At 37.9% G+C, this 72,001-nt stretch overlaps 1 protein-coding gene across 1 annotated transcript; it reads right to left on the reverse strand.

Annotated features, from left to right (window-relative positions):
- Window positions 1-39,329: 39,329 nt before the first annotated feature.
- Window positions 39,330-41,997, reverse strand: LOC147027605 (uncharacterized). Its single transcript, XM_085876479.1, has one exon. The coding sequence runs from the start codon at window positions 41,995-41,997 to the stop codon at window positions 40,201-40,203; it is 1,797 nt and encodes a 598-aa protein (XP_085732605.1). The 3' UTR covers window positions 39,330-40,200.
- Between the last annotated feature and the right edge of the window lie 30,004 nt (window positions 41,998-72,001).

Genomic DNA, 72,001 nt, shown 5'->3' on the forward strand with positions numbered 1-72,001 from the left:
TGTGAATAGTACGCATAAGAGTTAACTTGGTTTGAACTTTCAACGAAGATTCAGTTTTACTGTTATTCACAATTTTTGGAATTAATGGTGTTTGAAGGAAAACTGCAATGGTACTGCAAAGTGGTTAAGTAAGTGTGAATGGTATGAAAGTGGAGGAACATATTGAAGTAATTTTCAGAATGTAGTTATTAAAATAACTTCCTCACCGTGATATATCTGGTCTGTATTATAATTTTCTGCTTTAGTGTAAATTACAAGTTAACTAGGCCCTTTCCTTCTTGTAGCCAGAAGCAGCTTTGAGCCTGCATTAGATCGATGGACCCGTGAGACCCCATAATGTGCTTGCAACAAAATCAGATTATCGTGGTTTCATAGCTTCAGATGATTGATTTTCTCATGTACATAGATTTCTCACAAAGATGTTCACCAAAAACTTGAAAGGTGGTCATCGAGTCCGATGTGTAGTTTTGTAAAAGCAATATCGCAGTTTGAAAGTACGAGTAAAATGAATGGCCTGCACAACATGGAAACGATATTGTAGAAAACGAATAAGTGAACGTTCAAGATGCATTATATTAACTGGAAAACAACACTTTCACGTATACCGCACCGTAACTTGGTGCAGGTCTAAATTTTCCAAAGCACCTGGCGCGTCGAAACTCTTTCACAGTCGGTCATTGATTGTGTATCGAGTTTCCTCTGATGTACGTAATGGTTCTGAAAGTGAGTCTGAGGAACAAAGAGTTTTCTAATTTACTCCCCACCCCCCAAAAAATAAAATAAAAAGTCAGCGACTTTACACTAGAATACTTTGCCTGCAGCACGAACGCATTGCCATAAAGATGGACATGCTCGCATGAGCATTGTTGTGTCACAAGACCGGCCCTCTTGAATTTTTGATTTGCAATATGGTGCACGTAATTTAATTTGACGCTACATTAATAAGTAATCATGACAGTAATTACAGGATGATGACTTGAGCTAGCACTTTAAGTGAGCGAACTAATGAAAAGGCAAAACTGAACATCAATAAATGAGGAGCTTAAGCAGTTGATAAAGATACCCATAGAATAGCTTGCAGTGCAGAGCAAATGCATAATTTTGCTCTGGACCCATATAGACAGTACGGTTACAAAAATGTTCATTTGTGAATTGCAAGTTTTTCAACTCTACCGCCCCCTCGTGCTCTGCTATCTCTACTACCACTGAATACTTCACACTATCCTATTAAAAAGAGTATGGGCAAAGCATTGAATACTGGTCCGACTTGTCAATACCTGTAACCAAGTCGGATGGGCAAACAAGAAAACAGATCTGAGCAACAAACGTTTAGATTTAAAAAACCCATCCTGAGTTTACCAAGTGCAATTACATCCTCAAATAAAAGACCAAAATACAGCATTGGAGCCATCAGGAGGAACGTGGATCGGATTCGGATTTCGGAAGCTACTCCTGGACCCACAAACACATCTATGCACAGCCAAGTGAGCCTCACAAAAACAATTTACAAGAGTTTACCTCTCCATCGACACACAGACAAAAAAAAATAGAGAAAAAGAAAAAGAAAGATAAATAAAAAGGGAAAGAAACAATAAGCCAGAACAAACACATAGCATGGAAATTTATGAACGTGCTAATTTTAGGCTATTTATCACCACCACTACTACTACTACTACTACTACTACTACTACTACTACTACTACTACTACTACTACTACTACTACTACTCATTTAACAACCATTTTCTTGTAGTAGAGGGATGGTCCGACCGACCGACCATTTAGGTCTCATAAAGTAACTAAACCTTGAACAATTGGAAAATGGAAGGTGGGAGAGGGTGGGAATTGGGGAGGGGGATGTTCGCAGTTGCAGTCGGGAGCATTCCCAGTGGAAGGCAGTTATCTATAGACAAGCAGGAGGCAAGCATTTCACAAGACTGATTTCCCCTCATTTGTTACAACGATGTTTTATTCAGTCACGTCTAGTTATTATTAATCACCTACTTACAGCTATAAGTTGAACTTTACAAGATTGTAGTATGTATAAAATGCTGATAAGACATTAATAAGCATTGGTTTTTGGATGCTAAAATATTCTTGTTTGGGTGAAATTGGTGATTCCAGCGAGTCTGAACATTAAGTGGTACATTATTTTGTTCATAGGCAGAGAATGGAATCTGAACAAAAGACTTTAACAAGTGACCTTAGGCAGATTTGAAAAGTTAATTATTAAGGGGTCGACTTTGATTGCAGTTGCTGGATTTCTCGGCCTTCCTTGGCTATCCCATCAGGGATAGATCATACGTTACAAACACCGCAGTGGGCAAGGCACCCTCAATAATGCATGAGGTAGACTAGCCGCAGGCAAAACTTCTGTAAGAGAGGTGACCTAGCCTTAAGTTTCTGGAGTAGCTGATCGGTTATCTCAGCACACAATGGAGTAAAGGACAACATGGGCAATAAAACAAATAACCACCTGATCTTCTGAAACTTTGTTCATAATGTCACTTGAAATCACAAGCAGAAAGAAACTTTCAAGAGTTTGTGTCAGAAAGTCTTAAGTGCAGGTGACATACCACAAGTGACTACTAGAGAGGCCTTCCTATCCGAGGCAGTCCACGCAAGCACAGGCCAGCGAATCGATGGCCTACAAGGGCATTTCCTGGATTATCATCGTTTGACCTTTAATCCCGGCTGGAAACTCTGCAAGAGTGCTGGGCAGGGCGAGTGGCCCTGTGGCTGCATGTAATGGCTAAAGATTTGCTGTCAGGGCGGCCCAGATAAACGCCCAGGGCCTCTGCGCCTACAGCCGAGGGCCCTGCTCGGCACAGAGAAAAATCATTCAGCAGAAGGGACAGATATGATCAGCTTATTACTGTCTTGACAATACCCTTTCTCCATACAAACCAACACCAAAAGAAATAAATTGTAACTATCGATTTTTAACCCTGCTACTCCAGAAGTTGTCAGTCACCCTGAAATAGCAAAGCTTTTTCTGCCAAGTTCCTGCAAAGGAAAACAGCCTGCACATACACCTTTTGAAAGCCATTCACCCAAAGCCCTCTTTAATTACAAATCCCTGGGTCACAATAAAACACACAAGTGTTCGAAACATCTTTTGCGGATCATTATTTTGAGAATTGAAAAAAATATGTAATGATAAGTTTGACCAAGACATTTGTTTGCAAGTAGAATGGTTCAGTTTACAGTGTCACCTTTGATAATGAAATGTAGTTAAAAATGGCCAATAAAATCATTGCATCAACATTGCAAATCGACAATCGTCATATATTAGATTAGAAGATTAATCAGTAAGTTTGTAGACAAACATGAGTTGGAAGGAAAAAAACGCTGATTCTCCAATTAAATTTTATTTTTTTTGTAATTAAATGTAATCTTAACGGAGAACAATGTGGAAAACTGCTGTAGATTGTTGAAAGATTAGTTTAAATATTTCTTTTTTTATTTCAGGAGTTACTAACCACCTTTCGTAAATAATATATTCTTTGTTTTGACGATGGGTTCAGCCCGAAACGGACTCCTCTTTTATTCACAGCGGATCAATGACCTTTTGAGGTATTTTAGAAGGTTAATGGTATTTGTTATATTTGGGTTACCTATCATAAATGTTAAGAATCATAAAAAAAACATTTCAAAGTGGGATTTTTTTTTCTTAAAGAACATCAAAAAAAAAGAAAAAATGCAAACTGTCTCTTACCCTCTTCTGCTCCGATGAAGGGTTAGTGCCCGAAACATCAGCTTATCCTTTCTTCCCACGGCGGTTAGCATACCTCGATCAATGTTATGTTGATTTGATCCATTGTTCCATCTCCCCGGTGACACAAAAAGGCACGAGCCTTCGACAGCAAGACCTGTTCTTCATTCTATGATTTATCGAAGCCTTGATTCAGTGAAGGACGACTAATCTGAGCCACCATTAATCTACGCATCACCATGATTCATAGAAACCCAATTCACCCAGTTGGTTCACACAGACCTTTTTATGCTGTAACCCTTTTCAAATCGATGGGTCACACAGGTAATTTAGTCTAAATAAAAGTAATGATGAAGGAAATATTCAGCACAAGAAAAAGGCACAAAATGCAGATCAAAATGACATTGGTGTAAACATGGGAGTAAAGATAAATGCACGAAATTGACAAAGGGCTTTAGGTTTCCTAAAATAATTTCAAAAAGTGGATTTTTGTACACAAGCTGAAGAAGTTGAATCTTTCAGGGTAAAGGAATGGAAACCCAGTGTGAAAGGAACTGAAGGAGGAAAACAGCAACATGCTGGTGGGGAGGCAGGTGCGAAATGGATTTATGAGATTGTACATCGAAGTTAAAGAAAGCTATATAGGTCAAGAAGGAGGAAGAGGAACTAAAATGGACAGACGTGCAGTGAGACAGAAAGGTGTTTTATTTTATTCCCTGCTGTAAACCAATTTTGAACAGCATTGCCAGAGTGTTCCGCCTGTACCAGTGGCACATCGCGGCATGCTGCCAGTGCCCTTATTTGATATGATGCATAGTCTCTATTAACCCGCCATTAACCCCGCCGAGATGGGGACTTAAATAATGCAGGCCACAACTGAGAAGGAGAGTGGGAGGAAGGGAATGTGTGGGCCCAGCTCTCACCCCCTATGGGCCGGGAGGGCACTTGTCTCGAGGGTTACGCTCTATCGGATCCCGTAGCGACTGACAGCTTTGTGACGGGGTGGAGGGGGGAGGGTGGTGAGCACTGTGACACACACTATCAAGGGACATTGATGGCCAGAGTACAAGATGTCACCCAGCATAGTAGGGTGACACCTCTCACGCCTCTTATGCATGGAACATCGCTTGGTTGGAAATTTTCTATTTAGTTCTTAATGTCCAATTTATTCTAATGTCTATGCCGAATAAAATAATAAGGTTATAAACAGGTGACAGAATGGGTATTCTGCAGGTTAAACCAAAAATAAGGAAACATTTACATTCCTCAATAATCCTTTATTTTAAAGTTTGTAAGCAACATATGCTGGACATTATCTATGAATAGCTAATGTCCTTAAATTGGAACATTAATTCAAAAAAAGAAGAGCTAATCAGAAAGGAATGTCAAATAAATGTATTACTGCCACTACAGAAACAGCAATTGAACAACGAATAGTGAGTGACAAACAAAACTATAGATTATTTTTCAAAAAAGGAATTTTATTTAGTTTTTTGCCACTCTTTCTTGTTCAGGTGCAGTTTCTATAGCAACAGGAGGAATACCAATGTTACCCTTTCCTGGAGATCACACGTATTTTATGACAGAGATCTGCAATCCCCATAGATTTGAGCACATGTCCTAATGTTATGTCCGAGAATGGCTTGAATGCAATGCCATTCATGTAGTCAAGATATAAATTTATCATAAACCTTACTCTAAACTATATTCAGGTTGTTGCGGAGGGGAAACTACCATTGCATGAGGGCATTCATAAAGTTCGACAAATGGGATACTTTAACGAAAGGAGCACAATTAACTATGACATGATGCTGACGTGCTGACATCGTGTGCATAAATTATGCCAAGAAGGAAGAGGAAGAGCTAAATTGGACAGACGTGCTAATATAATACATATATATACATATATATATATATACACACATATATATATATATATACATATATGTATATATATATATATATATATATATATATATATATATATATATATATACATATATATATATATATATATATATATATATATATATATATATATATATATATATATATATATATATATATATATATATATATATATATATATATATATATATATATATATATATATATATATATATATATATATATATATATATATATATATACATATATATATATATATACATATATATATATATATATATATATATATATATATATATATATATGTATATATATATATATGTATATATATATATATATATATATATATATATATATATATATATATATATATATATATATATATATATATATATATATATATATATATATATATATATATATATATATATATATATATATATATATACATATATATATATACATATACATATATATATATATATATATATATATATATATATATATATATATACATATATATATATATATATATACATATACATATATATATATATATATATACATATATATATATATATATATATATATATATATATATATATATATATATATATATATATATATATATATATATATATATATATATATATATATATATATATATATATATATATATATATATATATATATATATATATATATATATATATATATATATATATATATATATATATATATATATATATACATATATGTATATATACATATATGTATGTATACATATATGTATGTATACATATATGTATGTATACATATATGTATGTATACATATATGTATGTATACATATATGTATGTATATATATATATATATATATATATATATATATATATACATATATGTATATATATACATTTATGTATATATACATATATGTATATATACATATATGTATGTATACATATATGTATATATACATATATGTATGTATATATATATATATACACATACATATATATATATATATATATATATATATATATATATATATATATATATATATATATATATATATATATATATATATATATATATATATATGCTCCACTGGTCAAAAGTTTTAGAACACCCCCATTTTTCAGTTTTTACTGAAATTTAAGCAGTTCAAGTCCAGTGAATAACCTGGAATGGGACAAAGCTAAGCGGTAAACTTCCAGAGATTAAAAAAAGTTTAAATTACCAAAAACTTAAAAATAATGTAAATTTCAGAGCTGTTAAAAAGTTTCCTTTCCTTTTCAGGAAAGAGTTTCCTTTTCAGGAAACTCCTTTTCAGAGTTTCCTTTTCAGGAAACAAGTAATTGGTGAGTAACTGCAGCTGTTCTGCAGTAATGGGAGTAAATTAAGCCTCGAAAGTTGATGCAAACAATTCCTGCAGTTGTCCCAACTTTTGTTGATTAGTCACAAACCCTCTGTCTGTATAAAAGCAGTGTTGGAACACACTGTGTTGTTGCACCCTCTGAAGCATTATTTGGACAATACTGCACTGCATGAAGTAGTATATTGCTATCATAATGGCGAGAAAGACAATTAACAAAGGAAAACAGACAGACCATTATAATCCTTAAAATTGAAGGTCTTTCCTTTCGAGAAATTGCAAAGCAAGCCATGGTGTCATCGAGTACAGTTTCCTACACCATCAAAAGGCTCTTGGAAACTGGAGGAAACTCTGACAAGAAGAGGTCTGGCAGACCCAAAGCCACAACACAATCAGAAGACAGGTTTCTCAGTCAACAGCTTGTGTGATAGGCGGCTCACAGGACAGCAGCTTCAAGCACAGCTTAACACTGGTCGAAGTAAGGAAGTCCCAGTTTCAACTATGAAGAGAAGACTTCGAGCTGCAGGTTTACAAATGCCGAGTGACAGTATGAAAGCCATTGCTAAGATGGCAAAATAAGAAAAAGAGGCTTGCCTGGGCCACAAAGCACTGCCAGTGGACTACTGAAAACTGGAAGAAGGTCTTATGGACCGATGAATCAAAATTTGAAATCTTCAGTTCATCACACAGTGTTTTTGTATGCCGTCGAGTAGGTGAAAGGATGGTTCCTCAGTGTGTGACACCAACTGTCAAACATGGAGGAAGAGGCGTGATGATCTCTTTTGCTGGATCCAGAGTCAGCGACTTACACAGAGTGACTGGCACCCTGAACCAAAAGGGCTACCACAGCATTTTGCAGTGCCATGCAATACCCTCTGGTCTACGCCTAGTTGGTCAGGGGTTCATCCTACAGCAAGATAATGATCCAAAACATACCTCCAGGCTATGTCAGAACTACCTTCGAAGAAAAGACCAAGATGGTAGGCTTCAAATCTTGGAATTGCCAGCACAGTCTCCCGACTTATACCCCATTGAGCTGGTTTGGGATGAACTGGACGGAAGGGTGAAAGCAAAGCAACCTACAAGTGCAAAACATTTGTGAGAACTTCTGCAACAGTGTTGGGATTAACTTTCCGAACAATATTTGATTTCCATTGCGGAAAGAATGCCACGAGTATGTTCGGCTGTTCTTTTTGCAAAAGGTGGCTACTTTGATGACTCAAAAATTTAGATTAAATTTGGTTCAACAAAACGATTCCATCATTTATTAACCTCTGCCATTGAAGATCGGTGGTTACCGTTTTCTCCCCTTTCTGTTTTTGTTTGTTTGTTTGTGAACAGTATTACGGAAAAACTCCTGAACGGATTTCGACGAAACTTGGTGGGGGGATTCGGGATGGTCCACGGATCATGCCATTAGATTCTGGATTTGGTCCAAATTCCAATATGGCCGCTATGGCGGCCATTTTGAAAAAATATTTGAATTTCTTTTTTTGCATTTCTCCATGTTTTAAGTGATTTCCAACCCCTCTTCTTCCTCTTTCGGCTTGCTCCCATTAGGGGTCGCCACAGCGGATCAACCGTTTCCATTTCACTCTATCCTCCACATCTTCCATTGACACTCCAACCACCCGCATGTCCGCCCTCACCATATCCATGAACCTCTTCTTTGGCCTTCCTCTTCTCATCCTGCTTGGCGGCTCCATCTTCAACATCCTTCTCCCGATATACTCCGCTTCCCTCCTGTGCACATGTCCAAACCATCTCAATCTCGCCTCTCTCACTTTGTCTCCAAACTGTCCTACCTGCGCTGTCCCTCTCATATACTCATTCCTTATCCTGTCCATCCTCGTCACTCGCAACGAGAATCGCAGCATCTTTAACTCTGCCACCTCCAGCTCCACTTCCTGTATTTTTGTTAGCGCCACCACCTCCAAACCATACAACATTGCTGGTCTCACTTCCGTCTTATATACTTTCCCTTTCACTCTTGCAGCTACCCTTCTGTCACAAATCACTCCTGCAACTCTTCTCCACCCACTCCATCCTGCCTGCACTCTCTTTTTCACTTCTCTCCCACACTCTCCGTTACTTTAGACAGTTGATCCCAAGTATTTAAACCAATCCACCTTCCCCACCTCAACTCCTTGCAACCGCACCATACCACCACCCTCCCTCTCATTTACGCACATGTACTCCATCTTACTCCGACTGACTATCATTCCCCTTCTCTCCAGTGCGTACCTCCACCGCTCGAGGCTCGCCTCAGCCTGCTCTCTACTCTCCCTACAGATCATGATGTCATCCGCAAACATCATAGTCCATGGGGACTCCAGTCTGATCTTGTCCGTCAACCTGTCCATCACCATTGCAAACAGGAAAGGGCTCAGAGTCGATCCTTGGTGCAATCCCACTTTTACCTGAAACCGGTCCGTCATTCCTACCGCACACCTCACTGCTGTCACACTGTCCTCATACATATCCTGCACGATCCTCACATACTTCTCCACCACTCCCGACTTCCTCATACAATGCCACAACTCCTCTCTTGGCACCCTATCATAAGCTTTCTCTAAATCCACAAACACACAATGTAACTCCTTCTGGCCTTCCCTATACTTCTCCATCAACATTCTCAAAGCAAACATTGCATCAGTGGTGCTCTTTCCTGGCATAAACCCATATTGCTGCTCACAGATCGTCACCTCTCCTGTCAACCTAGCTTCCACTACTCTTTCCCACAACTTCATGGTGTGGCTTAACAACTTTATCCCTCTGTAATTTGCACAGCTCTGCACATCACCCTTATTCTTGAAAATCGGAACCAGTACACTTAATCTCCACTGCTCCGGCATCCTCTCACTTTTCAAGACTTCAATAAACAATCTGGTTAACAACCCCACTGCCATCTCTCCTAAGCACTTCCATGCCTCCACTGGTATACCATCTGGGCCAACTGCCTTTCCACTTTTCATCTTCTTCATAGCAGTCCTCACTTCATCCTGACTGATCCACTCCACTTCCAGATTCACGATCTCCACCTCTTCCAACCTTCTCTCTCTCTCTCTCATTTTCTTCATTCATCAGCTCCTCAAAGTACTCCATCCACCTTCTCAACACCCTCTCCTCGCTCGTCAGCACATTCCCATTTGCGTCCTTTATCACCCGAACCTGCAGCACATCCTTCCCAGCTCGGTCCCTCTGTGTTGCCAATCGGTATAAATCCTTTTCCCCTTCTTTTGTATCCAACTTCTCATACAGCTCATCATATGCCTTTTCCTTGGCCTTTGCCACCTCTCTTTTTGCCTTTCGCCGCCACTCCTTGTACTCCTGCCTCCTTTTTTCATCTCTCTGACTATCCCACTTCTTTTTCGCCAACCCCTTCTTCCTTATACTTTCCTGTACTTCCTCATTCCACCACCAAGTCTCCTTATCTTCCTTCCTCTGTCCAGATGTCACACCAAGTACCTTCCTAGCTATCTCCCTCGCAACTTCTGCTGTCGTTGCCCCATCATCCCACCCATCTTTACCACCATCCAACGCCTGTCTCACCTCCTCCCTAAATTTCACGCAACAGTCTTCCTCCTTCAGCTTCCACCATCTGGTCCTTGGTTCAGCTCTCACTCTCTTCCTCAACCTCACCTCCATAGTCATCCTTCAGACCACCAATCGATGCTGTCGAGCTACAATCTCCCCTGCCACCACCTTACAGTCACTAATCTCTTTCAGGTTGCATCTCCTGCTTAAGATGTAATCCACCTGTGTGCACTTTCCTCCACTCTTGTATGTCAACCTGTGTTCCTCCTTCTTCTTGAAATACGTATTTACCACTGCCATTTCCATTCCTTTTGCAAACTCTACCACCATTTGCCTTCCACATTTCTCTTGTTGAGACCGTACCTCCCCATCACCTCCTCATCCTCTTTATTCCCTTCCCAACATGCCCATTGAAATCTGCTCCAATCACCACTCTTTCATCCTTGGATACACTCTCCACCACTTCATCTAACTCACTCCAGAAATCTTCTTTATACTCCATCTCACACCCCATATGTGGGGCATATGCACTGATGACATTCATCATCACTCCTTCAATTTCCAACTTCACACTCATCACTCGGTCAGACACTCTCCTCACCTCCAATACCCTCTTAACATAATCTTACTTCAGGATTACCCCGACACCATTTCTCCTCCCATCCACACCATGGTAGAACAGTTTGAAACCACCTCCACTGCTCCTAGCCTTACTCCCCATCCACTTGGTCTCTTGTACACACAGTATGTCCACCTTTCTTCTCTCCATCATATCAGCCAACTCTCGCCCTTTGCCAGTCATCGTTCCAACATTCAGAGTTCCAACTCTCACCTCCACACTTCTACCCACCCACAAGTGATTTCCAACCCCCCCCCCCCCAAAAAAAAATGTTTGAGAAAAAAAAATTTTTGCAACAAAATTTCGATTTTTTTTGCATTTCTGCATGTTATAAGTGATTTCCAACAAAAAAACATGCCAAAATTATAATTGCGGCTGATTTTGGAACTTCAGGTGGATATACCCACGTAAAATCAATTTCTGTCTCAAAGAATCTAGTTATGACGAATGAATTGAGTATGTAAAAGTTAAAAGTAAATAGTGAGGGGAATTAGCTCCATCGTGGGGCAATATCGTTACACGCTGGACAAAAGTGCCAATTTTTTTTGTAGCTACCTATGGACATACTTAATAAAAAAAATCCCATGCTCCAAAATATCGGATCATATTTTCATGTGATTGTGGGTCAAAATCCAAGATGGCAGCCGGAAAAAAAAATTGATAAATAATTACAACTTCGCTAATATTGGTCGTAAAAATATGTGTAAACTATCTATTTGAGGGATAATGATGCCCAGGGAGTCGATTGGAACCATCATATTTGTGATTAGATCATCAGGAACTAAGATAATGGTCACATGTATAAAAAATATGGGTCGCTCGATATGAAAATTGACGGTTCGCACTACATGTTTTAATGACTTTTTTGTTGCACTCAAATAAGTTGTGTACATGTTGACTATCATCTTTCCTTTATCATGTGTTTATTTGTACACAAATTGATAATTTGATGATGCATATTTCACTTTGTCTAATGCCCTCAATTGAAGATTCATCTGGAAGTAATTGTATATTATGTGGCGGTTGGATAATGTTTATTTTCTTTGTTACAGGTTGTAAACAGCCCTGAATCTACTGTTCAGTGAAACATCACACCATGGACTGGACAATTTGTGTCATTTGCCAGAACAGTAGATACACTTCACCTCTTTCATGTCCAAAGAACAGACAGAACTGCAATGCTGACGACGTCTATAAGGACTTTCTTGACAATGTCAGAGAGTTCGAAGAGATAGGTGCATTGCCGGTCGATGTTGATTTTGGCGAACATGGCACCCCAGAATGTTTTGCAGAAAACAACGCTTCTTGGCATCAGGCATGCCACCAAAAGTTGAATAAAAGTAAACTTGAACGAGAGCTGAATAAAAAACGTAAACAACAAGACAATGAAAAAGCTCCAGGTACCAGCGCATCCCAGCGATCAAAGCGACAGTCAATGGGATCAAGCAAGGACACTTGTTTATTCTGTGATGAGAGTGGCCCCAGAAAACTGCATGAATATGCAACTAAATGTGCAGAGAACAATTTAAAGTTAATGGCCACCGAAATGCAAGACGGCAAAGTACTTGCAAAAATACTATGTGGGGATCTGGTCTCAAATGAACTCAAGTACCATATAGAATGTCTGACAAATACCAAAATGACTATCGTGCTTACAGGCGACAGAATAGTCCAACAAGGGCCGACCAACGTGAGCTGAATCAACGAGCCAAAATGATCAATTCAAGAGTATTTGTTGAACTTGTAACGTACATGGAGGAATCTGCCGAGGAGGGGACGTACCTATTCAAACTGTCAAACATACACAACATGTTTGAGAAAAGACTTGGGGACTTTGGCATTGATGCCACTATCAATAAAACCCGGTTAAAAGAAAAACTCCTCAATCACTTCTCCCAGCTAGGACTCGGTGAGCAATCTGATGGAAAAAACATAATCCTGGCATTCCCAGCAGGCATTCAGCAACGACTCAAAGACGCTTTCTTGTTCCATGATTATGACGAAGAAGCTGGATTGTTTGCCAGAGTTGCCAAGATATGTAGGGAGGAAATCCTGAAAGAAATGATAGCATTCAGTGACGAATTCAACCCTGGATGTCAGCAGAAGATTACGCCCAGTACAAGATTGTGAATGTCCATGCTCATCAATGGCCCAAATTTAGCAGGTTCAGTAAATGACTCCCAAGCATGCCTGACACTCACACAGCTCTTGGTTCACAACTGCAAGAAGAAAGGAAATGTTGAGACAAAACAAGCAATGACGCCAACATATACGTTGTTCTCCAAGAAAAGCAGACCTCTTGAAAATATTCCACCAACTAAGGTACTTAGTACTAAGGGTATTAAGAAGAATGGTTGAATTAAATAGCAAGATTGAAATTTAGTGTATACCCAATAAGTTTGTCTTATAGCAATGTACATACTACTTTGTTGCAGGATGCACTGGTACAACATGTCAAGAGAGTTATCCTTCAGGCTGGAATTTGGTCAGCAAGTCGGCAGGCCCACGTTATCATACCGTCGCCTGAAGCGTTTGGATGGAGTCTAAAGGCTGACCAATGGGAACCAATTTGGATGACAATAACAGAAGCTGCAAAAGCTTGCACTGAACTTATCAAATGGGGCTGTAAATCCGAGCGTGGTTGTCGCATCTGCAAATGTATGAAATCTGGACTGAACTGTACTGACCTGTGTAGCTGCAATTGCGAAAAGAACGAACTTGCTTGTGTTCATTAGTGTACATCATATACACATGTACATGATATAATGGTTCAGTTTTTATTAAAATATGTATCCAGCAAAGTATGTCTCATATTACAAATATGTCTCGCGAAACATCAATGTTCGTATCGAGTAACCCATATTTTTTCTACATGTGACCATTAACTTAGTTCCTGATGATCTAATCCCAAATCTGATGGTTTCAATCGACTCCCTGGGCATCATTACCTACAAATAGATAGTTTACACATATTTTTACGACCAATATTAGCGAAGTTAGAATTATTTATCGATTTTTAAAATTTTTCGGCGGCCATCTTCGATTTTGACCCATAATCACATAAAAATATGGTCAGATTTTTTGCATCATGCGATTTTTTTATTAAGTAAGTCCATAGGTAACCACAAAAATTTTTTGGCACTTTTGTCCAGCGTGTAACAATGTTTTCCCTTATTCCCCTCACTTAAAAGGGAAAGTTGCAAACTATAATAACTCTGTGAGCACTGTTGATGTCAAATTGAATGAATAGGATATCAGGTTCACTTGAGTGACCGAGCAGTATTGGTGGCGGAGGTTTTGCACTCAACCGAGTGCTCCCCCTCTAGTTTTTTATCTGCAATTGTTTATTTGTTCTCAGCTTTAATTTCAGTGTACATTGAAATATTAAACTGCTTAAATTTCAGCAAAAACTGGAAAAATGGGGGTGTTCTAAAACTTTTGACCAGTGGAGTAAATACACACACACACACACACACACACACACACACACACACACACACACACACACACACACACACACACACACACACACACACACACACACACACACACTTGTTTTTTTTTCTACATCTCAACATAAAGAATTTGTAACGACAATATTGATCTCTTTCACATCTAAAAACTTGTTTGTATTCATGAAATAAAAATCGTTACACACGGTTGGCACATGTAAATGGCATAGTTTTGTAGGTGCAGAATACATTGTTGTAAAAACAGCTACAAACTCCATTTTGACAACCTTTTCAATATTTGCAATACAATTGGAACTCCTAAATTAATTCACAAGCTGTTTGAGAGCTTACTTTGCTGATTCGAGAATCTTTTAAAATAAATACAGAATAAGAAATTATCTTTTTACTTTATAAACCGTACACTTTTGCATTTCATGCAGCACAATCTAACATTTATGTTGTTTGAAACAGACGATATTTTCTTTGTTACGTAAATACATTTATTTAAATTGTGTGCTTGTTTGCTTTCATAATTTTGTCAGTTCTGTACAAAACGCCGCTCTTAATTATTTAGCTTTTATTAATTTTTTTAAAGACAGACAGGATTTGTGGGAGTTGCATTTAAGAAACATGGTGTTCAACAAGAGTTTGATGGATCGTTGGATAGTGTTCGCTAACCCGAGCTAAGCATAGGTCAAGGCAGCAAGCCACATTGTCCACAGTTGTCCAATTTGGGTTGGGACAAAATGTTAGTTAATGATTATTTAATGGCAGCAGTTAATTAACTGCAAATCATTAATCATTCCATTAGCACATTATTCAGGTAATCAGTACATATTAGAATGTCCTGAGTGTGAGAGGCTGAAAAATATCCCAGATCAATTTGCAGTCAGTTTGGGACTTGCTCGCCTTCATCATGGATGGGATCAATAAGCCTTACATCAACACAAACAATTGCATTTTTAACCCATTCAAATGAAATATAACAAATTCTACATATTTTTGGAATGTGCTAAGCCCAAGTATTAAGAATAAAATGAAAGTTGCAATTTTCAATATTTTACACACGATTGCATCATCAGAGGGTTCCACTCAAACTGATGCATCTACATGCATGTCACATATGGAGGTTAGTTGAGAAAAAAAAAATCACAAAACATGAGAGATTTGGACATAAATGGCAATTGATCGTTTGCTTTGGCTCCAATGTAATCCAATAAATTTTCCAAGCTGGGTCGTAAAGAAGTGCAAGACCCTTACTTACCATGTGCATGGACTTTATTCTGCAACCCGCAAAAAAAAAAAAAAGCCAACAAACTTTCCCCATTTGGCTCTTCTGTCTTTTTAATGAGAATAGACTAGCAATGATCTGAAGTAAAAATTAAAAAGAGCATTTCTCCGTTTTGGGATCGGTCGGTCGCATAACTTGCCTTTGGTGATGTCAAAGAACCTCCACAACCACACTGGTAATTAAAGTGCATCATTAAATAAAGTATAATAATTAATTTAGGGACTTAATGCTATTGCTTTGCTGATTCAAGCATGTATAATTTGCATTAATTGATCTGTTAACTTTTTCATAGTAAATTAGGCAGAGGTGTAGCAGCATTGTGGAGGCTTGATTGCCATTAGAATGAATTAGAGATGAAATGCAGTCGATTGATCAATGTGCACTGAGGTCACAGCTGTAGCTTTGTTCATTATCATAAGCGTCTGACATTGATTAGCGTGGCATTTGGACATAAATGATAATTGATTGTTGCTTTGGCTCAAATGTAATCCATTTAATTTTCCAAGTTTGGCCATGCAGAAACACATGCTTGCGGTTCCACTTTATCTAATAAATATGACTCTCAACAAAAACTATCAACAGATATTACATAAACGTACCTCTGCTGCGAATTAAGCTTCTTCATCATATGTTATGTTTGGTGGTCATTTTAATGTCGTTTCGAATCTGCTCAATGAAACAAAGTCTTTGAGATGAAGTTTGTTAATATAGCCCGCAAACAAATAAACAAATAAATAAATGAATCTATTATTTTTTGCATTTATTAATTTACGCTATTATTTTGTGAAAATTAATCTCAAACACGATTTGTCTTACAACGAATGAAAGTCTACGACACATGAACATCAGTTATGCTGCAAAATAGGTGAAAAAGAGTTCAGCATTTTAGAAACACATCTTTCTCTCAGTTTGACCCTATTTCACCTGTTCACAGTTACTTATTGATTTCCCAACATTGAGATTCTGCAAGACATCAAAAGCCTACAGTGGGGTGTGGGACAAAATGGTATTAACTGTCACCTTCACACTTAAATAGTAGTAGTTGGGCTCGAATAAGAAGGTTCCACAGATTAGAGAAAAAATAAAAATGAACTGAGATGACTATTTATGGAAGGTCAACAAGGACCTTGTATCCAGCCCTGCAGAAAAGAGAGATCAGCCTCCTGGGTGGAGACGCTAATGTTTAACAATTGTATGAAACTTGATCAATACGTACATACCGCTTCAAAACAAGGATGAAAAGTATTCCTAAATGTATGATTCTATCACATGATGCCCTGCAGGAATTATGTTAAAGACACTGCAGGATTGTATAAACGGTAGATAGATTTTATGTCTTAAAGATTTGTTGGCTAATGTCAATAAAGTTAGTAGTTGTCTAAAATTGTCTCAAAGTCTAAAATGTCAAAAACAATTTTTTTAAAAAAAGTCTAAAATCACAAGATAAATTGTTATTCAAATATCTAAAAGGCCAAATTCCATTTTGTTAGCTTTTTAATTTCTGTATTCAAAATATTTTAAACCCAGAACAAGTACCTGCATGATTAAAAGCTAGATCTGTTGTGACATACGAGTGAAGAATCCATCCATACGAATGGGTTGATTTCCCCAGAATTGCCATACTTTAGTCTAACTTGTAATACCCCTCCCACCAGTAGTGGCACGAGCCATAAATATTTACATAGAGATAATCTGCATCTGACCACCACCCTGGACCCTGGGGCTAATATAATTTTTTTACCACCTAAAACCTCTCCCGGCACACCCCAAGTACAACCAGCATTATTCCTCTCATTCCATCCAGTGGTTCAGTTGTGCATAGAAGTGAAACAAACAAATAAACACACAAACGAACGTGCACACTTCTCACATTATAGTATTAATTGTGAAGAACCTGTCCTAATGGATGCATCAATCCCTCCAGAATTTCCGTATTTTAGTTTGACTTGTAAAAAAAAAAAAAAAAAACCCTTTCCACCGGGAACAGCACTAGGCATAAATATTCACATCCAGAGAATTTGTGTCATCCCCCCATTCTTAACCCCCAGGACCAATTTTTTATTTTACCATATAAAACCTCTCCCTGCACATCCCAAGTACAACCACAGATGCCGGGTGGTAGAAGGGGTGGGTGCAGGGGTTGGGGGGGGGGTGCAGAAGTTAATTGAGGCCAAAAATTTTTTTTCAACAAAAACAAACCCAAAACAAAACATATCCTTCCCTTTATTGATTTAGGGTGGAAGATAAATATTTGGATATAAACAGTAAGTTGCAAATTGAAGAAGAAATTGAGGCCTCAAATCGAACTACAACGCAACATACAAATTACCGCAAAGATCATGACGCCCCTGATCAAAACGGAAGTGCTCCAGTCGCTGTTGCAAACCAAAAGGTCCCCAAAAGTGATCATATCCACATGTGGTAAGATTATTTTAATTAATTGCGATACTCAGTATTATCAGTCATATCAATTAGCGATGGTGTACTGCAAAGCACGATCGCTATCCAACGGAACTCTATGGCAGCTGTCGGCTTGTCAGGTAGCATCGTTTGCTGCCAGGATATGTGTGGTGTATTATCGCAGTGAAAATTGACTAAATGCAGGATAAATTGGAATCGGTGAATCATTTTGAGGAAATTTTGAGGTCTGCCTCTAAAAGGCTCCAAAAGACTTGCGATGACAAAATAATTGCCAGTCAAAGGATGTGATGCATTTTTGAAACCTCAAACACTCCCTGTTAGTTCAGTGATGGAGTCAACACGTTTTAGGCATTCAGATGATAAGGCACTTTCAATGCATTGGCCAACTCTTGGATGATATATATATATATATATATATATATATATATATATATATATATATATATATATATATATATATATATATATATATATATATATATATATATATCAAAAGGCCATTCTGGATAAACACTTCCAGAGGCTCCTATATCTCCTTTAGATTATAATGCAGCCAATACCAGGAAGATAATTTAATTCTCAATTTTATAGAGGATTTTTGTGGACCACAGAGAGGTTAATGTGTGACAGGTACTTCCTGTTGGTCAGTGGCTGGCATGGCACTTGCTTCCTGGTACCCACTGCACTGAAGGGATCTGATCTCGACTTAGTGACTTGGAGGGTTTAACCAGTTCACTCTGGCGAGGCACTTCTGCTCCTCACTGTCATGGGGACCGACTCCTATTGAGTGGTCCAATGGTATGACCATGCATTCTGGCCCTTCAGGTTTAGGATGTGTGTGTTTGATTGACCATGTACTTCAGCATTTGCTCATGGGACAGTCTTGTTGGACTGCATACTTTGGCCATGGGATCAAGTTACACGTCCAAAGCTGTTTAAATGTTTTGTTTTGTTTTAACCATTTTTTGTTAAAAAAAAAAATGAAAGAAAAGCCCACTTTCATAAGGCGTGGGACAAGTCCGAAACAGGTGTCCATGGATGTTCCCACTCCAGAGTGGACTGGTCTATAAAATTAAGAAATACATTTTCTTCCCGGTATTGGCTGCAGTACGATCCTATGGAGATGTAGGGGGCTGCCGCTTTGCTAAGTTCGTGCCTAATAGGTGAAGCCGATGCAACTGTTTAGCCAGAAGACCTTTAAACACACACAGACAGACACACACACACACACACACACACACACACACACACACACACACACACACACACACACACAAACACACACACACACACAAATGTTTCTGCAGCACAGGATATCCTGAATTTGAGAGGAAAAAACCCCTTAAATCCTGTGGTTAACAGTGACTTTTTGTGCCATCTATACTGAACCATTCCTTCCTTCTTTGATAACTTGTGTAAAATTTATTGTGGACCTCCCCTGATGGATTATTTTTCCCCTTGTCCCCAATTTATGTATCAATGTGGAACATCATGGCAGCACTAACCTGATCATTGAACTTCGTTGAATTACCCAAGTAGGTTATGCATGGCAAATTTCCCCAATCCCTCCCTTCCTCTCACCACCACCTGACCCCTCAAAAAAGAATTTCGCAAATGGCTCCATACATGAGCATGTGGATTTCACTACCACTCAGACTGAGAAGTTCGAAGTCAATATTGACACCTCCTTTGCAACCAGAGCTCTCATCTGAACCCCCCCCCCCGCTGTGCTTCAACCTGATTGTCTCTCCATATTTTGCTGTTCTCCAGGTCTTTCTGAGAAGGTCATTTGTTTTCATCTTAGAAAATTGCTAACATCATCACCATCTACAAAAAAATTTGCCAACACTGAGCCCCTCAATGATAGACTCATCAACCTGTTCTACATCATAAGGAATGTGATGGAATCTATTATTGCTGCAGACCTCAAGTGTCATCTTTACTTTACTCGAATGTTTGATACTGTTTCTGCTATGGAAATCTGGCTTCCTCTAACAATCTAACTGAACAACCGATGGATGCTTTAAATCTCAATCAATAGGTCAGTGCCATCTCTGTGGACATCTCACATCATTTTGATACCTTCAGCACCCAGCTTTACTTTCCAAGCTGTCAGCCAATGGTATTGAGGATGCTCCTTTTGAATGGGGATCTGATTCTCTCCGAGCATGCAACAAACAACAGGTTGCTCTGGACTGTAGAGTCTTGGGCCTGACCTCGTGGTGTTGGTGTACCATCGGGCAGCATTTTGAAAACACTATTCCTGGTCTATATTAATGAGCCCTCTGCCTCTTTGGGAAATCCTGTCTGAATATCTGGTGAGAAACGTTACCATTAAGGTCGATGGAACATATTTCAATGCACAAATCCTGATTCTGCTTCTCCGTGGAGATCAGCTGTTAATCCCCCAGTTTACTTCTGTGGGCAAACTGCTGAAAAACGGTGAAATTTCTGGGCCTTACTATTAGCCACAACTTGTCTTTGGTGGACCATACCTCCACACTCGCTTCAATGGGTGTCCACTGTCCATTGCATTTGTATTCTCCACAAAACAAAGTATATTCTGAGATGTGCACAGTTGATTTGGGTGTACAAGATTTAAATCAAAGTTCTGTGGATTCTGGCTTCCCACTTTGGACTGGTGCAACTACTTCCCATCTTGTTTCCTGGTTGAGATAGAGTCCAAAAGCTCTCCATATTATTGGCATATCTTCCACATGATGCTGAGTTGGTGTCTACTTTTCACCTATGACAGGCAGCTTGAAGGTCTCTCAAGTTTTTAATCAGCTCACTTTTGGCCTCTCTCCACCAAGGTCTCACTCACTTTTGATCTCACTCCACCACGTTTTTCATCAGCTCACTTTTGGACCTCCTAACCCCTTGTTCGCTCTATCCATCCTTAGTTCCTCAAGATTGCACACATTATTTGAGAAACACAAACATGATTACCCTTCATCAATTCATCCCGCTTTTCTCTCATGTGTGGAACTAACTTCCAATGTCTGTGTCTCATACTCTTCCTTCAAGACGGTGTCCCTTGGCAGTTGACACATCATGGTATCTCCAACACTTCAAATCTCTTGCCCTCTTACTGATAACCTTCCCCCTTGTTACAATTATTTAACAGGGGGAAAGACGTTATCAGGTTTGCAATGTGATTGATTAACATATGCGTTTTTGTTATTTTCAGCGAATCCACAAGTATTTTTAGACACAAAATTCAACTTTAATTTTTCATTTGAGAATTGCTTAGTACATGGTCATGCTCACAAACAAAAACACTGCTATGAAACTTCCCTCGCTCTGTCTACCTTACTTTGCCATAAAATGCAAATGAGACCGTCAGATTAACACCATCAGATGTTTGTCCAAATAATTTACAGGTTTATCCAAACAGTACATGTCTATGATTTAGTTCAAAGACTATGGATTGAGACTTCCAGTTATTAGTCTGTAGTTAATGCTCAAAAATGTTTCCAAAGCAGCAGCAAAATACCACTGAAAAGAAAATGAAATTTACAAAGATGAGGACACGCGCTATGCTTATTAGTTTACATTTTGTACCTCACTGACAGGCCAGATCTGGATTCAGACCTGAACTAAAATTTAATCAGCTTGTTCTCGTCACCTAACCAACTCATTCACCAAGTTTCGTCCGAATCCAGACACAACTTTTTGAAATATCATGCTCTATACCATTTTGCGCCATCACTCAATGGTGAAGAATCACTTAAAAAATTATTGGATCCGGATCGGATTCAGATCTTCACCAAAATCGCGACAATTGTTGCTTGTTACACACCAAAACTGCCCACTAAGTTTCGTTCAAATCCATCTGCAATTTTTTTAGATATCCTGCTACATGTCCTTTTAGCCCTTTCACTCAATAATGAAGAATCACTTTTAAAAAATTCTCATATCCAGTTCCGGATTCGGATTTAAAATCTAACCATTTCATCCTTGTTGCATATCCAAACTCGATACCAAATTTCCTCCGAATCTGTCCACAACTTTTGGAGAGATTTTGTTCACAAACAAACAAACAGACAAGAAAAAGACGTCGTGCAGAGCATGATACTTGCCAAATACATAAAACAAATTTGGCCTCAAAAATAATTGGTGGTTGAATTCAGTGATCTGAAAAATAAATCCTTTTCAAATGTTCTTCGATTTTGCAACAGACAAAGACAGACAGACAGACAGACAGAATAACAAAATCGACTGACCAATATACTTGAAAAATCTTAGATTTTGCAAGTAACAAACAGACAGACAGGGATGAAAACATAACCTCCTTCACCTTCGGTTGCAGAGAAAAAAAAATGCCCAGGTTCTACATTTTGATTAGAAACGAGACAATGGCACTGCACCTGAAAATGCCAAAATTTCTCGATGCACATTTTAAAACTTTTGGTGCAGTAAACTTTCAATTATTCTTTGTTTATATTTTCCTCTTCACCGTAACTTCCTCCGTTCTGGCATCATTTAAGGATGACCTCAAAGCTTCAAATTTCTTTCCTGCTTTTGGATACATTTCCTTTTCCTGAATGGATGTTGGATACAATGGATGATTCTTCTGTGGATGTTTGTTTCAGTGTTTCATATTTTCTTTGAGGTTTTTTTGTTTTTCTGGCCTTTAGATTTTAAACCCTTTTTCTCATAAGTCCAAAATATTATGCGTCAGAATAAAAAAAAAAAAATCAGAGAAACACCTTGTTGCATAATCAGCAGGTGTGAACTTTTTTTTTTAATTGCTGAAGTTTTGAATAAAAAAAATATCTCGCAAAGCAACTAGTTATTACAGGCAGCCAAACGTCTGATGTGCATCAGCGAATGAGTCACAGTCATCTGCTCCATACAAACACAGAGGGTCTCGTTTCGGTCAAACGAGCCCGGCCCACCCACAGAGCCCGGATTCAGTGCACAAAGGAGTTATATATCCGTGAGCAAGGCGGCATATCCTCTTTCACCAACACTGTCATAGTCTTTTACGTCCGTGCAAATTAATCCGAGCTTTTAGTCCTATAAACGTGATCAACCTCTTTGCTACATTTTGAGGTGAGTTCTTTATTTTCCAAACAGTTATTTGGGCATGCATCCGATTGCTGTCTGATTGATTGCTGAATGCCTGAGAATTCCAAGCAATCACAGCTAACATCTTTCCTCGAGACATTGTCAAAATTCCTGCGTTTCTTCCACCCTGCTGTTAATTACTATTGGCGACAATAACCCTGCTGGGTTCTTGTAAAAGGAAAGGCTTAAGAGTTATTTGTGAAAACGGGAGCATGAAGGAATTGGAGGGTGGGGGAGGGAGGATGGTTGGAAGATTTTGAAGTGCATAGAAAACAGATGATAGACTTAGTACGATAATGTCAACGACCAAATGTTTAACAGAAGCATAATATGGACTATCAAAGAGCAATTGAATTAAATTGAAATCTGTTTGTATAAAACACTTTGTGATAAAGCTTGGCTATAATTTCACCAGGAAGATTATAAGGACACATAATACAGACAAAACATTTTGTGGGATAAGCTCCGTTGGTTAGTAATGAAGCCTCATTGCTACATAAACCAAAATTATTTCGGCTCTAAGTAACGACAACTTTTTTTAATCAAGCTTTTATCAGGGAAACATTTTGCAGAATGGAGTGATTATGGTTCGATGAAGGTTTGGCCTTCATAGAACCACAGCCACCAAGACAGCAGCAACACTACCATTCATTCATGCACGAGAAGTTCTTTTTGTCAAAAATATCCGTTACAAACCTAAAATGCAAGCCAGGGAGCCTTATGGCAGTGTGCACCTGCTTGAGGAAAGTTAAACCACACAATGAAGGTACACTTTCATGACCATTCATTCAAGCGCCCATGTAGTATCAACTATCACACCAAACCTATGACTCACAGTTTTGGTTTTGTTGGAATATTTTTTTTTTCCACCTTATACGGACAATGCTTCATGGTGGTGAAAATGTAGTCAGTGAATTTTTTTTAACCCATGGCCACATTTGTTTTGCTAATACAGAAATGAAAAGCACATACAGCGATGAGACTCGCCTTGCTGAAGAAAATTAAAATATTTCCTTTCCTAATTGTAGATATTGAACATTGAAAAAAAATCTAGAAGGGTACTTTTTGATGTCGCAATGTCGCCAGATATGTCTGCGCCCACATTATTACATCATTATGCATACTTGGACCAAGTTTGATTTGAATCCCTGAACCTAGATTCAAAATATTAAATAATTCTGGCTGCCAGACCATGCGTCCACTCAGGTTGAAATTTAAAACATATATTCCACATGATGCCGAGAGCATAAATGTGAAGTTGCGCATCGATTGATGAAACCTTTCAAGATAAATAATTTTTGAACGTGTCTTTCAATGCAATATGGATGTCAGACCATGTGACCTATTAATAATACATAAACACCCTGGTATTCCCAAGGCTTGGGGAATATGTGGGTGAAGTTTCCCTTGATCTCTCAAGACATTCTGGAGAAGAAGATTTTAAAAGGTTTATTCTTCAAAAGATCAGAGCTGCCAAACCATGTGACCTATGACATCATAGGTAGAAAACTTTTTGTTCCTCATTATAAATATATGTGGAAAAATTACATGCCCAGACTGGGAATCAAACCCAGGTCCTCTGGAAAACCGTACCAGTGCTCTGTCATCTGAGTGATCCACCAGCTGAGCAATGCAATTCTTCCACATAAACAGGTTCCACTCTCTTTCCCCCACTGCTGCCAGGGCACTCACTGTCAACCACAGGAGCAGCACGGACCTGCTCCCAAGAGGGTCTCCCCCCTGTGGGGGGATCCATCCATGTCCACGATTAAACACCACAGGGGGCAGGGTAATATAATTAGAAATTGAACAGGATAGAACATCATAAATATATGTGGAAAAATTACATGCCCAGATGAGGAAATCGAACCCAGGTCCTTTGGAAAACCACACCAGTACTCTGCCATCTGAGCTATCAGGGCAACCCACCAGCTGAGCAACGCAATTCTTCCACATAGAAGAAGCATGAAATAAATTCCTCATTAATAGGCAGTCATACCTGTAAAGTTTTTCCTCAATCTGTTCAGTAATTTTGGAGAAGATTTTTGAAGGCTTTTTATTAAACAAGCTCAAATGAGCTAAGATCCTCATCCTTTTCATGATGACGTCATAAAAACGAACATGACGTCATTGTGATGTATCAGATTTGCGATAAATTATCTGTGCTAATGCCCGGCTTGATTCCCGCAAACAAAATTCAAACAGCTTGCCTAGTTTCGGAGATAACGGTACAGGCGATTTCCATTAGCGGCGATATTATGACGTCAACTTTTTTTTTAGGAAGAATTTCCAAAATCGGAGATGGTTACTGCCTGCGAGTGGGCTTTCTGCATATACATGGCAAGTTTCACGAAGATCCGATGAAAACTCTGGGTTGTGAAACAAAAAATGTCAAAAAATAGGAACGACGTCATAAAATTGATATGACGTCATAGTGATGCATCATATGTGCGGTAATTCATCTCTGCTAATGCCCTGTTTGATTCCCGCAAACAGAATTCAAAAAGCTTGCCTAGTTTCGGAGATAATTTTTTTTAGGCGATTTCCATTAGCGGAGATATTTTGACGTCATAACCTTTTTTTATAGGAGGAATTTTCAAAATCAGAGATTGTTACTGTCTGCGCAGCGTATTTTTACATATGTATGCAAAGTTTCAGGAAGTTTCGATGAAAACATGTGCTGGTCGAATCTTCCATGAAACAAAAAAGTCCACAAGAAGAAGATTAAGAACAACGTGAGTAAGATTTATATGCCTCAGTCACATTTGGCTCGGCGGCCGTAGGGTCTAAAAAATCTACAGCCACTAGCAATTATAGGATGGCCACAGTATTTCCACAGTCACACAATGTAGCAGTCACATATGTTTTTATTTTTCGGGGAGCTTCACGGGGTATTTAGAAAATGTGGAGACCGAAAACGTGGGGGTGCTGTACGGTCTTTGATTTGATGTCGCACGGTGACCTTAGGGCGTCCCTGCGGCAGCCATAGAATTTTCAAGGTAGCCTCAAGGTGGCCGCAAGGTGACCGCAGGGGGGCCCTAAGGCAAACGTGGAAATAGTGCGGCCGCCGTAATATTTTGGGGGTTGGCAAAATTCATTTTTCATTGATAAGAGCCTATGGAAAACGCATGAATAACGCAAGCCCACCGTACGCCCTACGTACGGTCGACGTGGAACACATCTACGTCATGGCTACGGCTTGTCGAATTGCTACGGCCAACCTAGAAATGAAAAAAAGTTATAACTTCTGCGCTTTAATTCCACGGAGACCTCTACGGCCAATAAAAGATAGCCAGACGGCGTAGGGCCACCCTGAGGCCACCTCAGAAACTCTGCGGCCGCCGCACGTTTCTGGCAATTCAGGGGGGTACAGCCACCATATCCGAGCCGTAGAGCAAATTTAACTCATGCTTTCGAGATCCTCCACGAGGATGGAAGAACATTATATCCACACCACATGACCAATGATCTCATGTTTCTACCCCCATACTATTTAGCCCTACATGACCCTGAAAATTTTTCATTCTGTTGGAGAAAGCATTCAATGTATGCAATAATTACGTCGTCATAAGCCACCTATGACGTCATAAAAATTATATATATATATATATATATATATATATATATATATATATATATATATATATATATATATATCATAAACTTGTTTCTCATGTGGAGTACTTCATATGTGCCAAGTTTCATTTATTTTTCCAGGGAGTGGTTTCAGAGATACAGAGGTCCAAAGTTTTTCCTTTTTTCAACATGGCTGCCACACCACTTGACCTATGACATCATAATTATCATTAAAACATTCCACATTAGTCGTCACATCGATGGAGAAAATTTTATGTCAATCGGAAAGGCGGTTGCAGGGAAAACCAAAAATTGTCATGGGCATACATATGGACGGACAGACAACCTGAAAAGATTATGCCACCGGCGACTTCGTTAACGGAGGCATAAAAACGTTGGCATTTATTGGTGAGCCTCATTCGTTTGAACCTTTTGAAAAATCTTTGTGTCATGAACCACATTTTTTTTGACATTTATTTTACATTTTCTACTTAAAAGAAACTCCAAAAGGGGCAATCAAGATGTTAATAGAATGACTCTTTCCTCCGAAGATAACATTCGTGGAAGAGTCGAAGGACAACGAGGGGGAAGGGTCGAAATAAGATGGTCAGTTCGTTGAAGTGCTGGATAAAACGGCAGGATTAAAGAGATGCATAGAAGAAGCATGAAGACAATTCCAGAAAAGAATGAAGAGGGTAACAACTCATGATCAAAATAAAAGTGGATTTGGGAAGGAAAGGACTTAGTTGGGAGGCGAGCCACTACGCCTGGTGGGGCTGGAGAGAAGCAAATTACAAAGCTGGAGGAGGGGTAACACTGCAGTGATCAGAAAGTCCATGGTCCAACATCTATTACTAAAATGGCAAGACCACCTCATTGTGGATTGGGGATTTTCCATGTGCTGGTCGAATCTTCCACGACCGCTTCCACCTCATTAAAGCTCAGTATTCCGAATCGCATTAAACTTTATTTTGTTTGTTTTTTTAACCTCCACCACTGAAAGTGGAGAGAGTTCATGTTTGTCCATTTGTCTGTGCAATGGATATCTCAAAAAGTTGTGGACAGATTCCGACAAAACGTCTTGGACACGTTGAGTGTGTGACAAGGACGAATTTATTCGATTTTGGTGAAGATCTGGATCCGGATCATTCACTTCTTTAAAGTGATTATTCACAATTGAGAAAGCCCGGTGTTGGCTGAATGGTTGAGGTGGCTGTCCTAAGATCATTGGGTCTTGAATTTGATCCTCTGTCGTTCAGTTAAATAACATCATGTAGGTTGACTCTGCCTGTCTTCCTTCCGAGGTCGGCAAAATTAGTACCGGCTTTCTGAAAACAGTGGGCACTGGGCATTGCATCAACGGCACAGCCGCCCTCCCAGTAACGAAGCAAACCTGCAGCCACACGCTGCACACCAAATCATCATCATCGACCATTGAGAGATTGAGCCAAAAAACTATATATAGCATGATATTTCAAAAAGTTGTTGAAGGGTTATGACAAAACTTGGTGGATGAGTTGTTTCGGTGACAAGAACAAGCTGATTCGATTTTGGTTCAGGTCCGGATGCAAATCCGGCCTATCAGTGGGATGCAAAATGTAAACCATTCAGCCTGGCGGGTCATGCACTCTACTGAGTGCAGTTTTGGTTCTGTTCCTCCCGATGACTCCATCTTTTTTCTTTCTTTTTTTTACTTATTTGGGTTCGTTCTTGGTCTTCCAATTTCATTATGTTTGTACCATATCCTGATGCTGTGTGGACTGTGCTTCCCTGCTGACAGACCTCTGGTAGCTTGTACATGTTGTTTTGAGCCTGGGGAGTAACTGCTGAAATCTATCTATCCGGGTTCTTCCCGACATCTTTTTTCTTTGTTGCTTTTACATTTCTTTCAAAAAATGTGAAAAAAAAAAAAAATATATATATATATATATATATATATATATATATATATATATATATATATATATATATATATATATATATATATATATATATATACATATATTTTTTTCACAATTCTCTTTTCATTCTAATTCTTGTTTTTTCTTCTCTTTCATCTCTTTTCCTCTCTTTTGTTATCTGTCTCTCCAAGGAGAAGTGAATTCTTGCAGAAAATTTTCTGCAAGGCCCACTTGGCTGTGCCTGGATGGTTTTGAGGGTTGTGGAGTCACTCTTTACTTATTCAGGTTCCTTCTTGGTCCTCCATTTCAATATATCTTCGTCTTCGTGTTGCCGTTATATCCCATTCAATCATACGTGTCAAATTGTACGTCGTCATGCTATATTTGGCCAAATTCGTTTTCGTCTTGTTCAAGGCCTACTTTAGCCACTCCTCGGATAGCAACAGTGCAATGTCTGTCCCTTTTTTTCTCCATATCCCTCATTTTGCTTCTTTCTTCCCTAATAGTATAGTTATACATCCTCAACATTAACCTATTTCCCCTCCTTGCTTAAAAAAACAAACAAACAAAAAAACTTTATTTTTCCACTCTACAACAATGTCATTCCAGTTGAATTCCCTTCTGCCTATACTGTAATTACTGTTTCCATTCTCTTTTTCTCAACATTTCCAAATTGAATTTTTGGTGAATTTAAATGCTTATTTTTTCTTCCTTCAAAATAATTTTAAAATGCTTCACTTTCCTTACGTCATCATGAGTACTCCAAGTGTTCTTCTTCTTCACAAAGATTATTTTCCAAAACTGTGCAACAGCTAACAGCACTTGGTCCACCAAAGCTCCTTTTACATGTTCAGCACAACATTTCTCTGTGCCTTCAACAAAAATTCTTAGCTCTCATCCCATGATCTTTATCTCCGTTTAGCAAATTTCAGAATCTGTAATCAGCATCACTCCACTTGATGCCCCCCTTTCCTGCATCGATCCTCACCCCACCCTCTCAAAGCTTCCCCCTTACCCCACCTCCTGAAAGCCCCCCTCTCACCATACCCTTGCAAAGCCTCCCCCTCATCCTGTACCCTCCAAATGCCCCTCCCATGTTCCTAATTGTGTGGACCTCAAATATCTGATGTCTCCACTTCAACATGACAGATCTTTCAATCCAGGCCACTGCTGATAAATGGGACATCATTTCTTTAAGATAATCCTTCCTCCCACAGGACGTCCCTGACTCCTTATTTGTCTCTCCCCGGCTAATGTCTCCTCTGATTTAATCGGCTTGAACCCCGATCTGGCGGCTGAGTTGGACTTTACACCAATAACTCAATTTCTCAATTTCTCACTGGCCGTGCACTGATCGTACACCTCCCAACCCCCAAGAGTATCTCCCTCCGCTCCCACCTCTGGTTTCTCTGTATTGTACCATACTTCAAACAGTGACTCCTCCATCAAAATCTCCTTCTCAAACAACATGGACGAAATTTAACCACCCATCCAAACTCTCTCTTCCTCATATGTGGTGATTTCAATTGTCACCATGCAAATTGGCTTGGTGTTGGTCCCTCTCTCATCAGCCATGGCATTTCAAAAGACTTCTGTGACTCCATGGGACTGACTTGATCTGTGAACTTTCTGACCCAAATTTCTCCCAATGGCAAATGCTCCCTTCTTGGCATGGTGATGACAAACTTCCCCACAAATGCCGACCGCTCTTCATCTGATCCAATTGGTTCATCTGATTATATGTGCTTGTGAGAGTCAACATCTCTCTGGCTAGTCTCAGAGATCTGCCTCAGTGCCAGAAAGTCTGGCAGTTCACTCAGGCAGATTGGCAGGGACTGCAAGCAGTGATCACACTTGAGGACTTGTCTCCCATATTGACTGCCCTGATATTAACTCTGCCTGAGAACTCTTCCACGGAAACCTGCTCTCTCTTATGTTCAGATATATCTGATCTCATTTTCAGTTATCCTACCCTTCTTTCTCGTCCATGGTACACTGAATCCTGTGGTGAGGCAGTTGCATGGAAACAACTTACCTTCTCCTCCTGGAAAGCAAACCTGACCAAAGGCAATCGCAGAACATTCCACAAAGCCTGCAACAAGTGTGTGCCCACTCTCAGAGAAGCAAGAAAACAACATGTGGCCAACCTCAAGAATGAACATTCTAACTTGTCTCACTCCCTCTAAAACCTGGTGGTACCTTGTTAAATCTGTCTCTGGAGTAAGTATGCTCCCCCGACATCCCTTTCCTCTCTTCAAATGGCACCATAGCTGACTGTTTGTGAGAAGGCCGAATGGCTCAATTCTGTGTTTGCTTCCAAATATTGTGTCCCCAACCCCAAGCTCCCGGTAAGGCCTAAGTCACATTTGCCACGGCGGCCGTATGGTCGACAAAATCTACGGCCACTAGCAATTATACAGCGGCCGCAGTATTTCCACGGTCACACAATGTAGCAGTCACATATATTTTTATTTTTTGGGTAGCCGCATGGCGTATTTAGAAATTGTGGAGACCGAAAACGTGGGGGTGCCGTATGGTCTTCGATTTGATGTCGCACGGTGACCTTAGGGCGTCCCTGCGGCGGCCATAGAATTTTCAAGGCAGACGCAAGGTAGCCTCAAGGTGCCCGCAAGGCGACTGCAGGGGGACCGCAGGGGGGCCCTAAGGCGAACGTGCGGCCAGACGGACGGTAACGAGTGGGTTATTTTTTTATTATTTTATTTTTTACCAGTTCTTTTGTTTCAGCTTGTCGAATTGCTACGGCGAACGTAGAAATGAAAAAAGTTATAACTCTGCATTATAATTCCACGACAACCCCTACGGCCTGTAAAAGATAGCCAAACGGCGTAGGGCCACCCTGAGAAACTCTGCAGAAACTCTGCGGCCGCTGCACATTTCTGTCAATTCAGAGGGCGTACGGCCGCCGTATCCTCGCCGTAGAGCAAATGCGACTTAGGCCTGACCACCCTACCTCGTCACATCAACTGCTCCTGGTCTCTGTCTTTTACACTTGAGATGGTGGAAAAGTTTCTGGCAAAACTAGACTACGATTCGGCAATTGGACTGGACAGCATCAGCTCACATGCCCGAAAACCTGCTCTACTGCTCCTTTCACCCTGTCATTTACCTTAGGTCATCTTCAATCTGTTTGGAAGTCAGCCAACATAATCACATTACATAAAGCAGTTGCAGAAAATGATGCCCTCAACTACAGACCTATCAGCTTATTTAGAATCATCAGCAAGGTAATGGACTTAACCACCATGGTTGATATGACATCCTTCCTTTTCTCCAACAACTTCCTCTCAGATCACAAATTCGGATTCAGACCAGGTCACTCCACCTTGTACATGCTGCTCCTCTCTCAGAAATGGATGGAGGCTCTCAATGTCACACATGAGATCAGGGCCATCTCTTTCGACATATCTCGAGCTTTCGATACAGTTTGGTGCCTTGCTTTCCAAATTATCTGCCTTTGTCATCCAAGGCCAACTCTACTCTCAGGTTACTAACTTCCTCTACCCTTGTAGCCAAAATGTGGCTCTCAATGGAATCCTGTCATCTCCTCTCACGATCAGGATTGGAATGGCCCCGTCCTATTTTGATCTTCATCAACAATCTCTCTGACTCTCTGGGAAATCCCCTTTATCTATTTGCTGATGACTTCACCCTCTGCAGTGACATCCCTCATCCTTCTACAGGCAGGCTGCAGCCTCATCCTTCTCTTCAGACTTTGACAAAAACACAAGTCGTTCAAACACTTCGGGTACATCTTTCAATCCAAACAAATCTCACACTCTCTCTCCGAAAGGACTGTATGGCAAACACTCCCATCTAATTTATTAACAATCCTCTTGGAGAAGTTCAGCTATTCAAACTCTGGGTCTCACTATCAGCTGTGATCTTTCTTGGGCAAACCACATTTTGAAGTGGCCTCCAAAACCAGTCGCTGACTGGGCATCCTCCGTCATGCACAGTCCTTCCTTGGCACACCTGAGCTCCTGACCACATACAAAGCTTTCGTCTGCAGCCTGATGGAGTACTGCTCTCCCCTCTGGGCTGGCATCCCTGTGTCACACTTTGTTCAGCTTGATGATGTGGAAACCAAGGCCTTCAAGATTAATGGAATGTCCTGGGATGAAGCTCAGTCTATGGACCTCTCACTTTCCCATCACAGATGGGTCGGTGGTCTCTCTGTCTTGTACCGCATCCTTTCTGGTCTTGCACCCTTTGCTCTTTCCGTGCTTTCTTCTCACCCTGCCCCCACCTCCGTTTCTGCAGAACGCACGTGATCCACATTCAACCCCAATCTCTTTAAACTCTCAAAATCCACGATCAGGGAAACCTCCATTCACTTGTTACTCTTTTTTCCCCACCTGTGGACTCAACTTCCACATTCTTTTCAATCTCATTCTTCCCTTCAAGACACAGTTGTTCACCACCATCTCAGATGTAAGATTCCACGCTGTATTTTGTTAAGAAGAGGTGAGTTAACGCCCCCCTCCCCATCCAAAACCATTATCTTTTATACCTCTTCCCTGACTCCCCCCAACCACCCCCACACCTCTTTCAAGGTGTCACTCCAAGACCACCTCTTTCAAAATTTAGAGCTTTTCCTTCCTGAGAGTTTGTGTCGTTCTCCCCAACCCCTCATTTGTCCAAGTCTCCCTCTATTTTATCCTTCTACTCTGGTGTTGGTGTTTTCCCTCTCTCTCGACTGTTGCTTTTCTCGCGGAAATAAAATGAAAAAGGAAAAGTGTCCGTCTGTGTCTCACGCTTCATATTAAAAGGTTCCTGCTGTTGCAGAGTAATAAAAAATAGTACCATTGGATAACTAATGATCAATTTGTGAATGGAAGGCTATTAATCGATTTACTTGCAACAAAAATTGCGTCCGCTAAATCTGAAGGATGTTTGTTTTAAGACTGTCTTTCCATGGTTAAAAAAGAAGCAGACCCTTGAGCTTCAATATCGTGGTTCCCATTGTCGTAGAATAATACAAGTGGAAAATTTGGAAAACTAAAGATCAATTTAATTGGTTAGAAAGCTTATAATAATGCATTTACTTTGAACAAAAATTTGTGTCCATTTAATCATGAAGATTCGAAGAAGAAGAAGAAGAAGAAGATTCGAATAAGAAGAAGAAGATTCGAAGATTTGAAGAAGAATATTCGAGGAAGAAGAAGAAGAACAAGAGGAAGGAGAGGAAGAAGATTCGAAAAAGAAGAAGAGGAAGAAGATTCAAAGAAGATTCGAAGAGGAAAAAGAAGAAGAAGATTTGTAGAAGAAGAAGAAGAAGATTCGAAGAAGAGGATTAGAAGAAGAAGAAGATTCGAAGAAGAGGATTAGAAGAAGAAGAAGATTCGAAGAAGAGGATTAGAAGAAGAAGAAGAAGATTCGAAGAAAAAGAAGAAGAAGATTCGAAGAAAAAGAAGAAGATTCGAAGAAAAAGAAGAAGATTCGAAGAAGAAGAAGAAGATTCGAAGAAGAAGAAGAAGATTCGAAGAAGAAGAAGAAGATTCGAAGAAGAAGAAGAAGAAGAAGAAGATTCGAAGAAGAAGAAGAAGAAGAAGAAGATTCGAAGATTCGAAGAAGAAGATTCGAAGAAGAAGAAGAAGAAGATTCGAAGAAGAAGAAGAAGAAGATTCGAAGAAGAAGAAGAAGAAGAAGAAGAAGAAGAAGAAGAAGAAGAAGAAGAAGATTCGAAGAAGATTCGAAGAAGAAGAAGAAGATTCGAAGAAGATTCGAAGAAGATTCGAAGAAGATTCGAAGAAGATTCGAAGAAGATTCGAAGAAGATAAGAAGAAGAAGAAGAAGAAGAAGAAGAAGAAGAAGAAGAAGGAATCGTCGCTTCAAGCAGCAGTTCCCATGGAAACATTTATTATTCTAAAACAGAAGGGAACTGAAAAAAACACAAAATTATGCGCAGTAATATTTCTCGAAGCAATAGAAAAGTTTATGGAAGTCCATGGAAGGAGTACATAGATCGCAAACACAGGCACCACGACAGGAGCAACAACAATGTGTTGTAAAAGACACATTTTTTATACTTATCACTTCATTATATATTGAGATTCACAGATATACATGCAATATGTTTGGGGATTACAACATGCTGTCATTTGATTAAACCCATCAGCAAAGCGGCGGGTAAGCATGCATGCCGAGTAAAGTACAAAAATAAAAGAAGGGTTAGCATCCAGTCAAAAGAGTAAAATTGTTGTTCAAAGAGGTTATGTAAAAAATAATGTTTCATTCACACCAGTTCTTGACTTATTTCCCATCAGGGCATGGCTTTGCTGAGCACTGTTTGTAAATACACAGAGAGATGTTTTTTTAAAACCAAGTGATAATAAGAGGTGGATCAAGGAAAGGAGAGAGAAGAGAGTCCAGGAAGTCCATACTCACCCTCTTATAATGCACATCCCCTTGCTTGGAAGTAAAAAATGTATTATTACTCCTGAAGTTAACAATTCAAACTTCAGTTTTAAAATACTTGGTGTTTCTCTTGAGTCAATATGGCCAGAAAGTCCAATTATTGCTATGCCGCTATGATGATAGCGATGTGTTTTCAACAGTTTTTAGAAGATATACAATCGCCTTCGCACTCAACCCTCCCCCACCACAACACCCCTGGCCTCTCACCATCATGATCGATTAGCTTCCCCTCGAAATAAAAAAAAACCATAGACAATCCCGAATTCGCCTCTGAAAATAATTTAAAATAAAAAGCACCACTTCTACTAAGTTAATGTTTCCAAAGGACATAATAAAAATACAATTAAAATATAAGATTGAAAAATGCTGTCTTTTTCAGTTGCATGATGGGCTAGAAATTGAGTTTCTTTGTCATCACAGTAGGAAATGAAAGTCTTTAGGAAAGTCTTCAGGCCATGTTGTGTTTACTCATTGCAAACACATTGCAAAAAGTCATTATGCTAATTCATTTTTACTCTTTGTCACAGCGGTAGGTAATATAACATGAAATCAATTTTATTTCCGCACAAAAATAGCATGCAGTGCTACTGTTGCTTAATTTCTGGGTGGTTCAGGCACAAGGAATGTGGATGTAGGAGAGTTTGTGGGAAGGAGCCAGAAAATTAGCAGGAATTTGAGTTGTAGAAAATGAAAATCAACGAGGAACTATGCTGATAAATTCATAATAATAATTAGAGGCCCAACATTTTACAGGGTTCCGAGGAATATCATGACAATTTGAGAAACGTTTCAAGGCTAGAACCATTCCTGTACGAGTCTCCACTCCAGTGAAGGGTAGTCGACTGAAAGTTGCAGAAATTTGCAATTTGTTCAGGGTGCTGGCAGTAACTCACCTCTTCTTAACAAAATACAGCGTGGGATCTTACAATTTCACTAACAACAGGTGATGGGAGGTAGGTCCTGCCAGAACTGGTTCTTATGATCCCCAATGATATCAACACAGCTAATAGCTGGGTCGAGATTTGAACACAGGCTAAGCAGCTTGGATTGTAAGACCAGTCTTGGCTGGTGTTGCATGGTGGTGTTCTAATCAATCCTCTTGGCTTTACGGAGAATTCAAATTGTTTTTTTTCTATTTTTTGTGGGGGCCTAAAACACCTCCCTTCACCCATGAAGGAATGGGGTCAGCAATTACTTAATATTACCTTTTACATAGCTACAAAGGATTAGGCATGATAAAGCGATTTATAAAAAAGAAAATCTTTTAAAAAACCAACTTTTTGTTTCAAACTTTTCAAAATTTATTTTTACTTAAAGCATTCCTCGGCACTCACTGATAAACCACCGAAGGTTTGACGAGGATCCATTCAGCCATCTCTAAAAAAAATGAGGGGACAGTCAGACAGACACACAAACAGCTCTCTTATTGTATAGATTCGGGAAATATTTTCAGGGACAGTTACACCAGAAGTAAAGCAACAAAATGATGTAAATCTCTGGGCAATCAATTTTCTACCTAATCAGAGGGTATTTCCTGGATAGGACTCTCAGGAGTTTTGGAGTGCTTGTAAAAATTACTTGGTAGTGCGGTAGGGATTGCTCAAAGTCAACCTGGGTTTAGCTACATTGAGTTTACACCACGAGACCTGATTGAGAAGAAAGTATATGGCTGATTAGAAAAGCGGTGATGGAGAGGGGCATTTAAGGGCAACACCAGGGAGCATCTCCTGCGGCAATAATCAGTGCTTAGAGCTGTGGCTAGATAATAGAGAAAGTACCTCTTTGCACTGGTGGATGTGCAGGAGTTAACTTGCTTGCAGATAAACCCCAAATCACTGCATTGCTTTGATCAAGATGATAGAACAAATGACTTGAGTTCCTCGAAAATTATTAGAATACATGATAGTGTTTGGAAATTTCCTTTTACAAATAAGAGAGTGGTAGAATAGATGGATCAGCATGCTGTTCTTCAGAAGGGTGTGTAAAGCTGGCTGTCCCATATGCATTTATCTTGTAGATGCCAAAGACACCATGGCAGTTTTCTGAAAGAGTAGGTAATTGTATACTGGTATCCTGACCAAATTCCTGTTTGAAAATTAATTCAGTAATTGGGATTGCTGGGATGTGAATATGGCCCAGGCAATGTGGGCTAATTGGTCTCCTCTTCATCTCTATCTTTGTTGTTAATAAATTATTCGACAATTCTAATCATATAAAGCACATTTCATTCTTCTCCACTTTTAATCACAGAAAAGAAAGCACAATAACTGTGAAAAAATGGATGCAGTAAAATAACATCAAGAGGAAGGAGCATCAATCATGTCCTATTTGAAGTCTATTTTCAGGGAGGTGAGGGGGGAAAAGGGGAAGGTCATTGGGGCACAAACACATCCACTTTTAAACACATCAATGCTGGGATAAGTCAACAACACTCTGCAGTTGCACTCTGGGAGGATTAATCCCAGGGCTTGAAAATCCAACTGATAGTTGGTCCACATTCCCCTTTCCAGAAGCATCATCAGAATCCTTTGATTTGCTCATCTGCCTTTATTTGTGCATCGTAACGATATTAGGTTTAGTCATACACAGTGAAGTTTAATATTGATTATGATGGCTTACAACTTGCAACAAATGATGGATTTGGAAACATGTTGGTTACACTCTTCATAAACCAAATCAAAGATTTAACCTTGTGGGAGTTGCGATGGTTTATCAATGTTTTGAAGAATAAACAGAAGTAATACGACAAAAAAATTCTAATTTTCTCATATTCACGTTTCAGAAAATGGCACATTATAAAGACTTATTTCGTTGAATTATGCTTGACTTATGCTGCTTGTGAACGATTATTCGTAAAATTATCAGAAAACGATTGATTGATGATTGATTGATTCAAAAAATACAACCTTTGTACTTATTATTGCATCGATTAAGTTGTTGTATTCATCGACAAATATCATGTGAGTGAAAAGTTTTGATTATCATTTATATCACCCTTACTGTAAACGACCCATGGTTCTCATGGGTGCCCTCCATAGTTAAAGGTGCCATTCATATTTGACATGCAAACAATTTGCATACGTGAACCTGTTTATAGAGTAGGAAGTCCTGCCCAGACACCAACCACACTCTGAGATAGCATGCAGTGCAACCTGGTGTCAAGGAAAATCCAAGAAGTTTAAAACTTACTATCCACATATTTTGGGCAGGAATTTGGAATTCGTTCCAGAGTCCCAACAATAACTCACCTCTTCATAAAAGATGCCGTGGAATATTTAACATCCACCAACAACCAGTGCTGGCAGATGGGACCTCCAGGTTTTATGCCCATCTCATGGATAACACACACATTGATGTTTTGTGTGAAGTACCGGGTGACAGTTTATTGCTGCGTCGAGATTTTAAACCAGGCTCGACTCAAAGGCAAGTATGCAGACCTCTAAGCACCTGTTAGTGCTTCACCCTAAACAATGAATATAAAAGGCAAATTAAGAAATTGCATCTGAATATGCTATATTTACTCCATTATCCAGCAATTGTTTCATAGTAGAATTAAAAGACATCATCTGTCATTTAAAGTTGTACAATCTTTGAAATGATATATAGTTTTCAGATCCTTCTCTATTTTACACGAACCAAAAATAACAATGAGAGAAATTATCAGAAGGAAGTTCTAAAATAATCCAGAACATAACAACTTTATATTTCTTAATGTACAAGTACAGTTAGTAAGAAAATATTGTCACATCAGAATGGTCCGTTAACGCAGATCAACTGAGCTCGACGTCAGATAAAGGCCTTTACGGATTCTGAAATTATCTACTAATTGTCCCAGCATTCTTACTATGCCAATTACAATTCCCCAAGGATTATATAAACAAAGCTGAAACTGACAGTGAAATGTGTGTGAGGAAAAACGGTGGGAAGACACTTCTTCCAATTCAAATTATTTATTATAAAAAGAGAAACACCGACACATGGAGAGACAATACAGCAGAATTTGGACAGATCTGGTGCACGAGGACAAATAAAAATGGATAAGGAATATTGCGGAAACCCGAACCTATGTACAATAGGAAATAAATATAACCCCCGAATGGTGCCAAAATACCAGACTCCCACAGGAAGAATAAAGGGGCAGGTGATGGCTGGTATAGGCATGAGCTGATGTGCGGTGTACAGACCGCCATAGCACAGAGCGAAGTGCAGCTAGGGGCAGACAGGATGGAAGGAGTATGCTATCTGGAGGCAAGAGACTGTGATGTCTTCTGGATTGGTGCTCTCTCATAGTACAGGCATTTTAGCAGAAATATTTGGTCAACTTCCCACAAATTGCAACAAAAGCAAACTCAACAGATTTTGATTCCCGGATATGTCCTCAGTGACAGAAAAAAAGTCCTAAGGGATCCTCCGGGGGGAAAGTCCTGAAATCATGGAAATCCAATATGGCCGCCACCCGGCTTCGGGAAAAATGAGAAAATTGTAAAGATTGATATTTTAACATGTAAATATTTGTTTTTCTGCATTCTAATTGTTTCTAATTATGGTCAGTATATTGATATACAAGAATAATTATAAAAAAGTGAAATGTATTGAGGGTAAAATAAAAAATTATAGCTTTTTTGTCCCGAAAATTTTTTTAACCTGATACTGATTTTGGCTCCTGGACAAAAAAAAACAGAAACGTTGAAGACACAAGATGAAATCAAGTCTATGGCAATACAATATAATTATGTAAATCATTGAAACATGACAAAATTCACAATTCCATTCGGGGCAATCACATCTGCCTGACGAAGGTTTCGAAATGAAAATGAAAATTCGCATTAAACTCAGAAACTACATCCATTATAAACTTACTATACATGTTGAGAAAAATCAAGCGTATTAAAGTTAGAACTCGACAATGTCGTCATCATCCTCATCATTGTCACATGGAGTGTTTGTGCAGCCAGAGCCCCTGCAGTTTCCACAAGCTGGAGTGCACTCAATGTTGTGCTTCTTGCATGTGCATCTCATGGTGCTACATTCAGCCTGGCAGTTGCACCTAATGACATGTAACACCTTTTCAGGAGGTGGAGCTACTGATGTCTGAAGTGGAACAAAACCCTCGTCACACTTCTGCCAACCCCAGTCTGTCAGAAGAAGTTCATCTGCACATCCCTTCCATTCTTGGACTTGCAGATACACGTGCAGGCTGTGATACTTTGCTGCTTCTGATGTTGGTGGTAACGTCTGTGGTTGCACGTGAGAGGAGCTCGAAGCCACCTTGTCCCAGTACCGCTGATACCGGAGGGTGTCCAGGGTGTCAGTTGACTTTCCGTTGTCGATTATCACCAATGTTTTTTCTCCTGCATCTGCCACATCACATACGGAAGCTGGATATGTATCAAAAACCTTGGCCTGCTCACGGAATGTGTTGTTTGCTTTGAACTTTTTGAGGGAAGCTCCCTTTCCAATCCCATGAAGACGAGATGTCGTGTCGCACCCAAGAACTGCATGTCGAAACAGTATGTGCTTGCATATGTCTGTAGCAATCATTTTCTTTGTTGCCTTGATGTTCCAGATGTGAGGCTTCTTCGTGTTCTTCTTTGGCTCGGGACAAAAGAAGAGGTCATGGGATTCTAAGCTTGCATGGTAGCATAGGAGGACGAGGAGGTCTGTGTCATCACCAACTAACACAGTGTTGGTGACAGTAGCAGACAGCATGGCTTTCAGTACAATCAGGAGATCAGCATCCCCTGAGGCATGGTGTGTCTCACAGTTCTTCTTCTGAAGATCTTCACTCAACATAAAAATGAATCGCTGGTTATTCTGCCTATTGGCAAGAAACTGTTCCTTCTTCATTGTGAGATGCATGTCAGCTGTGAATGTCACAGGAGTGCCAGCATTCCCTTTAGACCGTCTCTGGTGTGTCATGTCCTTCGTGTTGGTACTCTCATAACCATCAAACACGACTATGGCATCTCTGTACTTCTTCGTTACATAATCAGTGTACTGGTGGCATATGCCTCTGTATGTAGATCCACGAGACCATGGAATGCGTTGAACAAGTGCCCCGCCATCCAAAACATACTGTTGCCCATCATTGGGGACATCGGCTGGGACATCGGATCCAAGAAGATCCCAGATGGCATCAGCAAAGACTGGCTTGTGTGCTTCTCGGAGCTGAAGAGAGGAATGAAAGAGGGCTGGTGGATAGCTGCACAGTTCATATTTGAAGGCCGACTCCAGTTCTTCTGCTGTCTGTGCAACAGTGATCAGTCTCTGGAAGAGGAGTTGTGGGTCAACCTGGACTTGCTCTCCATCAATCTTGACAGATGACTTCATGCCGAGGGTGACAACTTGGTCTTTCCTCTTAAATGTGTAGACGGCAGGTGTTTTCCCATCCATAGATTTCAATATTTTGGCTCCGACAGCATGTGCTGTATCGACGTTGACGGTGGGATGTGCATGAACTGCAGTGGAAATGTACCTCAGACGTGGATCACTACTGAACGGATTCCGTTCCTGTAAATACTGAAGAGCTGATAGTGTGTCCTTCGAGTCACGAGATTGTCTTGCCTTGGTCATGTCCTTCTTCTGCTCTCCAGTGTTGTAGTTCACACCTGTGAGCTCCTGCATTGCCTGGTTTATTTCTGCACAGGCAGGCATTGATAGTAGCCATACCAGCCGTTGTTGCTCTGTCATTCCTCATCCTCATGTGAGCCCCCCGCTGCTTTTCAAACTTCTCATCAGAACTTGTTTGATGATCAGGTCAGATGAAAGACCTGCCCATAGGCAATCACTTCTTCAAACCACATGGAACCCCTCATCAAAACGTTGTTGGACATTGGGATGTTGAGTTTTGAGGTTGGACATCTGCTGCAGATACACCCTTGCAGATTTGGCATACAGGTTGTGGCCAGAGTCTGCCAGGTAAGGCAGCATTTCCTGGATGGCCTGTAAATGTAGTGCCCAGTTCCCAGTGTGCTCTGCCCGGATGTATTTGCGTAGAATGTCCAGCATGTCCATATACTGAACACAGAGTGCTGAAGTTCTATAAGATATCAGTAGGGTAAGAATACTGATTCTGGCTCACTTTTCCCCATGTAAATGAATGGGGGATTTTCAGCGATTCCCTTTTTTTTTCCCTAAAAATAAACCCCCTTTTTATCCCAAGGTATATTTATTTGTCTCCCCTTTTAACCTGGAGGTTGAACCTCATTGAATTGAACACCTGGGGGTTGAACAGCTCACTCATTGAACCTATAAAGATTTGTTCATTCTCAAATTCCTTCAATAGTTTAATTTTCTTTGCACAATAATCCCCATCTAAAATATTGATAAACAAAACATTTGAATCTTTATATTTTTTAAGATACCCCTTTTGTGCCATTACGAAATGATAAACTTCTCTTAATGCTCTTGTTTGACCACCTCCTGAGCCACAGGTTATTTTTTTGTTAAGCCCCGCCCACTTTTCTTTAAGCCCCGCCCACTTTTGCTAAGCCCCGCCCACTTTTGCTAAGCACCGCCCACTTTCCACAAGGTATTTTTTCTAAGCCACGCCCACTTTTCTTTAAGCCCCGCCCACTTTTACTAAGCTCCACCCACTTTTTGTGAGGTATTTTTCTAAGCCACGCCCACTTTTCTAAGCCCCGCCCACTTTGCTAAGCTCCACCCACTTTTCATGAGGTATTTTTTTCTAAGCCACGCCCACTTTTCCTAAGCCCCGCCCACTTTTGCTAAGCTCCGCCCACTTTTCATTAGGTATTTTTTAACCCACGCCCACTTTTCCTAAGCCCCGCCTACTTTTGCTAAGCCCCGCCCACTCTTACATCATTTCCAGTTCATCTCTGACTCACAAAGAAATCACTAGAAAATTACAGGATGTTATGGTTTTGAAAAATTTCCCAATGAAGGCTTGCCTAGGCTTGCCCAGGGAATTTCCAAAGGAAACCACACCCACCAGTCTTTCTCGATAAAAGCTTCAAACCCAGGCTCCATTTTAAACATTTGTTTTTGCTGGCAATGGTGTGCTGTGTGCTTGTCTGGAACTCTCTGTCTTGTATGGAACTAAACCTTCAAGTTGATGAACTGGATTCAAACCTCTTATCTGTTGAGGTAAGATTTTTATTTTCCTATTTTCAAACTTTGATTGAAGCATACTCATTTAATAATTAAATAACTTAATTAATACATTATTATTTTCTCTCACAGGAAATTGTATCTGAAATACAAAATGAAAATACTGCTTTTGCTACAACTTGGGGGGAAATTGTTGGCTTGGTTGAAGACCTTATGAGCGACCAAGACCTTGAGTGGGATGACTTTGGTGTTCCTTGGAACTCTCTGTCTTGTATGGAACTAAACCTTCAAGTTGATGAACTGGATTCAAACCTCTTATCTGTTGAGGTAAGATTTTTAATTTTCCTATTTTCAAACTTTGATTGAAGCATACTCATTTAATAATTAAATAACTTAATTAATACATTATTATTTTCTCTCACAGGAAATTGTGTCTGAAATACGAAATGAAAATACTGCTTTTGCTACAACTTGGGGCGAAATTGTTGGCTTGGTTGAAGACCTTATGAGCGACCAAGACCCACAGAACGAGTTCGTCCTTGATGACCCAACCAAAGAGTTATACCTTGGAGACCAGCAAAATCCTGAAAAAGAGTTTTACAGCAATAGTACTCATTGTGAGTTATCAAGACAATACCCACTGAACAAGTTATACGTTGATGAGCCAGAATACAAGTTTTACCTTGGAGACTCACAAATTTTGAAAAATCAGTAAATGAGTTCTGCCTTGATGGTTTAAATAACTACCTTGGAGACTCAGGAAAAGGGTTCTGCCAAGATGGTTCTAAATATGGGAACTACCTTGGAGACTCACAAATTTTGAAAAAATCAGTAAATGAGTTCTGCCTTGATGGTTTAAATAACTACCTTGGAGACTTGGAAAGTTGGGTTTATTTTGAAGACTTGAAATGCTACCACTCTTTGGGATTTAAACCTATCAAGAAAGTTCTTACTCCCTCTTTCTATGTTATCAAACCTGAAAGCCTTAAAAGACAGAATTGGAAGAAGAGAAAAAAAAAAAAACGTAAAATATATACATATATATATATATATATATATATATATATATATATATATATATGTGGAAATATCATTTTGAAAAAGACATTGTGTTGGGTGAGGATTGAGTTGGGGTTGAGATTTTGAATGTGAGGGTTGGGGTTGAGATTTTGAATGTGAGGGTTGGGACACACACACACACACATACACATCAACAAACAAAAGTTAAGCCTTGACTATTCAGTTGAGGATTCTGTGTTTGGGGTTCACAGATCTAAGAACGTCCACCCCTTGACACACATTATATACTTGTACACCTCGGACTTGGCCCTCGAGTGTCCACAAAGGTGTATTATCTGCTTAGTTTTGTCTTTTGTAATTCCTGTGAATAAAATGAACCTAAAATCTCTTCCCCTTCCAAATCATATATTTTATAAGTCCAAGGAACTGTATCTATTACATCAACAATTTAAAAAAGTTCTTTCGTCCATCGTTCAGTAAAACCCTTTTCAAAATGAGATTTCCACCTATATATTCTTACGATATCACCAACTTTGAACTTAGGTTTTCTGACATAAATCTCTTTTTCATATTTTAATTTTGTAAATGTTTCTGATGGTTTCATATTTGTTGACGTGTGAATCGTGTCATTATACTTATCCACAATATCCTGAATAAAAGATGACCATTGTTGTGAACCGAGTTGTGTGAATTTTTTATATAGTCTCTCTTTTAAGGTACGATTAAAACGTTCAACAACAACTGCCTTCCCTTCATTAAAGGTACTGTATAATGTAATACTGTTATTTTTTAGAAAATTCATAAATGTCTTGTTATAAAACTCTCTACCCTCATCAGTCCACAATTTTTTAGGTTTTCTCTTACTTTTATTAAATATCTGTTGAAAAGCTAACATAAGAGTATTACCTGTTTTGTTTTTTAAAGGGACAACCCACGCATATCTACTCCTCAAATCAATAACGGTTAAAGCATACTTGTACCCCTTATCATTATTGAGTTCAATCAAATCAGCAGACCAGATATAATCAACTTCCTTAGAATAAACTTTCCTTCTCTGAAACTTTGTGAATATTGGTTTATGTAATTCATCAGCTAATTGCTCTTCAGTCTTAATGGCATCATTAGAGCCTATAAGTTTTTTGAATTTCCAAGTCCAAGTTTCAATTTAGCACTAATCATCTTCTTCACGATGAACCTATCAACTTTTTCTCTCAAGGTTGGATTTTGTATCAGAGACAAATTATACAACATTTCTCTATCGGCTTCATGCTTTTCTTCCAACGTTGTGGTATTCCCATAATCAATATCGTGTCTCATGCACACTTCATCAACTCTATTGATTGGTTTACTCCAGGATTTAGGATTGTCTGCCTCATCTAATCTTTTATCCAAGTTTGTGCCTGGACCACAGAAAGAATACCCTGGAAGATGTAATTCCCTGGTATTCCAGTAGTTGTAAATTTACTTCCTGATAAAAACTTTTGTATATCTCCTCCGAGTTTGTGTTTGGAGATAAATTGATTTTTTTTGAACCACACACCGAACATATACCTTTTTGTATAACCCTGTTATTTTTACTTTTAATATATGAAATATTTTTAGTATTAGTTTTCTTTTTACATTTGAGACAATAACTCATTTATTTATGAGAAAAATTCCTGCAGAGTGCAAAAACCTTTTTAGTTTCCAACATGCACATTTGAATCTTAATTTTTAAAACATAAAGAATCCTTAGAAATGCCTTCACTCTCTCCTCCATTTATTTAAGAAAAAAAAATGAAAAACTTGAAATAAAATCCATATCTTGTCGATGCTAATAGTCTTGTCGAAAGTATTGCAAATAGACTTGTCAATTCTTTGTTTTCCTCCTCGGTGGGTTGAGTTATTTTCTGTAATACCACCAATCTTTTTTTAATCTCACTGGTTTCCATATTTTGATATTTATTTTGTCTCGCTCTTTCCTCACTCTCCTTCTCCCTCTCCTTCTCTCTCTCCTCCTTCTCTTTCTTCTCCCTCTCCTCCTTCTCTCTCTTCTCCTTTTCCTCCTTCTCTTTCTTCTGCCTCTCCTCCTTCTCTTTCTTCTCCCTCTCTCTCTTCTCTCTTTCCTCCCTCTCTCTATTCTCTCTTTCCTCCTTCTCTCTTCTCCTTTTCCTCCTTCTCTTTCTTCTCCCTCTCCTCCTTCTCCTTTTCCTCCTCTTCCCTCTCTTCTTCAACTCCTTCCTCATCCCTTACTATCCTTGAATCGTTTACACCCCATAGAATATTATACATATATTCATCAGGATTTCTTGTTATTCCTGTATCCAAAATAATTTTTTTTACAACAGGAAACCAATAAAATTTCTTTTGAATTTCTAAAAGAGCCTTACCTTTTCTTAACCTTATAATTTTTTCATTATTTAACATTCCAATTAAATCTAAAGTTGTCGGTTTATCAACATCAGCATAATGCCAATCTTTTATTGAAAATACCTCATTCTTATGTTGTAGAACATATTTATTAAAATAACGAATACCCTTTTCTTGAAGGTATGCTTGGACACAGAAATGATAATTTTCTTGAAGCCTTCTTGCTGTCATTTATGTATTCGAAATATATGTTAGAATAATATTATGGCACGAAACACCTCCCCATCTTCCCATAGTTAAATCATTTTGTATTTACTTACTTATTATATATAATCCTGTTTTTTCTGTTTTCATGAGATAAAACAAGGGCAAAACCATTATTATATTTACCCTTATTAAATTCTTTTATTTGTTGTTTACTAATCGTGGCTCCACAAAACTCATTCTCGATACCAAGTGCATAATATTCTTCCTTACGAGACTGATTTAATTGTTCCAGGTCTTCGAGGTTAATTTTAAATGACCAATTATACCCTAAATCATTCATATCATACCCCCATTGTTCTATTCTCATACAAACGATACGCCCTTCTTTATAAAAATTTATTTTAATTCGAACTGTGAATTCTGTATGACCTGGAGATAAAATCAACACTTCTGTATCTTTGGAATACACAGCCGTTTTATTTAAGTATATATATATTGTGATAAATCGCTTAATCTCACCAAGTCATTCGCGTCAGTCGGGCTTGGATAATTTTTTAATTTATAAGCATTTTTCATGTTAATATTTTTGTTTATATTATATTTATGTCGTTCAGCCTGTGCCTTTGTATAATAATTTGATAAATCAATATCCAGTTCTTGAGAGACACCAAAGATAGAACCATCTTTACCAACATAAGTCATTTATATTAGATTAAAAATAATATCATAAAATTTTTTATTTTTGTTGAGTTGAAATAACACATATAGACATAATTGACCACAACACTTGGAATTTAATTCTTGGACTTGAAATGTTTGATAAACACCATTCTGTAAGAATTTTATGACTTCAACAGGTGGTGGAAGACCAAAACTATCAAAATAATATTTGTCTTGACTATTAAAAATACAAACCCAATGAGAACCGTTCCCATCATTATCTTCTAAGTTCATAATAATATTCTTTGTATGTTTCGGCACATTTGTTAATTCATCTCTCATACAAATAACCACATTATGAATTTTTAATTTCTTACAATATTTGGCAAGTTGTAAATTTGATGTTGTATTCTTTCCAAATTCTTTCAACCACTCATCAATGCTCATTTATTTATTAGAAAGATATAATCCATTACCTCTTTTCGTTAATTTTACACCTGCTTGTGCTATAGAAGAAAGCATATCTCCAACTAACAATCTCGCTTTATCAGGCAGACCTTCAAGTTTTTCAGCAAAATCTACAATTACACCACTTCCACTAATTTGTTTCTCCAACTCTTTGTTATGTCTTTCCAATTTTTTTGAGCCTGGAGTTGAGCCTTCCTTTCGTTGGCAGTTTTCACCGCTGTTGAAATACCACCCGTCAATGCTCCAACCGCACTTAAACCAGCAAATAAAGGAATTAGAAATGGGAGAAATCCTCCACTCGTCTCTCTTATTGAATATTTTTTCAACATTGGTTTTGTCATTTTAATTTTAAGTGAGCCAGTGTCATTCAAGATTTTAACCTGTTCTCTTGTGAGCAAAACATCAATTCTTACTGCTCCTTTTCTCTGAATTGTATTAACGTTAATCGTACAAGGCTTTTGATTTTGAACACAAGATGATAGTTTATGAAGATTGATTTGATTAACATATACCCCAGTTGGTACTTTGCCACTCATTTATTTAACAAAAAATTATGTGAGACTAATCATCACACCATTATCTGTATTAATCTGCAATTCTGTTTCTTCCAAAAGCAAACAATATGTATCAACTTCTTCACTCTCTCCTCTTTCAATGTATAGGGAAGTATCCACTCGATTAGACTTTATAGTTTCCTTTTGCGCGCTCAGGTCAAACGCATAGATTGTATACAAACTTTTAAATGCTGTCATATCCAAAATAGGTTCTTTATTTCCATTACTTTCACACACCTTTTGGTAAGACTTGTATGCTTCAGCAAAATCATTTTTTCCCAATTAATTTCCAATCTATCTCGTGGATAAAATGTTCCATCTAGAGAAACGCGAAGTTGTTTCACCTTAGCATTATCACTCAATGCATTATTCTTATCAGTCGCAGTATCACCATCTGGCTTTTTAAAAATCATCCACAGATATCGTGGCTTTCCTTCCAGAACACCCAAATTCCACGTGTAAGTAGTTTGGTTGAGTTTAACGTGTTGACATCTTCTTTTGAGGTATGATACACTGAGTGGTTTCTTTGAGTTAAGTCTTCGATTCAACATCTCTTCTGTTTTAAGATTAGGAGTATATTCACTGATATACCAACTCATCTCCTCAATTACAAATTTATTCTGTTCACCAAAAGCACTACCAACACCAAAAAGCAATCTATTTTCATTATCATTCCTTTGTAGTTGAAATCTAATTTTAAGACCATACAGAACTTTATCATAATCACAAAATCCAAATATACCTTTAAGAGGAACTGCCACAGTAAAACTATTTTCTGCTTTTGTATCATCATTATACATTCCTTTCCTTTGAATATATCCAGGGTCTGTGTTTGTTCCCGTTGACATATCAGGAATAAAACCTTCGACAGACCCCTTTCCCATTCTATCACTGAATGTATAGAGTGTAAATTTCATAATTTCAGATACAGCAGAGACATAATCAACCGCTTCAACTTCTTGTGTTCCAATATACAATCGCACACTATCAAACATTTTCCAGAAGAAATCATTTACAAGTGTAGCGTTTGTGTTATTCCCAGCCTTAGTGAATTTAAATTTACTCAACAAGAAACTTTCGGAGAGATTCAAATAGGTTTGTTGATTATTTATTTCAAAACTTTTTGTACCATTTGTATTCCAGTCTGTTCCAGTTATTGCATTTACCTTGAAGTAATCTTCTTTTTTAGTGGAGTTTGAGATAATAATAGTATCATCCAAATCATAGATACTATCAATTGCTTCCATACTTGTATTTATTTAGGAAAAAAGATGTTAAAACTTTTGAAACCCTGATCCAAGTATTTGAATTATTTTCTGTCGTTCTTGGGGGGACAACTGAGTTTTACCTTTCTTAATTTCTTTTATTGCTTGTAATTTATGAGATTCCTTCTGAGCATCTTTTATACTCTTTACAGCACCTGCTACATTTCCCACAGCAGAAGCAGTTGAACCAATAAGGTCTTTATGTTAAAGAATAGTTGAACCAATACCCATGAGAGTATCAATTATCCCATCTCCTCTAAATTGATGTCCGACACCCCTTTGTCTCTTAGGTTTATAGTATCCTCTACCAAGATACATACCTTCACCCTTGTAGTACGGGGAAAGGAACATGTAATTATTTTATATTTTCCCAACTCGTGTTTCCTCACAATAACCATCGTATTTATTTATTGGAAAACTTCACGTAGGTGAATTCTGATGGATATAACTTCTCCATTAAAAGAAATCACACGATTATCTTGGTCGGTTATCCTAAAATTTACTCTGTGTATGGTTTTTCCTGACACAGGTAGATAAACCAAATTTTTAGGTTCCATATTGAATTTATAACCAATTGGGGTTGAGTATGCGCTGAATGAAAATATTGTATTTGTTTTTTTTCCATCATTATAAGCACCATCAATCAAATCACAGTGAATTAACACCGAATTTATTCCTGAGGATATTTGAATGACATTATCACTGTAAAACGTCCCATTAGTTTCAATCTTTTTTGAGGAGAAACCCAATAACTCTCTAAATGAATTATCAATTGTGAAATCAACCTTGTAGTTATTTTTAACTTTAATCGTTGATTTTGAAGTATGTTTTTGAATGTTTATAACAATATTTTTTGGTTCATCACCCTGTTCTTTCATAAGACGAGCAATTTCGGAAGATATTTGAGAAATCTCGTATGCTCCGGGTGAGACTGTTATCGTTTTGTATCCACTTCCCGGATTATAACTAAACTTGTCATTTTTCTCGGTTATATTAAATAAGGTATTATAAGTTTCCATGGACAATAAAGATGCCTCATATTCTTTTGTTGTGTCAAGTTGTAGTGGGTATGGGAATGAAGATGTGTGGTCGCTTGTTGTGAAATTAAAACTCAGGATTGTGCTTCTCATCTTATTTAATATGAGATAAAATGTCTTTATATTGAGATTTATTAATTATTTTCATGTTCATCAACTGGTCTAAAATGGCTGATGCTTCATTAAAACAATTGTTATTTCCAGCCTTCTTACTGCCTAACAACAATAACAGTCTATTAACTAATTGCGATGGGTCATTTGGAAGAAAACTAATACCTGAACCAAGGATACTTAAAGCCTGAATAATGTGTTTCTCCTTCTCATTCTTCCTACTTTTACCAGAAAGAATAACCTTATAATTTAGAGTGTTCAGCAAATCAATATATACTCTATCATCATTATTTTCCATATCCAATGGTTTATCAATATACTTTGATTCATCCCTCACAGTTGAACCTTGCCTTCCATCTTTTGTGAGAAGAAACATTAATCTCGGAGTTAGTTTAACAGGGGGTTGAGCAGAACTTAAGAACCTTAATTCATCATTAAATATCAATACCTTTTCTTGAACAAGATGAAATATTGCTGGTTGTTCTGTTGGAATGAGTCCTGCTTTGGTTTTTGAATCCGCTGAATATTCATTGTTTTGAACAGCATTCACAATATAATCAGGGGGTTGATTAATCTCTTCCAGTTGTTGAAATAAACCTTCATCATCATATTCTAATTCTCCTAAATGCTCTAATTCTTCCTCCGTCATTTGACTGAAATCTTTTAACATTTGAAGCTTTCTGGGAGTATATTCTACTGTGGGAACTGTGGAAACATCTTTCATTTTTTCTTGGGAAGTTTTTAAAAGTGGTTTAAAAAATTTCTCTTGTTTTCTTTCAAATGCTTCTTCGCCCGTTAGTTTCTGTCTGCGTTTCTTCTTTATGTCTTCCTGTTGTTTTACAACTTTTGAAACCAACTCTTGATGTTCCTTAAATCTTCTTGCTCTTTCTTTTGTATCCATTTATTTATTGTAAAATATCATTTAATGAATTGTAAAGATTAACAGGGAAATTTTCCTTTTCTTCATCATTCAAGTAGATGTGTTCAAATAAATCCTTTTCTTTAAATATTTCATCAAATTCTTTATTAACATTAATGCGAGTTGTAATTTCTTCTTCACTAATCCTTGCATCTCTGCTTTTCATACGTTTGCGTTGAGTTTCTTCATCAACATCAAAACCGAATGATAAAATCTTCACTCCGCTCAGATATTTAATAATTTGTCTCGTTCCTTCTGGATTAGTTTCTAATATCCCAACACCACCAGATTTTAGTTTCCTTAACTCACTCTTACAATGTGAATATTTTGTTGTACCAAGAGAAACCTCCTCAAATATTTGTCCTTCATTCCTCAATCGCATATGTTCCTCCACTGAAATATAGTGATAATCTTCACCTTTTATTTCTCCAGGTCTTATTGCTCTAGTTGTTGTTGATACAATGCGTATCACGGGGTGTTTTTAAGTAAATTTACAATATTCTCATTTGTACTACACAAGAACCTTGATTTATGAAAGTTTTTTCCAGAAGCAGATTTACCCACAAGATTTATAATAATAGTTGTCATTTATATATGTAATTGTTTATAAAACAAAAAATATATCCCTTAATATCTCATCTTGTTTCACAACAATATATTTATATTTTTCAGTCGTGTGCTTCATGTAATCCTCAAATTTCTTTTTACTACATAATGTAGAACAATTATCTCTCCAAAAATTATTGATATCTATTGAATTTAACTTGAATAAAATAAAAGTATTAGCATTGTTTCTGATGGAACGACGAGGAAGTTGAAAGTACGATTGACTAAGATAAATACAATTACAAGAAGAATGTCTCCCTCTTGTGTAGTAGCTGTCCATTACCGTTTGGTTTCTCTCATTAACACAATCATCAAAGATAACGAGGTTCTTTTTTGATTTATCCAAATCTTGGGAGACGGTATATCATCCGTATTATCACTAAGAATACAAGTTATAGGATTTGATTTCTTTTTACATCTCTGTGTATCACAAAATAGTTGAATTATATCTTCAATGTTATAATCATTTAGGTTTTTTTGACGTTTAAATAAACCGATTATATCTTCTTTTGAAGACCAGCATTAAAACCTTGTGAGAGTAGTTGATACTCTGGTTGAAAACTCGACTTTGTGAAAATTATTAAATTATCATAATCTAAAAAGTTGGGAGTGAGGAGCATTTTTAAAAGTAAGCAGGTTTTTCCACATCCACTTGAACCAACTATGAGACATCTTAATGAATTTGGGAGATTTTTATGGTTGTTAAATTTTATCTTATTTTCCCAAATAGGTAAAAAATCATTCATTTATATATTTGAAAAACAGGTTATTTAATTTATTATTGGCTTTTTTAGAAACTCTATATTTTATCCTAAGTTCAGGTTTAATTTCAAGATAATCCATTATTTTATTTATACAATATCTTGTGTTGATATTTCCCTGAAAATTACATCCATGAATAATATACAACAACAATCCTTTGAACATTTCTCTTATACGTTCAGTTTCTTCCCTTGTAAGGAAAGGTGTGTTATCACCCTCATACTTTACATTCATTTCTCTAATCAATCTTGTAAAGTAATTCATTTTTGGTGTAAATCTAAAAGAATTATTTTCCTTTTTATATTTTTTATTATCATTAATTAGAAGATAATCACAGAATATACATTGTTTATAGGCTTTTGACTCTGTGTTTAATCCCCGTCTTTCACACGCAGGACAATTCTCAAATTTGTCATATGGAGAATCAGGAAAGTCTAGCATATTTATAAAGTAAAACTTTACTTAAACTGAAATTCATCTATACTTTCAGTTGTATATTACCATCGATATCGATATACTTTTTTTCATTATCAGATTCAACGACAACATTTTTTATATTAAAGGTAATTTTAAAATTATCGTTAACTACTATTGAACGAAATGTCATTTCACCTGATATATTAACATCCTTTATTTCATCAGGATTTACATCTTTAGGGTTGTTGAAAAAAATACAAATTTCTCCTTGCATATTACAGATGGTCTTATCTTTTCTTTCTAAAGCTTCATCCATAAGGTTTTTGTTCTTTGATACTTTTTCTTGTTTCATTGCTTTTTCTAGTTTTGAATATATTACTCGAAGGAGAGGAGAAACTTTTGTCAGAGATACTTTAATTGATGTTCTTCCAGGTATACTGAAAGCCCTTCCACTGAAGGAAATTGAAGAACTCATATTATTTACCATAATAGTTTTTATCCAATAGTTGTTATATTTATCTTTGTTCAATTTTACATCCTTGACATATTTCTCAGTATCTTTAACAGATGAAGAGATTGATTGAAACTTGTCTTTTGTGTCTTGAAACATTGTATTTATTAAGAGAAAAAGTTGGAGGATAAAATGTTTTTAAGCACAGATTCACCTATAAATTAAACGAAATTTTCATCAAGAAAATTTTAGTTTAAGCAAAGTTTTATTCTATAAATATGGTGAATACAACGTACTGCGATGTTTGTAATCACGAATATAAACATTATAGAAAACACCTCCGAACCAACAAACACACATTTAATCTATTTCATCAAATATCTCCTCTTGAGTTGGAAAGAAAACATTGTGATATCTGTTCAAAGGATGTTTTGAAGAGTAGTTATAATAAACATCTTCAATCACAAAAACACAAGAAAAATGAGTTTAAAGTAAAGGGAGACTATTATATTAAAAACACTGATGGGGCATTTAAAAATAAGGATTTTTCAATTTGGAGAACCCGGTCCATCATCAATAGCTGAATCAATTGAAATAGTGAAACCCGATGTTGAAAAATTTATTAAAAAGACATTAAAAGAAATGAAAACTTTAAAGTTTTATATGGGAGTGAAAATGAATATGAAAAGACAAGATGAAGAACATACTCCTTATATGAGAACAGGTCTTCATTTTATAACATCATTTCAAGATTTTTTGAATAGTGGGGTTTATGAAGAACTATCAAGACAAGAGGAGGATGTTGATAATACAGTGGTAGGAAGTGGATTCAATATTAAAAAAATCATCTTTTTAGATATACACATTCCAAAATCAAACCCTCTTAAAGCTTCTTCTTATATTGAATTACCAAAAGAAATAAAACGAAAGAAGGCAGTTGTTAATATTAAGAACAATGATAATAAATGTTTTCTCTGGTCTGTTCTTGCTCACTTTCATCCACCAAAATGTAATTCAGAAAGAGTAAAACAATATATGAAATATGAGAATACCTTGGACATTAAAGATTTTAAATTCCCAATGCCACTAACAGATATTCCTAAATTTGAGAAAAAGAATAATCTTTCTATTAATGTATATGGATTAACGGATACAAACAAAGTTCAAATATTAAAAATTTCAAACAACTATAAAAATGAAGAAACACACATTGACCTTTTATATTTTAGTGTTGGAAAGAATTCACATTACACATACATCAATAATTTATCAAGATTAATCTCTTCTCAGGTATTCAGAACAGCAAACAAAATATATCCTTGTAAGCGATGTCTTAATTCATTTCATACAAAAGAACGATTAGAACAACATTCAAAATATTGTAGTAATCATAAATCAGCTGTAATTACAATGCCTAAACCTGGTGAAAAGATTTCTTTTGAAGATTATAATAAATCTATCATGCACCCATTTGTGATATACGCTGATTTTGAATGTATCCTTAAAAAGATAAATACTGCTTCTCCTAATCCAAAAGAACCATATACAAATAAATATCAAAAACATATTCCTTGTGGTTTCTGTTATTATATCAAATCATCTGTTGGAGAAAAGTATAACAAACTTGAACATTATCGTGGAAAAAATGCTTCACAAGAGTTTGTAAAACGAGTAGAAAAGGATTGTATAAGACTCACTAAATTAATGAAAGAAACAAATGAACCGATGAAATTAACCAAAGAAGAAAAATTAGAATTTAGAATGAACAATATCTGTCATATTTGTGAGGGGGAAATTAAGGAGTCTAAAGTTAGAGACCATTGTCATCTTACTGGTAAATATAGAGGTCCCGCTCATTCCTGTTGTAATCTTAATTATAAATTACCTTCTTTTATTCCAGTCTTTCTTCACAACAGCGCCAACTATGATACACATCTATTTATAAATGAACTTTCAAAAACACCAGGGAATATTTCTGCCATAACAAACACAAGTCAAAAGTATATTTCATTTTCAAAAATGATATTCACAAAACCTTTAACTCGTATTAGGTTTCTAGATTCTTACAAGTTTATGGGAACACCACTAGCCTACCTCGCATCAAATCTAAGCTCCACGGACTCTTTTCCAAATCTTAATTCATTCTTTCCAAAAGAGGAAATTCTCACTAAAGAGAAAATTCAGATTAAAGAGAGAATTCAAAGTAAAGAGGAAACTCTAATTAATGAAGAAATTCTAACTGAAGATGAAATTCTAATTATAAAGAAAATTCGAACTAAAGAGGAAATTCAGATTAAAGATGAAATTCTGATTAAAGAAGGAATTCTTACGAGAGAGGAAATTCAAACAAGGAATGAAATTCAAAGTAAAGAGAAAATTCTTACAAGTAAGGAAATTTATCCTTATGATTATATGGATTCATTTATGAGATTTAAAGAAACACAACTTCCTTCAAAAGAAAGTTTCTATAATAACCTTTATGAAGAAGAGATAAGTGATAAGGAATATAAACACGCACAAGAAATATGGAAAATATTTAAGATAAAGAACCTTGGAGAATATCATGATTTATATCTAAAAACATGTTTTATTGTTAGCTGATGTGTTTGAGGCTTTTAGAACACTCTGTCATAATAAAAATTGTTATGGATTAGACCCTGCCCACTATTTCACAGCTCCTGGTTTAGCTTGGAGTGCAATGTTGAAAATGACAAAACAAGATATAGATTTAATCAGTGATGTTGATATGCTTTTGATGATTGAGAAGTCCAAGAGAGGTGGAATATCACAAGTATGTTCAAAAAGATATGCGAAAGCAAATAATAAATATCTCCCAAATTATGATAGTGAAAAAGATAGTAATTATTTGATGTATTTTGATGCTAATAATTTGTATGGATGGGCAATGTCTCAATCTCTACCTTATGGTAAATTAGAGTGGGTGGAAGAAAAGGATTATGAAAAGGCTTTGATGAATATTGTTATTTCTTCTCAAGAGGAATTGAATGACGAAGAAGAAGGTTATTATTTTGAAGTTGATTTGAGGTACCCGAGTGTTCTTCATAATAAGCATAAAGACCTTCCTTTTGCATGTGAGAAAGAAACCCCAAAGAAAGAATGGTTCAGTGATTATCATAAAAGTTTTAATATTAAAGGCAAATCAACAGAAAAGTTATTAACAACATTCTATGATAAAGAGGGATATGTTTTACATCAGAGAAGCTTGAAACAGTTTTTGAGAGAAGGATTGAGAGTAGCTAAAATTCATAGAGTTTTAAAATTTAAACAAAGTCCTTGGGTGAAAAAGTATATTCAATTCAATACAGATATGAGAGCAAATACAAAAGTAAAATTTGAAGGGGACTTTTATAAATTAATGAATAATGCTGTATTTGGAAAGACTATGGAAAATGTTAGAAACAGGCAAAACATTAGATTCGCAACATCTTGGAAAGAAGCTTCGAGATTGATAAATAAACCAAGTTTTGAGAGAGAAGAGGTTTTTTCAGAGAACTTTTCTGCAATTCATATGAAAAAGGAAAGTATTGTAATGGATAAACCAATTTATATTGGAACAGCAGTTCTTGATTTATCAAAGATATTGATGTATGATTATTTGTATAATGACTTAAAGAAAGAGTATGGTGAAAATGTTTCATTGTTGTATATGGACACTGATAGTTTTATCCTAGATATAAAAACTGATGATGTTTATGAAGATATGAAGAAAAATATTGGAGTATATGATACAAGTAATTTCAGCAAGAAGAGTGAGTTATTTTCCAAAAAGAATGAAAAGGTTATTGGTAAGTTTAAGGATGAGTTGGGTGGAAAGGTAATGAGTGAGTTTATTGGATTGAGAGCAAAGGCATATGCTTATAAGTATGGTGAACAGATTGATAAGAGGTTAAAGGGAATAAAGAAATATGTAATAAAGAAATCAATAACTTTTAGAAATTATTATAATTGTTTGATGAATAAGAAAGAAGAATATAGGAAAATGAATACAATAAGAAGTTATAAACATTACATATATAGTGAAGAAGTAAATAAAAAGGCATTAGGAGCCTTTGATGATAAGAGATTTATTTTAGATAATGGAATAGATTGTGTTCCATATGGATATTGTATGATAGAGTGTATAAAATAGATTATGTTTTAACGATGGGAAGATGGGTTAGGGTTTTTTAAGGGCTACCGCCGCGTTTTTTCACAATATATAAATGGTTAAACCAAGTATTAATCAAACTAAAGAGTGGAGAAAATCTCAGTCTTGGTATATAAATGGAAAACATAATGAATGTGAAAAATATCAAATAAGTCTTATTGAAAAAATAACTAAAACAAAGGTAAATAAAACAAATAAGCGAATTAATTTAAAAACTAGTAAGTTAGAGGATGTAAAGAAAAAATGAATATCCTTGAATGGACTGAAAACTTTGATGGTTATCAATTGAACAATGAAAAAACAATTTACTATAATCTCAAAATGATATGTGGCTCAGGAGGTGGCCAGATGAGAGCATTAAGAGAAGTTTATCATTTCGTAATGGCACAAAAGGGGTATCTTCAAAAATATAAAGATTCAAATGTTTTGTTTGTCAATATTTTAGATGGGGATTATTGTGCAAAGAAAATTAAACTATTGAAGGAATTTGAGAATGAACAAATCTTTATAGGTTCAATGAGTGAGCTGTTCAACCCCCAGGTGTTCAATTCAATGAGGTTCAACCTCCAGGTTAAAAGGGGAGACAAATAAATATACCTTGGGATAAAAAGGGGGTTTATTTTTAGGGAAAAAAAAAGGGAATCGCTGAAAATCCCCCATTCATTTACATGGAGAAAAGTGAGCCAGAATCAGTATTCTTACCCTACTGATATCTTTGCAGACTCGGCATGCTTCTGAAGGTGGTCTTTGATTCGTTTCAAGACGTCAGACTTGCATACTTATTCCACAGACTGGAGTTGGGGAAAATGAGGGGGGGGGGGTTCAACATTTCTTATTTTTTTGGTCCAGGAGCCAAAATCATTATCAAGTCAAAAAATTGACATTTTTGAAAAAAAAGCTATAATTTTTTATTTTACCCTCAATACATTTCACGTTTTTATAATTATTCTTGTATATCAATATACTGACCATAATTAGAATGCAGAAAAACATATATTTACATTTTAAAATATCAATCTTTACAATTTTCTCATTTTCCCCGAAGCCAGGTGGCGGTCATATTGGATTGCCATGATTTCAGGACTCCCCCCCCCCCCCGGAGGATCCCTTTGGAATTTTTTTTCTGTCACTGAGGACATATCCAGGAATCAAAATCTGTTGAGTTTGCTTTTGCTGCAATTTGTGGGAGGTCATCCGACATTTTGACTGTACTATCATTGCCATGTAGTTACCATTGGGCAAACCTATGGTCTTGCAGTGGGGCTGACATCCAATTGCACCCACATGTGGTGCTTTGTTCAGACTGCGCTATTGTGCGCTTGATGTCATCCAGTGCTACCTGGTAATGCTCCTTGTGGATTTGATTTGTATGGTGGTTTTGTAATGTTGTGCGCGATGTTGAATGTGCTGTTTGAATGTTGCAAGGCATGCGTGGATGTGCTGTACATTTGCGGAGAGAGACAAAGAGAGACAGAGAGGGAGAGGGAGAGGGAGAGAGATTAGAATAGAAGGGATTTAGAAAAAGAAGACTTGCAAAGGGGGTTCAAATCTTGCTACACAAACACAACACATTTCCCTGTTCACCAATATGAGGGGACAGGCAATCTAACAATATAAAATACAATGGATATATGTAAACTCCAGGGTTCCCATATGTGTTGGATGTGACTCCCCAGGGTCTTCCAAAACCAAAACAATATATCTATAATAATAAATGTCAGTGTGCGTCAGTCACTCAGTAAGAGTGTGTGTGTGTGTGTGTGTGTGTGTGTGTGTGTGTGTGTGTGTGTGTGTGTGTGTGTGTGTGTGTCCTCCATAACCCCAAAAAACATGAAAACTAGTGGCCCCAAACTTTACATGCATTCAAAGGGAACTCCAAAGGGAGGGCATGAACAAAAACTGGGTATTTTGGTAAATTTAAACACACCTTTTGAAGATACTTAGACTTACCTTCATGAAAGGCTTATCCTTGGTCAGCCCAACTTCACATCGGAGGGGTCTTAGCCGCCATTTTGATTCGGCTTACGAAAAATGACGCCTTGGAAACTTGATCTACTCTCACAGACCAATTAAAGTATATAATCAAAATATGATTTACGATTTGAGGATTGGATCTGGTGGACTAAATAAGTGTCAAAATGTGGAATGAAATCTGAAAATGTTAAGAAATTACCATTACTTATAACTAAACATATAAACATATTTATTTCAGTAAGTTGAGAAATGCTTCCATCTTCTCCATATTTACACAAGAAAATGTGAAATTGCCAAAGCATTAAACTTAACATTTTCTACTGTTCTGACAATTATGTTGAGTGAAGAAAAGATTAATGAATATGCCTGAAGTGTAACTTCATTGTGCGCAATGAAAATAATTTTAAAGCAGGTGAAATCTCCCATGGTGCGAGTCGTGAGCATAGCAACCATGGCTCAGTTCTGTGTGGGGAAGTCCCCGGAGTTTGGAAAGCAAAATAAATTAGAGGATTGGAATGAGTAAAGCGAACTGTGGGTTCAAGAGAGAATTGAAAAATGTTCTCAGTGGCTACAAAGCAATGCATCTGCACTCTGCAGCAGGATGGCTGAGAGGTACATACACTCGCTCTATGCTGTCTAGCCCTGAGTTCGAATCTCAACTCAGCTATAAACTGTCATCCTGGTGTTTCATAGGCAGTTGATTAATCAATATGCATGCCATCCTTCAGATGGACATGAAACTGGGCATTGTATCTGTCCAAATTAGTCGGTGGACATTAAAGATCCCTTTGTGGTGTCCTTTGTGAAGAGCAGGGGAGTTATTACCAGCATCCTTGGCAAATTCTAAATAACCGCTCTAACTTGCAGGGGCAGCAGCACTGCCACACCCTCAATCAATGATTCTTCACAGCCTTGTGCTGCACAAGAAAAAACAATAAGACAACCAGACCCCTATGTGTCGTATTTTATTGTAATAATATTTAAATTAATTTACTTTTTGTAAAATTATTACTCAATTGTGAAAATGTTAAAACAAGCAATTTTGATCCACATATCAATATAGTTATTTAGAGAGTGCATTTTGATTGTCTGACAACAAACCAAATTTTGAATATACTTTTCACATGGTCAACCATCGAGATGTGGGCAGCTCTCGAGTTGGAACACCAAACAATTTATATGTTCTTGCCTTTGATGGAAAAACATTCAATATTGTCCACCCAAAAGCATGACAATAGTAAGTTCAATTTTGTTGATATTTCTGTTTAATATTTTGCAGATTCACAAATAAAATGTTTGTCTCTCAATATGTGCTTAATTGTGGTCGTACAATTGATGTGCGTTCGATCCCAGGCAATGCAGGGTTCCTTTATAGGAGGAGGGAGGGAAAGGGTGGAGGTAGGAGGAAGGAGGGGAATGGGAGTTTGGAGGGAGAAGGTAGGAGGGAGGAGGCAGGGGAGGAGGTGGGAGGAGAAGTGGTGGGAGGAGTGATTCGGTAACGCCGGGTACCTTTATGGGAGGAGGGAAGGGTGGAGGTAGGGGAATGGATGGAGTGGGTGTCCAGAGGGAGGGGTGGGGTGGCGTGGGAGATTTAGAGAAGGGACCTATATACATATATGGGAGCGAGTCGTGTGTGTGTGTGGGTGTTTGTGTGTCATTCGTTGTTATTATATCTACATTTGCAGATTTCAGAACGTGGACCAGAGTCCTCCCAGGGCTGGAAGTATCCACCTCTGTTTTAGTAAGGGGTCACGATTCATGGAGCAAGCTGTGAAGTTTTGTTGTTCTCAAAGTTTTGTTCCAAGGGCTCTTTTCAAGATCAGATGATCCTGATCATCCTCCTGATCCTCCTCCCCCTCTTCCTCCTCCCCATCATCCTATCCTCTCCTCTGCCTCCTCCTCCTCCCTTCCCCCTCCTCCTCATACCCCTCCTCCTCCTCATACCCCTCCTCCACCCAGTCCTCCTCCTCCTCTCCCCCATCCCACTCCTCTTCCCCTTCCTCCTCCCCATCCCACTCCTCCTTCTCCAACTACTCATCCTCCTCCCCCTCCTCATCCTCCCCTCTTCCTCCTCCTCCTCCTCCTCCCCCTCCTCATCCCACTCCTCTCCCCCCTCCTTGTGGACATGTTGGGTGTGTGACAAGGAAGAAATGATTCAATTTTGGTGAAGATCCGGATCTGATAAATTTTTTTTTAGTGATTCTTAACCATCGAGAGAATGGGCTCAACTAATACATAGCATGATATCTCAAAAAGTTGGGGACGGATTCTGATGAAACTTGGGACAGGTTTGGAGTTTGACCATGACAAATTTATTCGATTTTGATGAAGATCCGGATCTGGATCTGACGACTAGAATTTTTTTAGTGATTCTTCACCATTAAGATGAGGAGGTGAGGACATTGGGACTATACTCCGTGCAGAGTGTTGGTGCTGCTGAGCAGTCTCCTTGGCTATTGGGCACAATCCTGAATGGGTCGCCACTCCGACAGTATACCAGTATGCTGGCATTCATTTTGCAGACCTCGGAAGGATGACAGGCTGAGTTAACCCCACCTGGGATTAATTCAACAGCTGAGCGGGATTTGAACTCAGGACCCTCGGATCGAAAGCCCGCCACCCAAACCATTAAGCCAACACCAGGCACACCATTGAAAGATATGGCTCAAAAACGATTATAGCATGATATTTCAAAAATGTATTGGGCCAGATATGTTCTCCTGGATCAGGCATTACAGGGCGGAGGTATATGCTCTACCGAGTGCCCAAGTTTGGAACAATATTCCCAGGGATGGTTTTTAAGATCTCTGTAAGATCTCTTTTTTTATCATTCCCGTGGCTCCAATTATCACTGGTACAATTTTGTCACTATCCGGCTTCCAAGATCTTTTCACTTAATTTTTTTAGATCCTGGGATTTGGTCATTTTATTTTGTTCTTGATTTCTGCTGTGCTGAGGCAAAAATCGTTTGGACTGACATCTCAATAAGCAATGGTGTCTTTTCTTTTTTTGTGCCCAAGTACTATAGCCAGTCGCAATGCTTTGTTTCCTATATTCACGCTCGATGGGATCATCAGTTTGTATTTCCTTCCTTGTTTTCAGTGATTGCTGAAATCACTGAAAACAAATCACTTGTTTTCAGTGATTCAGTGATCAGAGCATTCCTTCCTTGTTTTCAGTGATTGCTTTTGGTTCTTGTTTCCATAAGTTTTCTAGAATTGAGATATTGTAGTTTTTGGTGGTGCCAGTGCCCATTCCATATACTTTTTCTTCCTTTGCATTCTAAATACTTTTTCTGCCTTTGTATACAGCTGTTCTGACATGAGTTTTTTACATCCCAATAGGAGGTGGCTCACACTTTATCTGTCTGATTGACTTTGTCCTGTCTTTTTCTTCAAGCAATTAGTATAGCGTCCTTCGTCTTGGCCATTTATCATTCATTCTCCACCTCAGTTGAGCTGATCTATTCTTAGCCTCTCCAATGAGCCTTCTTCTGAGCCTCCAAATCAGTTCAACTCTTTTTAATATCTCCCTGCTCTTTTATCGTTCTCGCACGTGTTGGTGCATGTCTGTTTATATTCTGCTTTATATATCTTTGTGCAATTATTGGGGCTGTATTTGTTGCCGTTTCAGTTTCACATGCGTCATCTTCTATTCACAAATGGCTATGAAATGTTTGCGCGGTGAGTTAGGGTTACCTTAACTGGCTTGCTGTCTTCGTGTTTGCATACAAATTGGTTTCAATAGCCTGTTGAACTTTTCACAGACTCAGCAAATCCTACTGTTGCCACTCCATGCAATTGGTTGAGCTCCATCAAGCCACGACCTCCTTCTCATCTCGGCAGGTACATTCTCGGGACGCATTGGATTATGCAGAACATTTTGTGGATAGTGAGTTTTCTTGTTTTGATATCATATTTATAGATTTCTGCTTGTGCCCAGTTTATTATTCCGCAACTGTATTAGAACACTGGTACTGGTTTATGGCTTTGATTTTGTTTCTTGGGGAGAAGTACGTTTCCAGAATCCATCGCATTTTACATTGGTATTCTTTGGCAAGTATTGTTTTGTGCATTTGTTTGTGACATATTTGGTGGCCCTCTTCTACTCTGAGCTGTGTGATTGTGGGGTATAGCCTTTTCTTTGATTTTTATGCAATTCCATACCCCTGGGCCAAAATTTCGTCCAAATTTGCTGTACCACATTATTTTCACACAAGGAAGGTCAACGTCACAACACCAATCTTAAATTAAAAATTCGACCATCCAATATCAGGTGCTCACTTGGGCAAAGAGAAGGGAGGAGCTTGGCTTACACCTCGACACTTCCAAATCGGTTTGAAGGTGAATTTTGTCAGGGATAGAACCAAATTCATTTAAGCATTTACTCTATATGCCGCATGCAGAATGGAAATGAATATACAAAGGGTCCACAGTATCCATGGGACGATGCTGAGTGGAAGTAGTTGTCACATGATCCTGTATGACCTCAAAGGAGGAAATGAGATTTAACTCATCATTGGCGTGTTGCACTCCTGGGTAAATTTTAACTAAAGATTTAAACATCAATTTTCTTGATATTTTACGAAAATTTAAAAACCATACATGTGTGTGTGTGTGTGTGTGTGTGTGTGTGTGTGTGTGTGTGTGTGTGTGTGTGCATGTGTGTGCGTGTGTGTGCGTGTGTGCGTTTGCGCATATGTGCATATGTGTGTATTGGTTTATGGCAAAATTTCAAACTATTCCTGGGAAGGCAATGGCAACGCACCCAGTGTAATCAGGATCAAGAAGCTGCTTCACTCTGTAATGGTCCCAGAGTATTGTGCATCAGTATGTACAGTAAATGTGTAAGTGTTTGGGTTATTCCAATGATATTCATACTTTTGGGTAAATTCATCAAATTATATATCAGTGGTAACAGCCATATATGTATATTATGTTAAATTAAGAGCCTTTAAAAATACTTGTGAAACAAAGTGCCGAAGTAAATCACAAGAATAGCGTCATTTTATAGTATCAGTCAATACTTTGTGTGTCTGCCCCTTGCCTTAAGTGCCAACACTCTTTCACCCATGCTTCCTGTAAATGACTGAAGCACTCTTACAGGAATATTTTGGCAAATATCCTGCAGTACATTCCACAGTTCTATAAGGGTAGTTGCATTCCTGTTGTTCTTCTCCATTTCCAAGTAATCCCATATGGCTTTGATGGAACTCATGTCTGACTGGGGTGGCCATTCCAACACTTGGAGCACACCAGCTGAATCCTAGTTCTCCAAATACTGCTTTACGAAAATGGAAGTGTTTTTTGGATCATTATGTTGTTGAAAAATGAATCCTCTTCTGATTAAATGATTTCCACTATGAACTGCATGGTGCTGCAGTATCTGCTTGTACTTCTCTCTTGTTGGTGTCCCATTGATTTTGACAACCTTTCCAACACCAAAAGCTGAGATACAATCCCACAGTCACAGCGCCTCCCCGTGTTTAACACTCGGCAACAAACTTTGCTTGTTGTAACTTTCACAAGCTCTCCGGCGTATGAGCTGGCATCTCTAAGATCCAAAAAGTTCAAACTTTGATTCATCAGACGAGAGTACCTGATTCCATTATTCTCTCACACAATATTGGTGTTGCTTTGCAAATTCCAGTCTTTTCAACTTGTTCCGTGGTCTCAGCAGTGGTTTCTTTGCTGCAACTCTGTCATGGAGACATGCTGCAATCAGCTGTCTGTGCACAGCGCTGGATGAGATGTCACTGTTCAGATCTGCTCTCATTTCATTTGTCAGCTGCTCACTTGATTTTCTTATATCACGTCAGCTGAACAACTTCAATCACTTGTATTGCCTTGTTGAGGTTCTTTTGGGTCTTCCTGGCCTTTTCCTGTCTTGTATCGCGGCAGTTTATTTTTTGGCTTTGCAAAGTGTACCTCACACCATTGAATGCGATCTTCAGCTTTTCTGTTATTTTCTTCATAGTGTGCCGTCATTCTCACAGAGTTTGGATATTCACATGCTGTTCTGTTGAAAGTTGCTTCCTTAGCACAATTCTAAACCAACTCATGGACATTCAAGCAAGGGATCAAGCTGATGAAAACTAATTTCACATTTTAACGAATTTGTGACTTTTTTGTGGTTTCTTGCAATTTGCATTAATGTAACTGGTGTTGATTCCTTCAATAATTGATTAGTATTTACTGCATCAAAGTGCACAAACTGTTCCTGCCAATTTTATTTGTGATAAGTGAATATTTCCAGCACATAAAACAAAAATATATGTTGCAAAAATAAAACGTTTTCATTTTCCTCAATTATTTTACAAAGTTAAAGGTAATTGGTGTATTAAATCGACTTTAACAGAAATTTGAATTATGAACTTCCGATATTGCACACTTCAAACTTCACATAATTGATTGCTGAGGAAGAGCACCACAAAAGTGAAAATAAGCCAAACTTTTGAAATGTATATGTTGTACTTTATATGGATATGTAACCAGTTCAATGGTGGGAGTGTCTGCTCCGAGTCTGGGAGTTTGGCAGTTCAAACACTGGTCGATGCACCCCAAAGGCTTTTACAATGGTATGTGCTGCTTCCTTGCTTGATGTTCAACATTTAAAAGAAGAGAGCATGGACAAAACACAAACCAAGGTAGGGTCAACCACCAAGTATAACCCATGCCAATAAACTACTTTGGTAGCACCAAAGTCGTTTATTGGCAGGGGTACAAATACACATCCACATACACATACAAATACACATACACACAAGGTCTCCATCTCAGTTATGGTGCTTGGGAGGTCTCCGCTCCATCTCCTGAAACCCACCCATGTGTGGAGATAGCAGCCAACCACAGCAACTTTCACGCACACACATAATACATGTGCACGCATGCACTACACACACACACATATATATATATATATATATATATATATATATATATATATATATATATATATATATATATATATATATATATATATATATATATATATATATATATATATATATATATATATACATATATATATATATATATATATACATATATATACATATATATACATACATATATATATATATATATATATATATATATATATATATATATATATATACATACATATACATATATATACATATACATATATATATACATATACATATATATACATACATATACATATATATACATACATATATATATATATATATATATATATATATATATATACATATATATATATATACACACACATATATATATATATATATATATATATATATATATATATATATATATATATATATATATATATATATATATATATATATATATATATATATATATATAGATATACAAATCTCACAGATTTGCAATACAAATCGAGCCTCCAGCCAACCGAAACCATCACTCCTTCACTTGGCACATCGCGCCATTACACACGCGTGTCCAGCCACATACGTGGGCAGAAATTTCCATCACCTCAGATCGAGACTGCGCCCAGAAAGTCAGGGGCATACTCCTTGTCCAATCACGCACAGAGGGCGACTTTCCCACGACGCCCCGGCCAATGAGGGTTAAGATTGCCACAGAGGGTGACTTTCCCCGTGACACCCCGGCCAATGAGGGTTGAGATTTCCACAGGGTGACTTTCCCACGACACCCCGGCCAATGAGGGTTGAGATTGCAACAGAGGGCGACTTTCCCACGACACCCCGGCCAATGAGGGTTGAGATGCCTCAGATGGCGATTTTCTCACCCCACACAAGAAAGGAAATAAAAGAAACGCCAGGCTCTGGAGCGCTGGTCTTGGGGGTGACGGATTTTGGTGCTGGCTGGTTCGTCTGGTCTTCTCCTTGGTCTTGGTTTGTTGGTGTGTGGCTGGTTGGAGAGCGCAGTCCCTGGTGTTTGGTGCAGCGATGAAGGTGTGGGTTCGAGTCCCCCCCACCCCCCCAAACCAGCTCGTCTCGACCAGACCACACGAGGTGGAAAGGTGCCCAACTGGCCCCATTTATTTTGTGTGTGTGTGTGTGTGTGTGTGTGTGTGTGTGTGTGTGTGTGTGTGTGTCATTGGTGCCCATCCTGTAAGTAGAAACTGTTAAGTGCCTGTGTTCATTGTAAATTACATTTCTGATAGTCGGTTTATCTCTGCTCTTTTTGTGCTCCCCTGCCCCATTATAAATAAACCCCCAATTGTTCAATGTACCAGCTCGTTGTTGTGCTTTCTATTATTGACCCAGCACGGTTCATGCTTGAGAACCAGTAAGCCGATTGGGCTGTAAGTTGTCGTTTGGACCGATGGACTTTGGTAATTCCGCTGAGTTACACTGAACTGAGGTCGCTAGAGTGACCCGGTTCGACAGAGTCTGTTGAGGGTGTGACTTCCCCGGTAATTTGACGACATGGGTATTTAGGTATATTGAAATTTGGCTATTAACCCTACCCCACGCCGTCAGAGAATTGGCGAGCACGGTCCTTAAGTGACCCGTGACCTTCGGAGTTGTCCGAAGGTTACGACCTGAAATTCCGGGTGTGCGGTGGAAGACTGCTCCACCTGGCGGCCGTTCCTCTCCACCGACCCCCGGTCCACAACAACATATATATATATATATATATATATATATATATATATATATACATATATATATATATACATACATATACACATCTTTAAACCAACACATGCAACCTGTCCATAACTGCCAGATTGGATGTATATTATAGACACAGACACAGAGACACACAGGCACACACACTTATGTAAATGAAACGACGTTATAGTTTTGACATGCAACATCACGATCTACCATTTTGAGTTATAATAGGAAAAAAAAGTAAAACCCTTCCATTGCTTGAATCAATTGTTCTTTGCGTGTTGCGATGACAAATCATTATGGAATATTGTTTATGAAAATGGATATGCATCACGATGAAAGTTCCACAGTGGGGGTCTTTTTCATCTACCTTTTGAAAGTTCTTTTTTGTTTGTACTTTTTTTATACTTATTCACACTTAGTTTTATTACTTTCTCTGGTTTTACCCTCACATCTTTCAACATTATGTATTCGTTTTTACTCTGCCCAGGAAATGTATTCCTAGAAATATCTTGCATCATGACAAAACCGAAACTTTTCAGGCAAAACAACTCTGCTGCGCGTCATTGTGATACACTGCAAAGTACTTCGAAATTTTGCTCCGAAATGAAAAGCGATATCTTTGAAGTTGTTTGGCAGATTGTTAAGCAAGACATCATCTGTTTATTAATTTGCAGACATGACATCTTCTCTGACAAACAGTTGCTGTTCTGGTAAATTGTTCCGAAAAAAAAAATGAATGTTGTTCCTGTCGTAGTAAAATAATAATTTTTTTGAGTTATTATAAAACTCATAAATAATTATTATAAAAAAGATAAATAATTATTTGAAAAGATACATTTTTTTTGAAAAATTTTTTTGAGATTTTTTATTGAGTTTGTCTGTTTGTTTGTTTGTGATCAGGATATATCAAAAAGTTAGGGATGGATTTGGACAAAACTTGGTGGACTGGTTGGGTGTGGGACAAGGACGAATTGTGCTGATTTTGGTGAATATCTGAATCTGGATAAGACAATGTTTTAATTAACTTCATCATTGAGATGGCCAAAAACTACAGTATATACAGCATGATATTTCGAAATCTTGCAGATGAGTTATGACAAAACTTGGTGGATGGGTTGGGTAGGTGACAAGATCAAGCCAATTCAATTTTGGTTAAGGTTCAGAAGCAGATCTGGTCTCTCAGTGGGATAAAAAACGTAAACTTTTTAGCCGGACAGAAGTATGCGCTCTTCCGAGTGCCATTATCGTTTATCTTAAATATTGTGAGGACTTTTTGTCTCACCTGTTCCACATCATCAAATTGTGAAAATAAAAGCATTACATCCAGGCATGGTTTTGAAAAACCAGACGCAAAGACGATTCGGTTACCATAAGTTACAACCTCAGAAAGTTTCTTATGTTAAAGAACAGGTCTTTCTTATGTACTTTAATCTTCTTGTGTTAGCAGGTCAATTTAAAAACAAATGTTTCTACATTTGCAGATCTTATTTGAAAAGAAATGTAAACACGTTTGGCATGCCAGTGGTGGCATTTAACATCTATTTATCACATACACAAATGTGGTGGAATTTTAACACACCCACACACACAAACACATTCCATTTGTAGACCCCATAAACACCCCTTCCCTTCTCTACTCTGGTTAAGCTGTCTTTACTATTTGTGGTAAATTCACTGTCTCTCCTCCTCCAACCTTTTTCCATGACTCATTATCTGACCCTCTCTCTAACTGCCTGATTGGATGACCTTCAAACACAACTGAGGTTATGGTCCTGCTGTTCAGAGATGTTGTAGGATTAAAGGGTCAAAACCTCGATGATGGGTATGGTTCCCATCAAATGGTCAGAATGGCCATTGAATCAGGCAGTCAGTCATCTCAGGAATTCTTCATACCTCTCTCTTTAAATCGATATTTTATGTTCCCTTCTTCTCTTCCTTTTGTCAACTTGAATTTTCGATTTAACACGACCAACTACCCCCCCCCCCCCAACAACCCCTACCGCTCACCTTCCCCTCTGGTGCATATATGTAATAAATAATAGCACGTAACATGTGATTATAGCAATTCCCATTCAAATGTTGTTGTTTGTCTTTTGGCTGCTCCCGTTAGGGGTCGCCACAGCGGATCATCCGTTATGATCTGCAGACTGATTTGGCATAAGTTTTATTCCGGATGCCCTTCCTGACGCAACCCTGGTCCCCTCTTACGACACAGAGATAAGGATTGGGTTTCGCCATGATTCCGGGCTGCCCTACACCCTCTCATAGCGCGGCCCAGTGCAGAGCTCCCGTCCTCAATCGATCCTCCAACCCAAGCCTCCGAGTATCCCGATTACAGGCGCATGCCACTACGCCCGGTAGCAATTCCCATTCAAATATGGGAGCAGAATTATTTCTATAAAGATTTGAGTGCATATGTTAGTTATCTCAGGGACAGACATGATAAAAATAAATAAATCAGGTAATAGGAAAAATAACCCAGCAGACAAAACATGTTCTCATTACTACTATTGTGAAGACACAGATAAAACTACGAAGTACTTACTCCTACTGCTGCTAATTTTCAAATGACCCCAATTGTTCCTACTTTCTTGTAAGGTCAGCAAAGGAAAGTTTTTGGTCCAAGTTTTTCTGAGATTCGACTGCAGCTGATCTGGGCAGGAATTTGGAATTTTTCACAGGTGCGAGCAATACCTTGCCTATTCTTTGCGAAAAATGCTGCAATTTTTGACATTCACCAACATAATGCGAGCAGATGGGATCCGCTATTGACGTCAATGCAGCACACTTTGTGATGCAACGCCATTCCTGCAAAGCACCAATCTGACAGTTTGTAGTTCAGACCAAGACTCCAAACCAGACGAGACCACTCAAAGGCAAGTGCACTCGGCACAATCATGTCAGGACAGATAATGCGAGTAAGCATTCTTCCCATCATGAACAAAGATAACCATGGTCATATTGTCAGGGAAAATGTTTTCCCTACGACCTCTTGAAACCAAGCATGTCAATTAGTTCTCTGTGAACATTTTTGCATAGAGTTAACCCCTATTCGCT

Source organism: Eptatretus burgeri, chromosome 4, assembly GCF_056783735.1.
Source record: "Eptatretus burgeri isolate ZD-2024b chromosome 4, Ebu_testis_v1, whole genome shotgun sequence".
Classification (NCBI taxonomy): domain Eukaryota; kingdom Metazoa; phylum Chordata; class Myxini; order Myxiniformes; family Myxinidae; genus Eptatretus; species Eptatretus burgeri.

Bases quoted from the DNA above. Each gene is read 5' to 3' on its own strand.
- LOC147027605 (XM_085876479.1), bottom strand. From the start codon at position 41,997: ATGACAGAGCAACAACGGCTGGTATGGCTACTATCAATGCCTGCCTGT.